This window comes from Cupressus sempervirens, chromosome 10 (assembly GCF_028749045.1).
Source record: "Cupressus sempervirens isolate cs-2001-9-10 chromosome 10, ASM2874904v1, whole genome shotgun sequence".
NCBI lineage: Eukaryota > Viridiplantae > Streptophyta > Pinopsida > Cupressales > Cupressaceae > Cupressus > Cupressus sempervirens.
In genome coordinates this window covers 788,992,553-789,064,641 of record NC_143127.1, presented here as the reverse complement: position 1 = coordinate 789,064,641, position 72,089 = coordinate 788,992,553, and positions in this window count along the sequence as shown.

Sequence of the window (72,089 nt, the reverse complement as noted above, 5' to 3'; positions counted from 1 at the left end):
AAGCACCAGACCCAAATGATGTTGTGATAATGTAAGGACCTAACCAGTTAGGTTCAAATTTCCCTTTCTGTTCTCGATTTTGCTGATTTTTGGGATTCTCTCTAAGCACGAGTTCACCAACTTGGAACTCACGGGGGTGAACCTTTTTGTTATATTGTGTAGACATGCGCTTCTGATAAGCTCTCATGTGATCAAAAGCAGCCTTGCGCCGTTCATCCAGAGTCTCTAATTCCTGTACTCTCATAGCTCTATGGTCTTCATCGGTTATTAACCCATGTAAGGAGATGCGCAAAGAAGGTATTTCGACTTCTAATGGGAGAACAGCCTCAGAGCCATAGACTAGAGAAAAGGGTGTAGCCCCTGTAGGAGTACGAATAGAGGTTCTATAGGCCCAAAGTGCCGGATTTATTTGCAAGTGCCAATCTTTCCCAGACTTGTGAACTGTGCGGTGTAGGATTTTCAGCAGCGTTTTATTAGAGGCCTCAGCTTGGCCATTCCCTTGGGGATAGTAAATGGAAGACCAGTGTTGCTTAATTCCAAACTTTTTGCACAGCTGTTTTAAGTCTTTATTTTTGAATTGTCCTCCATTATCTATAACAATAGAGGATGGGATACCATATCGACAAATGATGTGATTTAGTATAAACAGGGCAACATGTTTGCCTGTAGCAGCAGATAATGGTACAGCTTCAACCCATTTAGTGAAATACTCCGTTGCTGTGATGATAAATTTATGACCGCTGGATGAGCTTGGATGGATCTTTCCTACCAAGTCAAAGGCCCATTGTTGAAATGGCCAATATGTCACAGAAGGGATTAACTCTCGCCCAGGAGCATGTATCAAGTTACCATGGAGCTGACATTTCTGACAGGTCTTTGCATAGCGCACAGCATCAGCTTGCATGGTGGGCCAGTAATAACCCGTCCTAAGCAGTTTTCGGGCAAGTGCAAGGCCATTAGAATGCGCCCCACAAATGCCATCGTGGACTTTAGCAAGTGCCTTCTCGGACTCTTCTAGTTCTAAACACCTAAGCAACGTTCCGTCTAGACCCCTCCTATACAAGTCACCAGAGACCAAAGTGTAGTGTGAGGCATTACGAAGGAGTTGGCGTTTTTGGTTGCGCGTGAGGGTTTCGGGAATAACCTGATCACGTAGGTAGGAGAAAATAGCCGCATAGCGGGAGGAATCATGACCTACAACAGTGTAGATCACCTGGTTATCTGAAGAATCATAGGCTGGATGACACAATTCTTCCACCAGGAACTCAAATCGCGATTCATGTTCTTGTAATTGGAGGATAGATGCTAAAGTGGCCATAGCATCAGCAGCCTTGTTTTCTGCTCTAGGAATTTGTTGGAATGTTACAAAGGTAAAATAGTTCCTTAGAGCATCTATCAACTTTTTATAAGGGATCAATTTATCATCCTTGGTTTGATATTCATTATTCACTTGGTTCACAACCAGTTGAGAATCCCCATAGATGTGTAGCTCAGTTATTCGCCATTCAAGGGCCATTTTGATCCCATTTGTTAATGCTTCATACTCTGCAATATTGTTTGTACATGGGAACAATAATTTGTAGGATTTTGGGATCGTATAACCATGAGGGGAAACAAACAACACCCCTGCTCCTGCTCCATTCTGTGTATGGGATCCATCAAAAAACATTTTCCATGTTCTGTCAGTAATGTTCATGATTGAGGCATCTGGAAACTCAATTTGTAGAGGTGCTACATCTTCAAGTGGGAAGTCAGCCAACTGGTCAGCTATGGCCTGTCCTTTGATTGCCTTATGTTCAACATACTGAATGTCAAATTCGGAAAGAATCATCATCCATTTAGCAAGGCGACCAGTAAGTGCAGCTTTACTTAATAAATATTTCAAAGGGTCTATCTTGGCAATCAAGTGAACTATGTGGGCCAACATATAATGTCGAAGTTTTTGGGAGGAAAAAACTACAGCAAGGCATGCCTTCTCTATACTTGTATAATTTAGTTCATAAGCCACCAAAGTTCGACTAATATAGTATATGGCTCTTTCTTTACCCGTCTCATCACTTTGGGCTAAGAGTGCTCCTAGAGAAGAATTCGTAGCTGAAATGTACAGAATCAAAGGTTTTCCCAGAATGGGTGGCATCAAAACTGGCGGTTTTGCCAAGTAGCCTTTGATTTGGTCTAAGCTTTGTTGACAGTCACTGTTCCAAATATGGGTAGATCCTTTATGCAGATTTTTATTGAAAGGTTGAGCCTTATCAGCTAATTGAGAGATAAATCTTCTTATGGATTGTAGCCGTCCTTGCAGACCTCTAAGTTGACTGATAGTCTTTGGTGGAGGCATATCCATGATAGCTTGGACCTTTTCAGGGTCAACCTCAATGCCTTTTGCTGAGATGATATAACCTAGCAATTTTCCAGAAGTGACACCAAAGGCACATTTTTTTGGATTCAACCTAAGTTGGAATTGTTCCATACGGTCCAATATCAAACTAAGGTCTTTGAGATGTGTGTCTCGTTTCTTTGATTTCACCAGTGTGTCATCAACATAGTCTTCCATGTTTTTATGCATCATATCATGAAAGATGGTTGTCATTGCTCTTTGATATGTAGCGCCAGCATTTTTGAGCCCAAAAGGCATGACATTCCAACAAAAGGTACCCCATGCACATGTAAAGGCTGTCTTTTCTTGGTCTGCTGGAGCTATCTTTATTTGGTTGTACCCAGAAAATCCATCCATGAGCGAGTACATCTCATAACCTGCAGTCATGTCCACTATCATATCGATGTTTGGTAGTGGAAAGTCATCCTTGGGGCACGCTTTATTGAGGTCTCTAAAATCAGTACAGACTCGTATGGATTTGTCATGCTTGGAGACAGGTACAATGTTGGAAATCCACTCAGCATAATCAATGGCCCTAATGAAGTTTGCATTCAATAGTTTTTCTAACTCTGTCTTGACCAGTAGAGCCACATGTGGATGCATTTTTCTTAACTTCTGTTTGACAGGCTTGACATCTGGTGAGATTGATAAGTGATGCATGATGAGATCTGTATCAAGCCCTGGCATGTCAGAGTATGTCCATGCGAAGTTGACCTTCTTGTCTTGAAAGAACTGAGCAAACTGTGTCTTTTCTTTGTTTGACAAAGATTGAGCTACATGGATAATCTGAGGACATTCTTCTGTTCCCAAGTTGATAGGCTGTGTAGGTTCGACTAGAACCGAAGATCTATCCTGGAAATAGCTTGGCAGACTACCAAGTACCTCATCCACAGGTGCCTCAGAGAGGTTTTCACCATTAGATACGTCTTTATTTTTACTTTTTTGAGGGTCAGACACCGCCACAATGTGGTTTTCGCCATCTGATCGCTTATTTTTTCTTTTAATTTTTTGACTGGGGTACTTGATATCTGATTCCGTCATGTTAACCGCGGGTTCGCTGGTGGAAGAAATGACAGGTTCAATTGCGTTTAGATAACAAGTGATCTCATAGTCATTTTGGAAAGACCGTATTTCAGGTTTTTGATTTTGGATAGACCAATCTATGAGTTCTGGGTAAATTAGTGAGAGTGAGGGAGAAGTTTTAATGTGATTGATATGGAAGGAGTCATCTTTGGTGACCTGTGAAGTTGAGCCTATAGAAAATGTCGAAAAAGAGTTCAGCTCAGGAATAGTCCTAGAGGAACTAGCGTGATCCATTAAGACATGTTGTGAGTCAAACTCATCTGACCTCATACTAGACCATTCGACTACATTGGGTTGGGTTGCATAGGCATGAATGACATCCACCCCTAGCTCACAAGATGCATCAGAGAGGCTTTCCCATTCATACTCATGAGAATCTGTACTTTGACCCCTATTTATGAGATGAGCAATATTCTGCCTAATTCGTCCTCTATTTATGTCCTCAGAAGTAGACCCTTCTTGTTCCTGTTGTTGGGAGGTAGAAGCTTCTTCATTATTAGCAATAACTATGTCTTCTCCCCAAAGGAGGGAAGTGAGAGGAACAAAGTCTTCGTCTTGTGTAGTAGTAGCAATTATGGGAGAGTCATCATCCTCTGATTCACTAGACATGAGTAATATTTGACTACAGTTCGGTGTATTATTGTCTAGCCCAAAGCCTAGACCAGCAGTGTCTTGAGCATCATGACCTTGAGTGTGACTTAAAGGTTCAACTAGAGCATTCTTACAACCAGTTAAGGACCCGTGGCCCTGGTAGCCCATTTTTGTCAAAAATTTATAGCCTTTTCCATATTTTTTGGGAGAAATAGGGGTAGTCATTGTAACCTCCTCGTCTTCCTCTTCTCTGTAGATCCAGTCCCTAATGGCTTGTTCTTCCTTCTCTGCTTCCAGTGGTATGGAAGATTGCACAAAAGTGCCAAAAAGTGTCATAGCAGAACCAGAAGACTTCTTTGCAATAGTTGGTTTCCCATAAGATCGAGGGGAAATTGGTAAGGCAGCAATAGAGTCCAAAGTGTACTCGCCCATACCAAGGCTCATCATTTTCAGTTTTTGTTCACATTCTGTGAAAGATGGTGCTAGCTCATGAGAAGAGCGATTGTGCGGGACTAGCGTTTCGGCAGTAGATAATGTGTTGATAGACATGGAGTTGTCATCGGGGACAACCACTTCAGTACCATTAAAAGGGAACTTAATGCACTGATGGTATGTAGAGGGTACTGCTTGCATATCATGAATCCATGGTCGTCCCAACAACAAGTTGTATGCAAGTGGTATGTCTAAGACTTGGAAAATGACATTCTTCTCAACTGGACCAACTCTGATTGGAAGTACAATTAGACCTTTAGAAGGCCTTTCAACCTCATCATAGGCCTTTATAGTGATTTTGCGCTTAGGATCGATGGCAAATTCAGACATGCCCAATTGTTGGATTACATTGAACGAAATGATATTTAACCCTGCACCATTGTCTATCAAGACTCGACGAACACGGGTACGAAAGATTTGAACTTCGACATGAAGAGCAAGGTTATGGGGATGACTAAGAGCTCGGTCATCTTCTTCAGAAAAGGTGAGATAGTGGGGTGAGGAGATGTGGTTCACCATAGCTTGGAATTGTTCTGCATCAATATCTGTGGGAACATTGGCAGAACGTAAAGCATTCTCAAGGATATCCCTGTGCAAAGGAGATAACTCTAGTAACTCAAAAATGGAGATTTGTGCTTGTGTGCATTGCAGTTGGCTAACAAGATCATAGTTGGAGATCTTGGAAGTAATTGGTTGCTTAGATGATGAAGCATTTTTAGGATCATTAGCAACTTTTAGGACAACCTTAGATTGCCCCCTAGTGACAGCGTTAAGTGGTTCACCCTGAGAAGATGAAGACTTAGCCACTTGGAGTACCACCTTGGGTCTAGTATCAGTATGATCTTGAGGAGTGGATCGTGTCCTTAAGACCACTCTTGTTCGTTCATCTTTAGCGTCATAATTTGGCCAGTTGTCATTGTTGGAGCTTGCCATACATATGTATTCAATAGGCTCAAGCATGTTTATAACATTATCAGTGTTAGCGTAAGCATAACTAATTTTGGCATCATGATTCTTTTTGGCAGCTACCCTTGAGGTCTCACCCTTTTCGTATTCAGGTAATGGTTTTTGGAAAGCCTTATGATCAGTATTCTTAACAAGGCCATCTGTAACAACTTTTCCAGCTTCGATGAGGTCTTGAATTACATCTTTGAGTTTGAAGCAATTCTTTGTGTTATGTCCTTTACTTTGGTGATAGCTACAAGTATGATCTTCTCTCCACCATGGGGGTCTAACAGGTGGATCGTAAGGACGTGAGTTGTCTGGTAAGGTAACCAATTTGTTTGCAATTAAGGTTTTTAAAACCACTTCATAAGGTTCGACCATAGGTGTGTAAACACGTCGCTTCTTCAAAAATTTAGAGCCTTTGTCAAAGGGTTGTGGTTTTGAACCTTCTTGTTGCTTTGCTGCATAGATGGCATTGGAAAGGTTAAACGCAGGCTCCTTAGTCTTAGGAGTGTCCACTACTCCATCATTGACAACATACTTGTTTTTGTTCCAAGGTTTTCCTTTGTCTTTATTGTTCCCATTGTTAATTCTATCCTTGTTTATGGTAATATCACCTTTTTTGATAGCAACATCCTCAATGCGATATGCACTTTCTACCATGGCGTTGAAGGATGTGAATAACTGTTTTCTTAGATCAAAGTATAATTCGGGTACAAGCGTGTTGACAAAGATGTCAATTTTTTCAGCCTCGGGCACTTGCCGAGGATACCGAGAGTATAAAGATCTCCATCGTTGAAGGTATATTGCAAAAGACTCTCCTGGTCTTTGTTTGATGTTGCATAAGTCTAGCACTGTCACAGGATGTTGAATGTTGTACGAATATTGCTGGATGAAACGTTGTGCAAGTTCGTCAAATGTTTTAAGAGGAGGACTCAATTTTGTGAACCACTCCATAGCTTGTCCTCTTAGACTTCTAGGGAACAAACACATAAGAAAGGTGTCTTCATGCATAAAGTCCATGCTAATAGCATAGAAATGTCTCACATGGTCGTGAGGGTCACCATTTCCATCGTATTTGTCATACTTAGGAACCTCTATATCCTTAGGAAATGGTAGCATGTATAGACCCCTATCAAATGGAAGAGCGCAAATTGATTCAACAAATGATGTCTTAGGTGGCTCTTTTGAAGTTTGCAGTTGTGTAAATTGTTTTCTTAGTTCTTGTATTTCTTCCCTTAAGATTTCAGCCTCAGTGGGCTCTCGTTTTGGGATAATATGTTCAACATTAAAACCTTTAGGGAGTTTCCATCCCCTAGCTGCCATGTATCGGAAGTATTGGTCTCCATTTTCCTCTAAAGCTCTGAGCATTAGTTTTTGGGCGAAGCCATCTTGTTGAAATTTGATCACATCTTCGCTAGTTACTTCTTCATCACTATCATGATGAGATGGTTTAGGTGAAGGACATGCACCAGTGGAAACTGTAGGAGTCCTTGGAGGTGTGTGATTACCATCATTATTTTCAAAGGGATTTCGAGGACAAGTTCCTTTATATCCTTCGTAGCGTGCTTGATTGTCAGTTTCAGCTTGTTGATTTTCTCTCTCTGTAGCGTATATAGCCTCCAAAGTCTTTTGGGTTTCACGTGCTTGTTCTTCTAAGCGACGTTTAATTTCATCAGGATGCACCATTGTGACTATACCACTCGTACCCTCGGGTGTCTCAAAGGGTGTGCCAAAGGGATTTTCAAAACTATAAAGTGGGTTGTGTCGAACGTTAGCTGTTTGTGTTTGATCAAATTTGAGGTTCTTATCACAAGGTTGTTTGTGAGGACGTTTGGCTGGTGTTTCCAATTGTTTGAAAATGAAAGGCGTGTGGCTACCGTTACCACTTTGATATCTAGTTGTGACTGGCATGTAAAGAGTTGTCTTTGTTTAGTAGGACAAGAAGAGCGAGCCAAATTTGAAGCTTTTACGATCAGGACTAGTCACTTGTCAAAATGTGATTAGATGGCTTGTCAAACAGTGCTCAAGATCTTACAGCACGGGTGACTCGAGCCGAGCGGACGAGCGAGAAGCTCAATAGTGGATAGCTAGAAAAATAATAGCTGAATTTTGACAAGTGATTTATCAAGACGTTTCAAGACTTACATTCGACGGACTAAACCCATCTTTTCAACTTAGGATGAATTCTTCACACACTGATACGTGGCCAGGATCAATTTTTTGGCTTGGAGTTCGTTTCAATTTTGTCAATCAGATAGTTGTTTTAATCAGACAGCATTTCGTCTCAACTTGTATCAGTAAACAGCAAGGTTTGCAAACAGTAAGTGTTGTAACATGTCTTCAAAACAATTGATCAAGGGTAAAAACAACCTTGTCAATACGCACTTGGGATATCAGAACAGCCTTCCTAACAAATCTTTATCGAAATGTTTATGTTGCAAGAACGTTAACACTGGTCAAAACATCGAAAACAATAGCCAAGCAATCTACCTTAGAGTCATGGTTCATTACTCAACAACTTAGCCCACGCTTGATGCTCCTTCGCCTCACACCAAGTGGTTGCCCACAAGAGATATTGGCTTTGTCATGGAAATGCCATAAGCATAACCAAGGGAACACATATGGTGAGTGTAAATCTTGGGGTGATCCGGGTAGTCCACTAGGATCGATCCTTGCACCAAGAAGTTGAGCGGCTAAAAAAGGGTAGTTACTAACTTAGAGTGTTTAGATAGGGCTTCCGTTCATAGTGTTCCTCTTGCTCCCAATTACGGGACACCTCACCTTGCGATGAGTAACCGATCTCGCGATCACAAGAGTACCTTAAGCATTCTTGCCTAGTGATCTCCCTATGGTCGAAATCCCATAAGCGATCACACTAGACGAAGATAAACACTACGTCTACCAAGGTTTTGTGTCCTTGATAGCCTTGAGTTTATAGTGGGTTGGAAGAGCCAGGTAATCGGCTTGTTCCCACTTGGGTCGTTCCTCTCAGGTTGTCCGAGAGCAGGCCCTCTAAAGGATTCTAACTACACAAAGTGGATCAAATTTTGGAAGTCAAGATTTCTGGTTCACCACAAGGGTGAAGAGCATACTCTCCTATTCCAATCATTTTCTCCCAAACACGCGAAGAAGATTCATTTACCCCTTGCTTTTGAAACCAAATGGCAAGTCAAGATTTCTGATTCACCACAAGGGTGAAGAGCATACTCTCCTATTACCAAAAGACTCCAATCACAAGTTTTATGTGCCTATGAAAAATGAACAATTATTCAATGCCACACATGAAAACAAAAAAGCAAGAAATTTGGGTTTTTATGCTTTGGGCAGCCCTGCAAACAATCGTTAGTAGCCCTTGTGCATTTGAAGCTTTGACATGCGTTCTTTTTATGCAATGTTTCAATTTTTTTTCACAAGGATGGCAACCTGAAATCACAACTTGTTAGCAACAAAAGTTAGTGTGAAATAACATAAAAATCTGCAATAAAAAGTGGTGAGTTGCTTCAAAAATCTAATTTATCCTCCAACCAAGTACATGCAAAGAAAGTGCAAGTTAATCACAAATGCTTTCATTTTTACTCTTTGGTTTTGACCTAGTCAACAAGATTGAACTTTTTTGCTATGATTTCGTATCCAAAAATGAAAATGAAAAAAAGAGACCCCTGTTAAAAATCAGAGAGCTTTCCAAAAAATGCAAGAACTTTTAAAAAATCTCTTCATTTGCTCCCTAGAGATTGATTTTGTCAAAACAGGCCAAATTTATCAAATCGAATTTTTTATTCTTAATACGATCTCAAAATTAAAAACACAAAGAAAGAACCCCCATTAGAATTCGAAAAGCTTTCTGAAAATGTAAGTTTTTTCAAAAAATGCGCTGATTTGCGATCAAAAACGGCTTTTTATGAAAAATAAAGAAAATATCATAACTTCCGAAAATCATGTCAAAATTCTCTGAAAATTGGACTGCGACATTTTGAGCATATACGCAACCTGCAAACAAAATTTCAGAACCAAATTCTAAGCGGTTTAAAAGATATGATCAAATCTTTAAACCAACTAAGTTTTTGGCCTTCAAACCAATTTACTTATGGCTTGGCCTTAAAACCAAAGTGAAAATTCTACAAAAGCATTTGATTAGACCCAATATGCTACTGTAAAAAAACCAGAGATAAGAAATGAAAGCAAATGGAGCTGAAAATTTGATTCAAGCCCCACGGTGGGCGCCAAAAATGTACACTCGAAAGTGTCCCACTCTAAACCCTTCTATCCAAACGATTCCATGAGATGGGAATGCTTGGATGCCGGCTTAGAGCTCCCTATCCACGGAGTGCAAGAGAGTATATTTCAAGAATAAGAAGGCTCTCAGATGAGCCTTAGAGATACTCTTCTTGCTAGTAAACCATGCAATGGGAGGTTCCAAAGACAAGATGCAAGAATGCAAATGTCCCAAGGAGTTCCTCAAGAATGCAATGCAAATGAAAATTAAACTAGGATGATAATGCAAAATGCAGCTATGCTAAAACATGTATGAGAGTGTTACAATACCATTATTAAGCTATGTGAGATTAAGCTACATGTAAAAATGAAAGCTAAGCTAAGATGCTATGGTATGAGAGAATGTAGACAAGAAATAGAAGTTCTCCACAAAGCTCCAAAGAAACCTGTTAGAAAACCTGCAGCATAACAATATTCAAAAATGAGGATGGATTGAGGGGGAAAGCTCTCTCCCTTTTAAAGATGTATGGACGGTAGAGATCAAGATGAAGATGGTGGATGATCAACGGTGGAATTCAAAAAGAGGAGTGATCCATGTGCACACACAAGTCAACCAATAGAATATAAGTTGACTTGTCATATAAGACAAAAGTCACAAAGCCTTTTCTTTTAATTGCAAAATAGAAAAAGGACTTTATGTGTGCACTTTAAGTGGGTTATAAGAATGGGGTCTTTTATTTAATTAAAAGGGGACATGTTCTTTTAATCAAATAATGAACTTAGGATAGCATTGTCAAACTATAGGTTATAATCAAATAAATTGATTATTAGCAATTTGGTCTAGGTAAATGATTAAATTAATTTAGCCAAAATGCTGAGAAGGGGGCTAATAGTCTAGATGACCATTTTTAGATGATTACAGATAGAGCTCTCATTTACCCAGAGTTGTGTCTGACCACTCCCCTATCTCCCTCTCAATTGTTCCTCCTGATCCCTTTAGACCTCCTCCTTTCCATTTTGAGAAAATTTGGACTTTCCACCCTGACCTTTTAGAAAGAATTAAGGTCTAGTGGACCAAAGAGGTGGAGGGCACTGCAATGTTCAGGGTTGCTAGAAAACTCAACAATGTTAAAAGGATGGTTAAAGCTTGGAATAAGTCAGATTTTGGTCACATCTTCTCTCTTAAAGAGGATTTCTCTGCTAATCTCTCTTCTATCCAAGCCTTCATTCAGGAAAATAGGTATGATGCCTCGAATAGGGAAGAAGAGCTGTCCATCCTGTCTGATTTACATGATATCATTAGCAAAGAGGAAAAGTTTTGGAGGCAAAGATCTAGAAGCATCTGGCTCAAGGAAGCAGACCAGAACTCAAAGTTTTTCCATTTAACAACTCTTAAACATAGAGCAAACACCAAGATTTTTGGCTTGAAGAAAGACCGGTGTGTGCTGAAAAAGGAAGAAGATATATCAAATGAAGTTGTGTCTTTTTTCTCCTCCTTGCTGTCTTGGGATCCTTTGCTCTCTAAAGTGGACCAGGATGATATTATTTCTTTTATTCCTTAGATCCTCCTACCGCACCATAATAAATTGCTCCAGGCCATTCCTTCTAACTCTGAAGTAAGAGAAGCTCTTTTTTCTCTTCCGACAGATAAATTGCCTAGCCTTGATGGCTTTCCCACCTTCTTTTTCCAAATGTACTTGCCTGTCATTATGAAAGATGTTGTGAAGGAAGTTCAGGAATTCTTTGGAGCCAAAAATATTCTGGAGGAAATAAACTCTACATTCTTAGTTCTTATTCCCAAAGTGCCAGGCACTGCCACTTTGGATAAGTTCAGACCCATCAGTTTATGCAACTCCTTTTATAACATCATCTCGAAGGTACTCACTTCAAGGCTGCTTAAGCTTCTCCCCTTGATTATTTCTTAGCAACAATTTGATTTTGTTTTGGGTAGACAGATTCTAGATTCAATTATTATGGTGCATGAAGTGATTCACTCTATGGAACCTGGAAAGAGAGAAGGGATGTTACTCAAACTTGACATGTCCAAAGCTTATGATCGAGTTGATTGGTCCTTTTTGGATTTGGTGTTGAAGGCTTTTGGCTTTGATGTCAAATTGTGTAATCTTATCTCCCAGATGGTCACCACTCCCTCTCTAGTTTTTTTAATTAATGGATCCCCATCTGATTTCTACCAGAGGCCTACGTCAGGGGAATCCTCTATCGCCTATTCTCTTTATTATCTTGGCAAAATGCATTGGCAGACTCATAGAGAAGAAAAAGAAAGAAGGGAGGATCAAAGGTTTTAAACCCTCTTCCAAATGCACCCCCTTTACACATCAATAATTTGTAGATGACACTATTATGGGAGGAGAGGCCTCGGTCAAGGAGGCAAAGGGTATGAAAGACACTTTGGATACCTACTCTAGAGGGTCGGGGAAACTCATCAATTAGGACAAAAGTTCTATTTTCTTTATCAATATTCCAGAGGAAAGACAGAAGAGAATCTCTAGAATCTTGGGATGTCAGTTGGGGAAGCTTCCTTCAACCTACCTTGGTCTTCCCTTGGGAATGACCCCTTCAGATTCCTTTTGGAATGGCATCATGGAAAGGCTCAGTAAGAAAATGGCAGGCTAGAAAGGAGTCATTCTTAGCCAAGCTAGAAAATGCCAACTAGTAAAATTCATCCTTCAAAACTTGCTAATATATGCTTTGAGCCTTTTTACTATACCGGTGAAATATGCTGAGAGGATGAAGAAAATCCAAAGGGATTTCTTGTGGACAGGAGCTGAAAGGAACAAAAGTTACCCCTGTGTTGTTTTGGAAAAATTTTACCTCCCCAAGAAGAATGGTGGTCTGGAAATTATGAAGCTCATTCACCTCAATAAGGCCCTCCTGGCTAAGCAAATCTGGTGCATCTTTAGCAGCATGGGGGATTGGAGAGATACTGTAGTTAATAAGTATATAAAGAGGCCCTCTATTCAGTTCATCCTCTTCAGTGAGGACATCCCAAGAGGTTTTGTTGTTTGGAATGGTTTCTTAAAAGCCAAGGACTTGGCTAACTCACAAGTCTCCTAGAAGCTGGGTAATGGGGAGGACATTCTATTCTAGTCAAAAAATTGGCTTTCTTACGGCCCCCTTTTGAACAACCCTAGTTATGGGTTCTGGGCTAATGATTACATCAACCTTTATGGGCACAAAGTTAGCAATTACAAGACTAAACAGGGTTGGAGGGACCTTTCTATTATCTCAGATGATCTCAAACCAATCATGATCATGCTTAATTCCTTGTCCCTTAACATCAATAAGGATGAACTAGTTTGGAGGGATAATGTCAATGGGATCTATTTGGTTTCCTCGGGGTACTCTACTCTATGGAGCTTAAAAGAGTCTCCCCCTTGGTCGAGGGCTTGGATCCTTGGTCTTACGCCAAAAGTCAACATGTTTTTTTGGTTGGCTCTTCAAGAAAAAACTCTAACCCAGGAAAATCTCATCAAAAGAGGTCACACCATGCCCAGCAGATGTGTTTTGTGTAAAGAAGAGTTGGAGATAGGCAATCATAGGTTCATTCACTATTCTTTCTCTAGGATAGTTTGGGGCCTCCTCACCTAGGACTTAGGCCACAACGGGTGCAATCCTTCTAACCTCTTGGACTTTTTCTATCAATGGCATGGCTTGTTCAATGGGTCTATCTTGAAGAAAATTTGCCCCTTGATCCTGCCGCTTTTTTGTTGGAGCATATGGAAGGAGAGAAACAATATGATTTTCAAAGACAGCGAGGATTCGGCTTTAGTTGTTGGGAGAAATATTTTTAGTAACATAAAGGAAAACTTTTCTGTGAGGAAGGGGGGAGAATTTGAGATAGCAGGCAAGATCAAGGAGAATGTTAAAGATAGTTCGAGGAAAAGACAGGAAGCCAAGTGGTTCCTTCCCCCTGAAGGATGGCACAAAGCCAACTTTGATGGAGCCTCCAAGGGCAACCCTGGCTCCTCGAGTAGTGGAGGCATGATAAGGAATGAAAATGGAGATAGTATTGTGGATTTTTCTCTCCTGCTGGGATTCCAAACCAATCATTTTGCAATATTATAAAACTGGCTTTTGAAATTGGTGTCACCAATTTATGGCTCGAAGGGGATTCGAATAACATTATAAAGTGCATTATTGGAAACTCAGATCCATCATGGATGATTGCAAATCTAATTGATGAGACTTGTGAGACCCTCGCCAAATTTAATAGAATCCACATCACACATATTTTTTGGGAAGCAAAAACGGTTGCCGACAAGTTTGCGAACATAGGGGTCGGCGCAGACCAAAAAATGACTTGGCTTCCCGAAATTTGTTAGCCGACGGACGTTAAATGTGTGATCGACTTGGAAAAGATCCAAGGAAGTATGGAGAAAATCAAGCCATAATTATGATTATGAAGGTTTTAAGTAATAAGGGTACTTCTTAATATGGAAGCATGGGAAATCGTAACTGTAGTAATTCATTATTGATTAATCGACATGCTTTGTGGGTTGTTTTTCGCACTTGCTTCAGGAACAATAGTAGGGCTATTTTTCTCTGGTTATTGTTGACTCTAGGTGGTCCCTTTCAGTCACAAAGTGAGGAGCACATGAGTAAAGAGGGTGGGTAGTGTGCAAAAATGGTAGGCGAAAGGTGTAGAAAGGAGCCGGTGGGAAATTTTGAGAAATGGAGAAGTAGGGAGAAGGTGTGGGAAAAGCTAGAAGAGGGTGGGGTTATCAATTATATCATGAAGATGCATGGTTTTGACTAGGAAGTGACCAAAATCATGGTGGGGTCCTAGAAGGATGGCAGGGTGAAGGTGAACGGGGTCTACTTCAGATAACGGAGGAGGTAATTGCGACTGTCACCAAAATCCCTAACGAGGGTTTTAAATTCTTCAGGGATAAGAAGCTCTTGGCCAATGCAGTAAGGGACTTTGTGGAGAGTGAGAAGGAACCAAATGTGCTGAGAAAGATTAACACCTACTATTTCCTTGAATCCATGAAGAAGTGATGGAGGTATGTTCTAAGAGTTGTTATCGAGTACATCACGTTGGACCCTAGGTCTGATAGAGCTCACACCCACCACTTTTTTATATTGAATCACTTTTGGCATAATGAAAATATTTCCTTTCCATATTATCTGTTAACCTCGATGAGCAAGGCGGTGGACAGCTTCAAAAAGAAGCCAACCACAAACCCAGCTCTGCATGAGGGGTTGCTGTTGCTTATCCATGAGCACTTTAAGGCTCAAACTATAAGCATCACTCCCCCTCAGGAATAGAAGGTGGAGTCTGATAGCTCTAGTTACTCCTTTGACTCAGATGAAATTCAGAGCCTCAGCTCTGAGGAAGGAGGGATCTCTTCTTCGAGGAAATCAGCGACTCACCAAGCTGAAAAATTGCCCTCCCCCATAACCGCTAGCAGAAAAAGCCCTACGGATCTTAGGAAGAAGCCTCCTGAGCATGATGAGGAGGGAGTCAGTGATGATGAGGAGGATCTGGAGTCTAAGGAGGTGGTTAAGGAGACGCAAGAGGAAATTAAGGATGAAAGTGGAAGGAAGAAACACAAGAGGGAGAGTTTGGAGGATGTGCGCTCACAGTTTGAGGAGGCATCTGTGCTGCCCCTATCTCCTATCCACCTCCATGCCCAACCTGAGGAAAAGAATGAGGAGAATGCAGGGTATGCGGAAGGGGAAGTGCAGGTTGATGATAGGAGGAAAGCTTGGATAAACTTTAATGTCAAGAATTCGAAGATGGGCATCTTCAAGGAGGCCATGAATCTCCAAATTCTCGTGGAAAATCAAGAGGAATACTGGCTGGAAGAACTCATTGACCTAGTGATAGTGGCTATTTTAGAAAGAGCTAGGGAGACAGGGATGAACCTCTTGAACAATTCTTGTAACAATATGATTGAAAATTATAGATCAATCAAATGGCTTTTCCACGAGCTGGAGGAGGTCAAAGAACAGGTGAGACATATTGAGGCAACAAGGAAAGGGATGGATGCTAATAGGAGGATGGATTCGACTGAAAGGCTCAGTTTGGAAGAGAGAAGGATACACAACCTGGAGAACTACAATCACAACCTTGCGAATCAGATGTTCTCTTTGTTAAGCTCGATTAACAACAACATCATCTCTCTTACGGGCTGGATCAAAGACAGAGGAATGCAGGATGATGAGGAAGGAAAAGATAGGGAAGAAGCCAGAAGGGAAGATGACCTCGCAAAGGACAACACCTTTCCTGATTAGGACTAGGGGGACCAAAGGGTGCAACAGCTGCAAGCGAAGGAGAACCAACTGGCCTTCAAGGTTGCTCAAGTTATGCAAGAGCTGGGGCGAAAGAACGAGGAATAACTCTCGCCTGCTCTTTTGTTTTTCCTTGTCTTTTGGCTTTTTTTCTAGCTTTAGGTTGTGGTTTTACTTGTCTTTTTTCCTGGTCTTTTCTCAGAACTCTACTTTTTGGCTGGGCTTCTTGCTTATTATCAACCTCTAAACTTTTACTTTTTTGGCTGGGCCTTCATGCTTATTATCAGCCTTATATGCTTTAACAATTGGGTTTTAGGATCCCTGTAAAACCTATTTATCTAATCAAAAACAAATCTCATTAAGAAATTTCTATTCAACAATATAATATTATGAAAGTTAGCGAGGAGTGAAAAAAAAATCTCACAAGATTTGATTTCACAATATAATATTAAAAAATAAAAATTATTGATTATAATATAATTAATAAATATAAATGTAAATTTTCCATTTAATTAAATCATTAAATATTGATTGAGCGAAAATGATGAACTTCTATAGATCAGCGACAAAAGTAGGGTAGAATACTTAGAGGAATAAAAGGAATAACTACAGAAAGAGGCACTCGCATAGCAATGTTGTCGTTGTCCATGATCAATACAAGTTTAATGCTCCCATCCATAATTAGAAGAAGTCAAAAATTTCCATTAATACTGCAAACAGATTCTCCATTTTGGAGATTCCTGAGGAAAAACAACAATGCCAACAGGGGATTTAAGGGCCTCAAATTCAAGCAAACCCTAACACATACCAATCTAGTCATTGAAGTTTTCTTAAGCCTCAATCAATCTCCACCATTGAAAGCTTAGAAAATCAATTTAGAGTTTTTAATCTTACAAAATATGCCTAGCCTAATTTCATGTTTGGCCTGAAAAAGCAGCAAGAGGAGAAACATCGTCGCCCGTAGCTTCAACCCATTCTAAAGTACTACATTCTATAGGAAATAAATTGCCTTCATATATTCCTCTACATAGGTACCCCTTAACATTCGCTTCACCACCCCCCAATCCTAGGGTTTCCCAAAAATCCCAAGATTTTCCTGAAGATACCCCAATTTTTGTGACAAATAAAGAGGTAGAAGAAACTTGGAATGAATGCCTAAAGGGTGGAATTTTTGTGATATGGAATGGCCCTTGAAAGAGTTCCCACTTCTCTCAGATTGGCTTGAAGCTAACTGCAGTGAACAAGTAAGTATCTCTCATCACTTAGATAGGATTCTTTATTTACAATGTGTAGAGGAATCAATAAAGAATGAGTTTATTTAAGTCTTAGAATGTTTTTTTAAGGGTCATGCAGTTAAATTCATAGAATGGTCACATGATTTTAAGATAGATAAGCTAGATTTCATGATCCCAATTTGGTTCAACATCCCATCCCTACCACCAGAGCTTCTTCAAATTGAAACTCTTAGGTGTATAGGCTCTGCCATGGGAGAACTTTTGAGTATTGACTCTTCATACTCATGTTGTAACAATGTTAAATTGCTGATAAAAAAAAATTCAAACAATCCTCTCAAATACACAAGAAAGTCATAACTAATAAAGCTACTTATGACCTAACAATGCATATATATGAAGGTAGAATTTTAGAGATATTAAGATTAGATGATAACAGAAGGATTAGATTCAAAACTTTATCTCTCACATTAGATTTTGATAGCGAATTCCCATGGTTAAGAATTCTGAAGAAAAGAAGGAATAAAAAATTAATAGAAAAGTATGAGGAGGAATCCTCTTAGAAGGAGTTTGAATTTCAAATGGAGCCTTTCTGTATAGGGAAAACACTAAACAGTTGGCCCAAGGATAATTTAGCAAATAAATGGAAGCTAAAATTAGTTATTTTGGTTAATCAAAAAGAGATCCCAAACTCTACTAAGGATATACAATTTATCAAGGATAGAAAATCAAAAGGTAGGATAAAGTATCTAAAAAATAAAAAGGGCTCAAGCATTGATGGTAACAGAGAGGAACAATGCACTAAAGATCAATAGACATATAAGGAACATGGAAAGGAATCACTTAGTTGCACCAGAATAAATCTCCAGAAAATAGAGGTCTCCCCCATTAAAAAAGACACAGAGGTTTCTCTAAACCTTATATGCAAAAAGGACAAAGAAATTTTAGATATTCAATAAATAGAAAATAGGAAGGATGATCAAGAGGAAAAAATAGAGGAAATGGAGAACTTTATGTTATTCTATGCACCTGAGGTAATCAATGAGGCAATTAAAATGAAGGAGGGCATGGATTAGAAAGCTCAGGGCTAGCCTCAAGAGCCAGATTCCATTATAGAAACTTTGGTTACAAAAAATAAATTATGGCAAACCCCAGCTGCCATAATTAGTTCACCATTTACACCAATCAGCAAGCACCAGAGTAGGGAAATAAAGAGAGTGAAAAAGATGCCAGTCAAAGAGTTTCAGGAATTCTTGAATAAAGATTACACTTTGGATCCAACCCGAGAAGATGGAAGCATATCAAAATCATAAGAAAGTAGCCTAAATCATTTAATGGATGATCTAATCCAAGTATTTAGTTTTGAAAACATAGATAAGAGCACTGACATACAAAAGGAAGAATTGATTCAAAGAATCCTCAAGCTAGGGGGGAACAATTACACTTGTGAAGATCTAAGGAGAGACTTATTAAAGATTGAATATGAGGACAATGATCTCAAACATTTCTAGATGACAGAGACATGTTCAAACATTAATGGCAACAAGATGGAAGTAGACTCAAATACAGAAAAATAGGCTGGTCTCTTGAATCAATTCTTAAAAGAATGTGAAAATAAAGTTATTGAAGAGAATATGATGGACAAAAGCTCCATTTTGCAGAAGGTAGAATCTAATATAGAGTAGCTGGGCATTCACATGAATCAAGAAGGCCTCATATCACCTATGTGTGGTAAAGCAAAGGGCAAAAGGGGGAGAAAATCATTAAAGGAACTCAGGGAAGCAAATGGACACAGCAAAGAGTATCAAAAGATAGATCATATTTTTAACAATGGGAAGGGGAAGTGCCTTCCCAATCAAGTATGAAGATTACTACATGGAATGCTAGGGGCCTTAATGCCCCTATCAAAAAGAGGTTACTAAAACATAACCGCAGAACCTTTGAATCTAATAATGTTTTAATTCAAGAATCTAAACTAGATACAGTAGAATTAGGTAAATTAGATAAGATTCTTGGATTATGGAAATCTGTGTTTCAAGAATCAATAGGGGCATCAGGAGGCCTAGGGATTATTTGGGATCCTAGAAAGGTTTGTATGAATATACTAAACATTAGTAATCATTGGATTAGCAATAGTGTTCAAAGTTTAAAATTAGATCTTAAATTTATCCTTATTAATATCTATGGTCCAATAAGCTACTCAGACAAGAAGTCGATATGGAAGGAAATTAGCCTTTTTATGAACAATCTCAAGGATAGTCTGTTCGTTTTAGGTGGAGATTTTAACACAATTTTAAACATCAATGAAAAGACAAGTGGTATTCAACAATTATCAAAAGCATCCAAAGGTTTCCAAGATTGGTATATTTGGCATAATTTAATAGATATCCCAACAAGCAATAGGATTTATACATGGAACAATAGGCATAAAGATTTTGCATATATTGCAGAAAAACTTGATAGGTTCCTGATCAAAGGAGATTTGGACATAAATAATCTGAATGTTTCATCCTCAATTTTACCTATTGCAGGACCAGATCACTTTCCAGTTAGATTTTAATTTGTCGAACCTCATAAGCATGTCAAGAACCCATTTAAATGTGAGAAAATGTGGTTCATAGACCCAAACTTCATTAATAATATTAAAGAATGGTGGGCATAGGACAGTTTTGAAGGCTCAAAAATGTTTGTTTTTGGTGCCAAAATGAAAATTCTTAAGGAACGAATACTTAGATGGAACAATGAACAATTCAATAATATCTTCCAAGAAAAATTGGACATAGAAAAACAACTAAAAGACTTAAACTCAGAAGTAATAAAAAATGGTATGAACAATGATAGCTATCTTTTAGAAAAAGAGTTATTAGCAAAGCGAGAAAATATTTTAACCAAAGAAGAAATATTTTGGTGACAAAAATCGAGAGAAAGGTGGCTCATTGAAGGGGACCAAAATAGTAAATATTTTCACAACTCTACTTTATACAATCGAACGAAAAGTAGAATTACATGTGTCAAAAATCATTGGGGTACTCTAACCAACAACCCAAGTGAAATCACTGACACCTTTGTCAATTACTTTTAGAACATCCTAAATAACTATGAAGGTTTGAATAGAATAGCACAAGCTAATCTACTCAAGGTATTTCCTAAAATTTTCACACCCGAAGATAATAAGGTTCTAAACAAACCAATTGCCTTGGAAGAAGTTAGGAAAGTAGTATTTGATATGAACCTAGATAAATCCCTAGGGCCTGACAGCTTTTAGGCTTTCTTTTTCCAAAAATGCTGGGATATCATAGGCATAGATCTCTGTAAAACTATTGAAGCATCCAAAGATGGGGGTGCTTTGTTATCAGAAATTAATCACTCTTTTCTACACTGATCCCTAAAAAAGAAGAACCTCTATCCGTAGGGGATTATAGACCAATAGCACTTTGTAACACTATTTACAAAGTTTTCTCCAAAGTCCTAGCTAATAGGCTCAAAGGTATTCTTCCCAAAATTGTCTTAGAAGAACAAATTGGTTTTATGCCAAGCAGATCTATTCTTGATGGAATCATCACCCTTCAAGAGATAATCCATTTAGCTTGTTCAAACAAATAAGCATGTATGTTTATGAAACTGGACATTTAGAAAGCATATGATATGGTTGATTGGAGATTCTTATGCAAGGTATTGGAAACATTCAGGTTTTCCCATCAATGGATTAACCTTATCTTCAAATTTATTTTGACTCCCAGAATCTCTGTTCTTATGAATGACACGCCAGAGGGTTTCTTCAACATATCAAGGGGTATTAGGCAGGGAGATCCTCTATCTCCCTCTCTATTCATCATAATAGTGGAAGCATTTGGGCGAGCAGTAATCAACTCATACAAAAAAAAATATTTCAAGCATTAAGATAACTAAAAATATGCCCAACATTACACACCAGCAGTACGCAGATGATACCATTTTATCGAGAAAAAGCACTATCGAAGAGGCTCTTGGTCTTCAAGGTCTTATTAAATCATATATGGAAGCCTCCAGATAGAACGTCAATGAACTTAAATCTGAAATATTTTTTATTAATACAAAACTTGACATAGAACAACAAATTTGTAAGATCATGGGATATAAAAAAGGAGTATTTTCTCGCAAATATCTCGGTATCACCCTGGAGAAAGGAAAGAAATCAATTAAGGTTTGGAATAATACGATGGAAAAATTGGATACTAAACTTGGTGGTTTGAAGGACAAATGGTTAACTAAGGCAGGAAAAATCACTAAGATTAGATCAGTTCTATCCATTATTCCCATTTTTCCACTTTTGTGTCTTCGTTTATCTAAGCAAAACCTCCTCAAATTCGAATCCAAAATGCGGAACTTTTTGTGGAATGATAGTGAAGAGTATAAAAAATGGGCACTTATTAAATGGGAGAACATATGCAAACCCAAGGATTAGGGGGGCTAGGAATCAAGAATTTGCAATGGCAAAATGTCACCTTGGGGGAAAAACTTATTTGGCGGCTTTATAAGGAAAGAAACCACAAATGGGCTAAGATTCTCTATAACAAATATCTTAATGTGGATTACCCTCTTTCAATCTTTAGAACTAGAAATCTGCCTAAAGGGTCAAAGAGTTGGAACTTCATGTTAAAATGTCGCCCTTTAATCTGCAAATATTTAACTTGGGACATCAGCAAGGGAGAGGAGGCCCTGTTTTGGGAAGATTCTTGGGATGGACACACCCCCCCCCCCCAATCAGAGCCTCATATCAGCAGAACTTATACATAAGCTTAAAAACCTGGCGGGTTGCAAAGTCGATGACTACAAGACTATGATCTCCATAGATGGTACCCCTAAAGCAATTTGGAAATCTTTGAAGGGTTTGATGTGGATTCTGAGATGATCAAGGATTATGAAAAGTTGTTAGAAGATAGGAGGATTAAGCATTCAAAAAAGCAAGATGCTCTAATCTGGGCAGTCTTAAATGATGGTAAGTATAGCATAAAGAATGGATATAAAGCTTTAGTAGAATCTCAATATCAAGAAAAGGTGGAAGTCCCACTAAAATTATGCTAAGATACTTCATGTCTCCCAAAAGCTAGGTTCTTTCTATGGTTGGCCTCCGAAAAAAGGATTCTGACTATGGACAGGCTACACTAATTCGGTATTCAGGGCCCTTCTTGATGTGTTCTATGTAAACAAAGGGAAGAAGATGTAGATCATATTCTGTTTAGTTGTTCCTACTCCCAAGAATGTTGGGAATGGCTTAGGCATATGTTGGGATGGTTGACCCCCTTCCCTAATACCCTGACAGCTCTTCTAAAAGGTTGGCCCACAAATTTGGTCAAAGGTGTTTATCACAAACTATGGAACATCTCCCCCTTCATTGTGGCATGAGAGATTTGGAAGAAGAGGAATCAAAGAATATTTTGCAACCTAGAATTGAAGCTTGAGGAATTCATTTTAAAAGTAGAAACAACCATTTTTGAGACTACAAACTCACACCTTAGAAAGGTGTGAATAGTAGAAGGATCATTTTCAAACTGGGACATGCAGATGAAGAAGCTTTGGTCCAATTTGTTGAATCCCCTGATGAGTTATATCAAATCCAATAAAAAGGCGAGGGAAATTTGCAAATGGGAACCACCACTGGTTGGGTGGGTCAAATTAAACTTTGATGGTGTGGCTCAAGCTAGCCCAAGAATAGCAGGGATTGGTTGCATCATTAAAGATGAGTTGGGGCAATGGATCACCAAAAAAGCCTTGTTGACCAAACCAATTTCTAATAATCTAGAAGAACTAGAAGCATTAAAGCAAGGTCTTTTTTTGTACCACAGGTTAAAATATCCCAAGGTCATCATAGAAGGAGACTCTCAGATAATATTAAATGCTATAAGAAAATGCTCTACCCCTAATTGGGTTCTCAATTCTTAATTAGAAGAAGTCATTGATTTAATGGATAAGTTGGAAGAGTGCAGAATTTTTCATATCTTTAGGGAAGGGAACCAAGAAGTGGATCTTTTAGCAAAATAGGGGTGGATGGATCTGACATGTTACTCTTTAAAAGTGACTCATCATCTTTGAGATAGCCATAGTCTATCAAATTAGCTATTGGCTCCTTCTTACTTTGATTACTCCCCCCCTTTTTTTCCTTATCTTATGCTCTCTTGATTTTACATTAATCCAATACATATAGATTGCTAATATGTATAGAGTTATTTAAAATCAGCCTCTTATTATCCCAAATTCATTCATAGGTTATTAAGTTCTTTATCTAAATTAGCATCTAGTCGGGTTCAGTATTGTGATCCCCCTTACTATCGTCATCCTTCTCATCATTTTTCATATGGGTAGACCTTGGTAGATAGCAAGATATAAGCCATTTTAATTTATCACTCCCGACCTTATTAGCACAGCTAGTCGCCATCATGTTTTGGGATGGCATTTAGGATCACTGGTCAGTTTAGGCTGGTCTTAGCTTTTATCCCGTGATTTAATCATATTATGGCAAGGTTTAATGGCTAAGTCTATCAAGATGACATCACTAGATAACATCATTAGAGAGGCTTCTAGGTGCTTCCTTTTCCTATAACTGGAGGTAGTAAACTATTTTTTTCACCTTCCCTAAGCTATGGATTCAAACATTTATGTGTTTCACACGTCAAAAGCCCGCACCATGGCCTTTTGCAGAAATGTAAAACCAGAAAGGTGGAATAGGATACTCTATCTAGTTGATGACATGACTTGATTGGCCATTAGCAGAGCAATAGGGGAAGGCATCTTTGATTATGAGTACACATGGAGAACCAACAGTGACATTATCAAATCTTTTATTAGAGTTATGGCTAGAGCCAAGATTGCAATAGAAGACATTGTTAGGCTTTGTCATGATCTATTTGTCCCAACATGGAGGAAGGGTTTGGAGCAGGCCATCCATAGCATAGATGAGAAACTTTGAATTCCATTATTGGAAAAATACATGAAATTGCCTCTAGGTTCCTTGGACCTAGATACTGCATTCAGGTCCCCATCACTGATAATTCAGGAAAGCCTTGCTTTCTATCAAGAATGACCTAAAATGGAAGTGATTATTCATTTCTTGCTACATTGGAGAGGCATAATTGCAGAAGATAATAGAGATTGGCTAATCAAATACCTCCAACTGTCCAATGCGTATATATAATTAGGAGTGGTATTTGATAACTTGGATGCCCTTGAATTATGCACCCAAATGTTGAAAAGACCAGTAGGGCCAAAGTGGATTTCGAATTTCCACCAAATTATGTCATGGACCGGTCAAATGACATCCTAGAATTTATAACGGTGTATTGGAAGTAATACTGCTACTACGGATGGTTTTGGGGGAGCTATTATACTTATTAAGGTTAGTAGCTAATAAGCCATTAGGAAATTTTGTAGCTATGGACTTATTTTCCAAGTAAGGCTTTTATATATAGCCAGTATTCTCTCTCATTTTCTCTGGTTGAGAGCTGAATAGATTAAAAATTTTATTGGGATGTTATTAAGATCTGGACTTAGTGTATTGTATAGATACTAATAGAAATATATGATGGAATTAGTTATTATAATTCTCTGGATTTGTCTTGGCTATGTATGTTTGCAGGATTGCCTTCATTAGCTCAACTTCTTTGCTATGTTTATTAATTATAATTCGATAGGTATTAAGATGTATAGTACTTCAAGTTACGGATTTCATTCCTATTTTTTCTTAGGTAAAGGTAGGTTTCCATATTTATTGTTGTTAGAGAATTTATTAATGTGAAGTTATTTAAGGATGAGATGCATGAGGCTCTGAGTGAATACTTTGAGGAATAAATCATTTTCTGGAAGCCCCATTTCAATCCATAATTTCAAGCCCTTATGTATCTGACTTTTAACTTCGTTGTTATAGTATACTACTTTATTTTCAGTAGCATAATCTAAGCTTAATAGGGCATAAATCTTGAAGGAAGCGGTAGTAAGTGAGAGTTTTATGAATTTATTCAAAGGTTTGAGTAGCATAGTTTAATTAGCACTTCATATACTCTTTGAGTTTGGCTGGTACTCCTGTTCATATGTCATGTTTTAGGCTTACCCCCGTTCATGAACTGCAAACTTTTTAGGGATGGTGGGTTTTATCATGTTAGTCCAGAGTGGTTAAAACAATGATTGACCTACTCGTCCTTGAATAGGGATTTAGAGCCGAATTGGTAGATTCCTCTTAAAGATCTTTCTGCGGTGGTATCGATTTTAGTTCAAACTCTTTGGGTTGTATCACTTTGATTTGAATATGGTTCGGTTGGTTTTATAATTTTTATACAGGTTGCTTTGAGATCCATGATATATTGCATTATAGATGTTTTATGATTATTTAATTCTGGATATTTTGCACTCTAATATGCAAGGTGTAGGGCTGATCCGAGGTAGAATTTGCTTACCGTTTTATGGTTTTTGATTTCTTGGCAAATAAATTTAGATTTTTTTGTTGCTTAGTTTTAAGGATTAATGGATAGTAACTTTAGATATTTAGATTTTATAGCCTCAATATAGTGAGGATTACTGATTGGCATGATATCGCTTCTTTTACTATTCTCACCTTTTTTATTATAGGTTTGTTGGTATAAAGGTAATTATAATGTTCTAATTTAATCTAGTTAGTATTCATGTTCCTATAGTAGATAATGATTGGACTTCATCTGATGTTGGTTTTAGGATCTCTAACAATGTTGTATGCTAAGATAAGTTGTAGAAATCATAATTGGTGCAGGCACTTTGTCATCTCATTGGCAAGGGGTTTTTTAAGACATAGAAGGTTGGCGACATATGAATTGTTTTTGTTTTGTAAGCAATTGTAATTTGATAGGGGTATGCCCCGTAATAGTTTGTATTAATCAATTGTGATCTGACTGAGGAATGCCCCTTTTATGATGTAATAATAAAGGACGTTATGTCCCGGGCTAGACTGGAGGTTTTCTTCTCCGTTCTTTCGTACCAGTGCCCGTTTGAACGGAGCAAAAAACTGATGTAAACCTTTTTATATTAATAAAATTTATTATGGTCTTGGTCGTTTATCGATCAAAAAAATAAATATAAATATAAATGTAATATAAAATTTAATTTTCTATTAAATTATCATAAATGTAAGAATTAATTTAACTTAAAAAATATATAACTATTTTTATAGATATTAATTCTTATCATTAATATAGTAATCTTAATTTATCAATTACTTTTGAAGTCTTTGTAATCGTTAAAGTTAAAAACAATTAGAAAAACTTTGTCTAATTTTTTTCATTTTTTCATTTTCCAATAAAATTCATACTTTAACAAAACCCTCAATCATTTTACCTTTAATATATTCTAATCTCACGAACTTCATTAAAAATCTTCCATTTTATATAATAATGAAATTGGCTTCCAATTTACTTTCATATCTTTTGATAACAAGGTTGCAAAGCAACTAAGTTGCATATCATTTCAAATGTAAGAGAAGAGAAAAAAACATGTGATTGGCCACCATAATAATATTTTTTGAGTAACTTTTAGAATAAATTTAATATAAACAAGAGTTGCCCTGCAGCTGGAGTCCTGCCTAAAGTAATAAAAATACAATAGAATAATAAAAAGTAGCAACTACAAAAGGAAAAGAATAATAGTGGAAAAGGTAAGCACATTGGAAAATGAGTGAAAAATAGAGGAAGATACACAAAATGTGACCTAATGCGCCTTGAACTGCTTATGATCAAAAGTATTCTAATTCACATAAATGTTCACTATTTATATTTTCTTTGGGTGAAAACGTTAAAGCTAATATTTGCAATATAGACTTTTTAGGTTATCTACAAAATTCTAATTCGTAGATAAACATTCAAATATTTTTTCTAATTTTTCAATTCATAAATATTAAGACACAAGTCATGAAAAGAACTTCAAAAAAATAATGCCCTAAGCACATACCCAAATCTACCAAAAGCTATAAAATTTGTTGTAATTTAAATTATAATGAAGTAAAATCTGTATTAATATAATATGATAAATTTAAATAAGATATCATTTTTGGTACTAATTTTCAAATTCTCTTATTTTTGGTACTAATTTTCAAATTCTCTTAAGATGTTAGCATGATGGTTTAAATTATAGTTTAAATTAGTTCCTATTTTATTTATTACTAACATTCAAATTCCATTATGATGAGAGTCTATACTATTATAACTAAGAATGAGATATTCTGTTAAGACACTTCCTTTATAACTTCATAGATTCATAATTTCAAAACAAAAATGTTGTCCAAAACAATAAAACATTGGCACAATATTGTTTTAAAATTTAAAGGAACATTCATCTTTGACTCATAATCTCAAAGAGAATACATTTATTATTAAATAAATAAACTTATCTATGAAAAAAACTATAGACCAATTGAATATATTACTTCTAGGTCAAAATTATAGAGCTCTAAGATCTAGACTAGACCAACCAAATGGAGGTGAGCATTCTACTCATTTTATGTGGTTCTTCAAGTTATAATGGTCCAACTTCTCTCAAGAGAGGCACAAAAGAGCTTGTAATGTGTCACATCATTAGTTTTTTTAAGCCCCCCAGGAGATCTAGGAAGAGCTTGATATATTTTCTCACCTCCATTTTGTAGGGCAAGTTCATACATAGTAGCATTATTTTTGCTTGCTCATGGGAAACACTGGTCTAAAATACTGACTCTTTTTAATCATTTGGCAAGTGATGCCTGCACATAATAAAATTAATAACAAGTAAATTAATATAACCACAATGTCTCTATTGTTAAGACAAGTAAAATTATTTTTACATTCCTACCTCAAAGAGCTCATCTCCAAAAATATTGCTCAACATGGTTGTGGACATCGAAGTCCCCTCCTAAATTTGTAGTTCTTCTAAAATTTTGAATTTGCCACCAAAATCTCATTAAAAGTACTTAATTATAACATATTTGAATCTCATGGAAAACATTTAATTATAACAAATTTGTATTGCTAAAAAAATCCATCGATAACTTCATGGAAAGAAAGTTATAATTGCACTAAATGCTCTCACCTTGTTGCCCATCAAAAATTACATTATGCTCTTTGTTGCCTATTAATTTTTTAATATTGAGCTAATTGAGAAACATTACAGAAAGAAAAAATCATTGTGAAGACCATGGACTCATATGTAGGATCTGCATTAATCAAGTTTGCTAACCTCATATTCTCATTCTCCATCTTGGATGATGACACGGTTGAGGATATTTGGCAAAGACTTATGTTGCCATCATTAATGAGGACCAAAAGCATTTGCAAAGCCAAGAAATGTCAACCCCTTATTTCAATGCCCAGGTGCATCATCATTATCTTGTGATGTAGTCGGACTAGAAAAGCATACGCTTGTTTGAAACTTCCTCAACTTTTGGTTTGAAATATCTTTATCAAAGCTAGAACTTGGAGGAGGGGATAATGGAGATTGATAATTCCAATCGGCTAGGAAAAAGACATGTTGGAAACCCCCACCTACGAATTGGGTTAAGCACAATTTCAATGGTGCTTCCAGAAAGAAGGGCTCGGCGGGAGGAGGTATGGTCAGGGATAGCAAGGGTAGGATGCTATTGGTGTATTCAGGACAGCTAGGGAAAGTTTCTAACAATACTGCGGAAGTGATGGCTCTTTTTGGGATGGAGAAATGTGGAGATTGAAGGTGATTCAAAAATCATTATAAAAATTGTTAAAGGTAATGTGAGGGAAGGGTGGGCTATTAAACGTGTGATAGAAGACATCAAACGCTTATTAGTTACTTTAAATAGGTTCAATTTGAATCATATTTTTCAGGAGGGAAATAGTGTGGCAAATGGGATGGCAGTGCTAGGCCTAAATGTGAAGGGTCTTAGATGTTGGAGGGAATTTAATGCCTTGCCAAATTTGGTAAGAGATTTAATGAATCAAGAAATAAAGTATGATGAATCCTAGATGGAGAATTATTTTAAGTTTTTGTGACCTGTTGCTGAGTTGGTGGATAGGAAAAAGTCATGAAGGATAGATGGCTAAGAGTGAGGAAATGGTACTGGTAATAATAAATTCATGTGACCCGAAAAAGAAAGAATTTTGAAGTTTGAGATGGAAGGTTTTTTAATGATTTTCATATGCATGTTCTTGTATGTTGGGATGGGAAAAGGTTCAAATTTTAAATGGTTAGTGTGTATTGGGAATGATGGAAAAGATTGGGAGAAAGATAGAGCCGGTTGACATGTGGCATTAATTTCTACAAGGGATGCTACTATAATTACTAACAATAATGGTCATTATGTTCACCTAAAGGTTATTATTTTTCTACCTAAGTGTGAAGTCATTCTTAGCTAGTGCACCTGGGTTTGGAAAGAGAAGAGAGGTTTAGGGAAAATTATAGAGATGGGTGGTGACCTTTTGCGTATTGAGTTGTCTATGATAGAGGAGAATGCCAAGAAGCCATTGGTGTGGTACATGCTAAAGGAAGGTGGTTTCATTCCATTTATGAAGGCACTTAATGGGCACGATGAAAATTGTTCCTTGTAATTTATCAATTCTAAGGAGGACTGAAGAGTCACGATAAATGGCATCTCATTTCACATCTCTGAGGAAGTCATCTCTCTAGCATTGGGTTTTGGTGCAGGAGCACCTACATAAAGTATTTAGGTCAAGTTTTAGGTATTTAGGTCAAGTTTTATGCACGAGCCGACTTGAGAAATTTATCTTGATTTTGTCATTAGGATAAGATAATTTTCTTGGGATTTGTATAGATCATTGTGGGGACATTCTTCCCCATTCTATAATGATCTAGAACTTTCTATAAGTTAGTTTTCCTATTTTGTAATAATCTAGAATTTTCTGCAGGCCATCTTAGCAAGTATAAATAGAGTTTTAGGTTTAGGTTTAGGTTTAGGGCAAGTCTTTGGAATATGAAATTATGGGAGAAGAAATATGTAGGAGAGAAAATGTATTTACTATTCATTTGAAGAATTAATTAACAAGAAATTTCAATATATATTTCTTGTTGGTGCTGGTTCCTTTTTGATATTGCTTCCGTTGAATTTATCTCTGCATCATTTTTGGTATCAGAGCTTGGGGAAAGATCCTAAGGTGCTTGGAAAAATCTTGGGGAAAGCTTTTAGCTTCTAAGGTGAATTGGATTTTGTGACAGGTTGAGGAAAGAACTTGTAAGTGTGGCCAAAAGACTAGGTTGAGTGGAGAGAACCTAGATAGGAGACAATGGTCACAAGAGGAGATTTATCTCATGATCAAAAGATACTATTCAATGCATTGGTTTCATATTGGGATTTTTAGAACAAGAAGAAGGAAGAAGCAAGGAAAAGAGCAAAAGAGAAAAGAAGAAAAGAGAAGAGGAAGCTAGAGTAGATCAAGAGATAAAAGAATGAATGGAATTCCTAATGCAAGAACTGAGAAAGCACGAAGAAAATTTAGTGCAACTAAAAGAGGAATTGCAGAAAAATATGGAAAAAGAAAATAAAGATCTGGAGCATCAACCAATTCAAATTAAAGAAGCCTATACTGAGACATTGGAACAGAAGAGTTGTTCATTGAAAGAACAATATGATCACATTGATGCTGATATACTAGATGGATAGATCAATGCTGACATACCAAATGAACATAGTGAAGCAGATATACAAGATGAGCAACAACATGTTTTTGATGAAACTTATGATACAAAAGTTCTTGAAGATAGAAAAAAGGTTGAAATGGTTAATGAGCATTGTGATGAAATGGTTCATAAAGAGTTGGATGTGATGGTCCTTAATGCAATGAAGAAATGGCATTTGAAGTTAAGAAAGAAGATGGTCTGGCCTATCAAAAGGATACTAGCAACAAGGAAGAAGACTTGTGATGAAGCTAAGAGGATAGAGGAGGCTCCAATATTGATGAATTTTTCTCCAAGCATGAAGATATTGCAACATTAAGACATCACATCAAAGGACACAACAATTCCTATAGTAACCCAAATTGGTGAAGTCATATTCAATGAGTTTCCATCTAATCCATTCATGGTAGGTTTGCAGGAGTTCCATCTGAATATGGAAAAGGTTTATGCACATATGATTGTATATTTGGATACTGGTCAAGATTACAAACAAAAAATATCAAAGAATTGGAAGGCACGAAAGAGGAAGGCCAATCCAAGGGACTTGGATTCTATTGTCCCTAGGAGTATGGTGCAGGAGCACCCACATAAAGTATTTAGGTCAAAGTTTTATATAATGTATTTAGGTCAAGTTTTATGTATTTAGGTCAAGTTTTATGCATGAGCTGACTTGAGAAATTTATCTTGATTTTGTCATTAGGATAAGATAATTTTTTTGGGATTTGTACAGATCATTGTGGGGTCATTCTTCCCCATTTTATACTGATCTAGAATTTTCTATAAGTTATTTTTCCTATTTTGTAATAATCTAGAATTTTCTGTAGGTTGTCTTAGCAAGTATAAATAGAGTTTTAGGTTTAGGTTTAGGTCTAGGGCAAGTCTTTGGAATATGAAATTACGGTAGAAGAAATCTGTAGGAGAGCAAATGTATTTACTATTCATTTGAAGAATTAATTAAGAAGAAATTTTAATATATATTTCTTGTTGGTGTTGGTTCCTTTTTGATATTGCTTCCCTTTGAATTTATCTCTACATCAGGTTTGGCTATGAAGGGAAGGAAATGGAAAAAGGTGACAAGGGTGGCCGACGAAGCGAGTTTGCAGCACTTCTTTTTGGATGGGGAGGAACCTATTCATTACAGAGGTGGTTTTATGTGGGAGAAGCTCCCTGAGCCATGGAATGAGGTTTGTTTGATGTTGATGACATACCTAACTCTAGAAGGGAGGTATGGTGTTTTTTATTACTACCACTTTCCTCTCCTAAACCATTTTTGCCACCATGTTTTAATTTCCATTCCGTTCTTTCTATTTCATGACTTAGAGATTACAGTTATTGATGTAAAGAAAAAATGAAGAAGGGTGTTAATTTTACCATTTTACATCAAGGGTTAATGTTTCAGCTGTATCAATCTCACCTTACCTTGGTCCCCCCTAGGATTGTGGAGTTTGATATCCCTACACATCCCAACCCCTGGCCCCAATTGGTTCCCCTTAGGATCATGGGTCCTAGAGCCCCTACCCAGTAGCCTTCGCCTAGCAGGTCCCTTTTTGAATTAAAGCCCACCCCCTCGGGAAAAAAAGGGAGATTGTCATGCCCAAAATTTTAGGGCAAAAACACACAACTTTTTTTTAATTTTTTTTTGTTAGCTAACATTTGCGGAAACACATATTGTCGCATGCATGCTACAACTTAGACCACGATTAATTAGGTGTTAGCATACGTCTATTTAGGGTCTACGAGTAATAGTTGTGTCCATAAAGGAATTCAACTTCAACCACTACCTTGGAACTAATGCTATAGGTCAGTCAACTTTAAAGGTATGGTTAAATTGAATGCTTCAATATTGTTGGTGTTATGAACCGATACCTCATTCGATCGATTCTTAGATTCTAATAATAATTAAATTGATCGGGAAACTATACTTGGTTATAGACATTTCTTAAGGTTCCTTAGGATTAAAAGATGCCCGTACACCTATTATGAGGGTGGTGTAGTTGAACCTATATCACAATGATCTTTAATATAACAGTTTGGATAAATCAACCTAGAATTTCAAACTTAAGTATATATAACATTAGTGAAGTATAACCATTACATGGATAAATCATGATCCAAAATTATATATAAACACCACTAAATATCCTTATGCTCATCCATTCTTGTTAATCTCTATCATCGTATGTCGATGATGATTGTCAAGATTGTTTTTTTTTTTTTTTACGAAATGATAGTCTACCCTAAGTCATTAGTGCATTTCATGGTAAAGGACATTATATGAAGCAACAATTATTTCCTAAGTACTAATAACCACTTACCACAAATTATTATTGTTGTCATATATATCCCTTAAGTATCCACATCATTTCAACATCCTAATCATATCTCAAAATCTAATAAAATTTACGACTTCATTAATATGGAACCACCACTAGCTTTCTTTTCATTCACATTCAAATATATTAACTAACTTACAAATTTATTTCAATTCGAACAAACTTTCTACTTATTTGCTAATGGAAGGATAGCTTGAATTTTATATTAAGACCATGTTTATATACTCTCAATGTATAGATTATAATTCATTGTTAAGCTTATTTGCAATAGAATCGAAGAATATATAGTATTTAATATATTTATATATACTAAGTAACATATAATAATATTATTACTAAACATATATATACACTAACTAACATATACTTACTTAACATACATAGTAGAGATCACAATATAGGTATACTTTTATCTAATTACTAAACTAGCAGTCGCATGCTTTTGTACATGCTATGAGTGTGCCGATAGGAGATGAGATTTAAGAAAAATGTAGAATGAACATTAAATAATGTAAATATAAGTTTTTAAAAAATGAAAATACAAAAGTAAAAAAGTTGAAGATTAAAACATAGATATAAAATTCACAATATTTAGGAACTTTGAATATTGCTTAAGAAACATATTAATTTCAAGATTTTACAATTAAATTTAATAAAAAAATATGAAGAAAAAAAATCATTTAAAAAAAAGTCCCATCAAAAAATTTATTACAAAAAATTAATAAGACAAATACAAAAAAAAAAAATTGAAAAATAGCAACATCTCTAACAAATATTCCATTGACTAAATAAATTATAGAAATTGAAAAAACAATATTTAAAGAAAATTCTAAACCAATATAGAACAATAATTTAAAGTAATTTAAAAACTAAAACCTAAATCAATTTAAAAAATCAAAAGTTTAATAAATAAAGATTACAACATAATCTAGTGTGGAGATCACAAGTAATTATTTTTTAAATAAATAAGAAAAGAAAAACAATAGTTAAAAGTGGATATTTAAAATATAATCTTATGTGAACAAATTAGATTATTAATAATTTTTAATTTAAATAACAAAATTAAATTTATCAAATATGAAAAAATAATCATTTAAAAAATCCATCAAAAAATTTTATTATTAAAAATTAATAAGAGAAATAAAAAAAATGTCTAACAAATATTCTATTAACTAAATAAATTATAGAAACTAAAAAATAATATTTACAAAAAAAATTCAACTAATATAAAAAAATAATTAAAATAATTTAAAAACTAAAATCTAAATTTATTTTTAAAAATCAAAAGTTAAATGAATAGATCAGTGAATGTGGAGATCACAACTAATAAATAGAAAAAGAAAATCAATAGTTAAAAGTGAAGATAACAACTAATAAATATCAAAACAAGAGTTAAAAGGGGAGGTAGATAAAAACTGATCGGTAAATAATTAACGGGAAGGATTTTCAATTTTCTGGCCAAATTGACAACTTTCTTGACCAATTTGCAAATTTTCCATCAAAAATTTAATTTCTAGGAACAAAGTTCCCACAAATAGCCTATCGGCTAAATTACACAAATACTTTTAATTTCTATATGACCACTATCTACAACTAACCATACAACTTCTTACGCTATCTTCTCCTACCATTACATATTTAGCCGATGGGCTTTCCCATTGGAGTTCACTCCAATCGAAATTTGTCTCACGTCGAGAAGTCACGTTGAAAATTATTTTACGCCAGCTAAATGCTTTTCAGATTGAATGTTTTATGTATGCATATAGCGATTTTTTCTCTATTGCATGTTTTCCACCGAGACTCTGACACAGGTTCTAATTTGGAGATTTTGAGATCATTTGGATCTGGAAGAGGATTTTGTCGCAACACAATGACTGGAAAGAGTTTGGTTAGCCTGACTGTGCCTCTGGGGGGTTCCTGTTCCATGATAGATATGCGGGATCACCCAGTGGCCTACAACCAACATGAATCAACTTGAGACTTATGATATGCCAATATTGTGCAATAGAATTAAAATAAATTTTGTGGTTTTATTTTGAATTGGTGCTTAGCATCATATTTAAGTATGCATTGATGTTCAGTCAATTTCAATCCTCAAGCAATATGGTAAGAACAGGGAAATTGGTAGATTTGCTTGTAAAAGGCAATTTACACATGGATGAAACACTTTACTAATCAATACAAGCGCTACATGCTCCAGGACAATAAATCTTCACTTCCTGGAATAGAGCTACATCAAATTAATTGAAAAAGTAACACTTAAGATAGTAGTGTGGATCATAATGATTTGCTGAATTTGATACTCTAGTGTCAGCTCAAAATTGAGATGAGCGATTAAGTATATCAAGTAAATCTACTTTGCCACTAGAACAAAATAAATCATCTCAGATGCACACCACTCAATATGGGTATGAGGTGCTAAGAATTTTTTTATATGGGATTGCAAAAAAATTATATGGGACTACACTTTACCTTGGTTTTATAATATGCTTCACTTTTACTTTTTCCTGATATTGTTCAAAGAAATGAAGATTTAACTGATTTATTTATTTTTTTCATTTTTCAGTGAGATTTGTAGAGTACTAGAAGGTTTTTGCTCATCAAATAGTTGCCTTGCACAAGATTTTAAGGTATGAACAAGATATATCCCCTATATGTTCTATTTTTCTTCTTCTTCAATTAAAAACTACATGTTTGCTTCTTGAGGTCCTTCATGATAATATCATTTATCAACAATTAATAAAATAAAATAAGTAGTTTTATTTTCAAAGAATGCTAGTGTTCTTAATAGCCAGTCATTAAAACTGTTAAAAAAATAATGATTATTGACAACTATTTTATTTTATATAGTTTCTACGGTTGGTGAAATGATATAATTTAGAATTATTCACAATTAGTCTTTTCCAAGTTGAACAATGGCTTAGAACTCCTTTGGAGTTAGAAATTTTTTTGTTGAGTTAATTTATTCTGATCTTTGATGTCTCACACTACAAAATGAGGTACAAAAAAATCATTTCTAGTAGCAAATAAATGGTTTCCGATTAGATTTTCCCTTGATCCTAATAAGCACGACACTTCAATTCACTTCTAACTTCTCCTATTTACTCCTATTTACTCTTTAAATGGAGAGAATCTTAAAGAAATCTTATTTTTCAGATATGTGATACGATGAGATTGTGACCATTAAGAACCCATCTTTAAAGATATGATTTGGAGAGATATAGTAGATTTTTCTGTAATTGTCAAGCATTAAAATCTTTCCATTATTTTTTGCCAGAAGGTGTGATCATATAATTCTATAACTCCCTTTTGTGAACTGGTTTGCATTCTGTACATTTATACAGGGAAATTGCAAAATTTAGAGGAAACTACAGAGGCACAACAAGACTTTAAAATGCCGCAAGACCATCCAACACCATAACTCTAAAGAACTTGTGAAAGCCTCCTAGTAAGAAGGTCCCTTCTATTCACATATCTCTATATAATCTTCTAAAATTTCAATCTTTTCCTAAATTTCTACGGAAGATGTCAAGTTCTAAGAAGTTCGGAATATCTTGTTTTTCCACCTCACAATATTTTCAGTCCTTTTATTTTATCTTGTTTTCTATTTAGGTTTCATTTAGTAGGGGGCGATGACAGGAAGTCATGGGGTATTTCGATAAAAGGCATTGTTTGCCTCCATCTCAACGGAATTGTGTGTCTTTGCACTATATAGGTTCATAACGATGGAGATATGAGCCTTTGAAATAGAGGAGCATAAAGTCAAAAATTGTGATGGTTGTCGAGCGAGAACATTGCACTATTATTTCACCATGTCTGATTCTCTAGCGCCATGCTATCTTCCACCTCACAGCATTGAGAAGACATCATTGCCTAGGTCGGGTCGACAAAGTGATGGAGGAATTTTTTTTTCATAGTCACAAAGCCCCAAATCTGCAACTTCCTTGCCCCTCTCGCACCCCTCTTTTTTAAGCGTTGGACCCTCGCCACTCCCAGATAGACAACATTCTAACTTTCCTAAACTGGCAGCAGATGCTTTCGACTTGATCGAGACTCGAGGGGCATGAAAGTTCCATGTCTAATGGCTTTCAATAGGTAACACGAGATCTTTTGGAGGTGTCATGACTTGACCATCACATCTCATTTGTATTACTAATTTGTGTTGTAATACTTCCAAAATTGTGAATCAAAAGATGACATCTATCCATGGTGCAAACAACCATTTGACATTTATACAATGATAATTTCTTGATCTGAATAGAGGAAGGATACTATTGTATTAGCCATTCAATATTTGTCTCGGGCATCCTATGGAATAAGGACAAGTTTAAAGAGCATTTGTACATGGTGTTACAATTTTCAAATACGTTTTATTTAATTTAAGGTTATTTTAGATTTGGTTTAAATCTAATTTTATTTATATCTTTTAATTTATTTTAAGATCATTTCAAATTTGATTTAAATCTAATTTAATTGATAGAATACTTGTTCCAATGGAGAATAGTTTATCTAGAAATTACTTTTTTGTATCATTTCTTCATGCCCTCACCTTTTCTTCATCCTACTCCGGCCTTTCAACTTTTAATTCTTTCATTTTAATTTTTCTTTTTAACATAATTAAATTGGTTCTAAATTTTTATTAAAAAAATCTAAATAATAATTTAAATATTTATGACAAAATAATAATTTATCATTTATAGCGTGTGATCTGTAATTCAAAATTGTGTTGTAACTTTAAATGATATTATATTTTGATGTTTAATAAAATTGAAAGTTGTTATGATTAATTAAAAAATGTACTAGTGACAAATATTAGTATTGGCATGAAATCATTTGTATTTGATAACCTACCTATATGATATTTTGCATCTTTTAGTGTTTCTCTTAGATATGCTAAGCTTGAGATGATCTTTAGGAATGTTAGAATTTTTTGGCATTTGATCCAACATCAAATACTAACTTGTAAAATGTACATTCTTTCACCCCTACAATGATTAAGGTTAGGTATTATGGTTTATGGGTAATGCATTTCCAAGAAGGGCTTTTAATGCAATTGGATGAATGAAAGAGGTATTTAGCCAAGAAACATTCAAGAGATTGTATATTTAGGGTGTTGGAGATGTTTTTAAAAATTTTAATAACATTGGGTGGTTCAAATTAATATGATTCTCTTACTTTGGTTTCTATGTTTTTTAGGGACAAAGATATGTAAGGAACTTGTAAAGATGTATGAAAAGTTTCAAATATTTGAGTTCACTGAAAACAAATTGGAACATATTTTTGTGTTTAGCTATTTTTACCATGTTCTTAATTTCTATTTTTGTTGAGTTGGTGGGATGTCACTTAATTTTTATTTTTAAATTTTTTGATGGAGGGTTAAAACCAGAGAGGCAGGAAGCCTGTGAGCTACCAACTAGTGAAGGTCACTTAATTTTCACATAAGTCATTCACATTTCTTTCAAACTTATATTTTTGCAACAATATTTTTATTTTAGAGATATTCTATCTACGAATCTTCTCTTGTTAGTATCACACCTTTTGTGTGGCACTACACCTGTTCCCATATTCCCTTTCAAAGTTCTCTCTCCCATATTTCTCATTCAACACTTTTACTTGCCTTCAACCTTCCACTCTAATTGTGCACATATATGCATGGTTACAGAAGTTTTCATAGAGGCCATCTAATTCTTAATTTAGCATTCATTTTCTGATTTCTCATCTTAGTAATTGAACTAGAAAATAACAAGCTAAACTTTATAGGATTTGTAGTGTCATATTACAAAGTTGAATGATTTTCTCTTTTAAAGCTTTTGCATATTATTTCTATGATTTTTTATTATACAAAATTTAGGCAACTTTTAATGTTGTTAATATGAAAAATTGCACTTTCTAGCCTTAGTCATGCTTAGCAAATTGAGTTATTGTCAAATTTAAAGAATTTAATGAAAACTATTTCTACTTTCTAACATTTTATGATTAAAGCATTTTCCATTGAATATGCACATGGGTTGGATGCACATGCCATTTTTTCACAATTGTTGTTAGGATATGGTTCAAACATCTTGTAAAGTTCACTACACTATTTTTAGGTTTTGAATTTTATTTTTTATGGTTTTCCCTTTTCAACATATTTATTACTATTAAGTTTTTCTTAGGTGTTTTTTGTAAGGTTGGAATTTTACATCATATATTTTTATATTTTTAAATCATTATTTTCTATATTTTTTTTAACTTGATATTTTCCTTGGCTCCTTCTATTTTCAAATAGAGACCACTTGAAACACAAATTTGACTCTATTTTCCTTTGTTTATTTCTTTCAATATTTTTTTGGCTTAATAAGTAATCCATCACTCCATTCTATAGGTTGACTATTGTTGAGAATAAATAGGACTTCTATTACTTTTCTATTTACAATTTCAAAAAAAAAAATTAAAATTACAATTTAAAACAACTCTTGAATATATAATGTACGCTATCAATTTGAAATCTTTCTTTTAAGTTTACATCTCTTTAATTTGTCTTTTCTTAAAAAACCTATCGGCATACCCCTTGCACCTCTTTCTGGAACAAGTGTTGTACTAGTTACCTTAAATATATCTAAATCCACCCTAGCCAATTTATGTCTCATTCCTCCTGTGCTACATATACGATCCTTAACATTATTGCCTCCCCTTAACTCCTACTATCTACATGGCAGCTCGCCTTCCCAACCAAACGTCTATGTCTGGCACTTCTCCCAAGTGCCTCTTAACTGTCCCCCCCTTGTGTTGTGCTCTTCTCAAACTCATGCTCCACCTGTCTTGACTCACGTGGTTGGTGGAGGGGTTGTTGCATGATGTAGGCATCACTTAAGGCACACGGTCTTCGAGGTGGGGTCGATTTAGATGACAACGGATACCCAGCCAGTTATTTCAACTGGCTGGGTATGTCGTCCGTCTTCCTTCCGTCTCTCCATCCTGATATTCCTGCAACAATCAACGCACGGACCCTGCGGCAGAGTACAGTCTGACACAAATCACTTGAGACTGGCATTCATTGCACTTTGTAACTCTCTCCCTTTAGTATATTATGTCAATCTATTCTTCTTGTCTAAAGGTTCTAGTAAATTAGAATTAATATTATTATTATATGAAAATTCTTTTATAGTTTGTCATATATTTTAATATTTTAGTAGAATTATTCTTATATTTTTTGTTGAGGATTACAAAATATAAGAAAGATATTTTAAATATAAAATTTTAAAAGAAAATTACACTTAAATAGATCTACAAGCTAGTATTACTAAAACTTTTTAAAATTGTTTACATGAGTAAAAGTTGTCACAACATCATACTTGAATAATTCTTTTTAATAAATTATTGTTAAAGTCATTGTTAACATATATTTTGAGTTGAAAATTTGTGACCTAATTATAATATATTGAGCTAGATAATGTATTTGACCACAATTATTTTTTCTACTAAAAATACTTACATTCATTTGTGCTAATAAATTATCTTAAAATATAATTTATCAAATTTAAGCTTCCTTCTAATCAAAACACCACCAAAATGGGACTTGATCAAATAATGCCCTCCACTTCATTTCCCGATAACCCCATAACCCTTTAATTTTTCCCAAATCTAGCGCTTAATTTTGTTAAGTGATTTAATTTCTTTCACATAAAATGTTGTTATTGATTCTATGAGATATGCTATTTTGCTACTTATTTGGAAAAGTAGATGTTTAGTTTTCAAACTATATTAGGCAACGGCTACCCAGCCAGTTATTTCGACTGGCTGGGTATGCCGTCCATCTTCCTTTCGTCTCTCCATCCTGACATTCCTGCAATGATCAACGCACAAACCCTGTGGTAGAGTACAGTCTGATGCAAACCACTTGAGACTGGCACTCATTGCACTTTGTAACTCTCTCCCTTTAGTATATTATGTCAATCTATTCTTCTTGTCTAAGGTTATTGCAACACCACTTGTTTTTTTTCCTAATCATTTCTTGATTCTGTAGATGCAATGTAAAGTTCTAATATAGTTGTGACTCTATATGAATGAGTTTTAAATATAATCTACAAAGCAAAAATATTCATAACTCTTGATCCTTTTCAGTTAACTGATATATAAGACGATCAAATTATGATTCCAGTGATGGCTTGATTTGATTAGTGTTTCTTTTGATACTTATTTCTCTAGCGTATGCAATGAATATGGTAAATTTGTGATCCTTAATGTAATCACTGACAAAATCAATCACTATAGTGATCTTCCCTAAGCACAAATTTTGTAGGAATTTTTTAATTCAAAACCCAATATGAAGTCAAGATCATAGTAAGAATTCACTATTATTATTCCTAATGAAGTTTTTTATTGGGTGCACTACATATCATATCCACTTTATAAATTCTAGATTCTAAAATTGAGTGATACAACACTTGGTTTAGATAACGGATATTAAATTCTAGATACAGATAAGGAAGTGCTTGTTGAAGTGTCTTGAAAAGAACAATGTAATTTTCCTACAAATGATAGAATAATCTATTGATAGAATGAGTAAATCAAGCCTTCATGTGAAGCATAGTTTGAAGTATTATATTATATTATCAAATACAATCACGAATTTTTTTATTAAACTTTATATAATTAATTAAAAGTTTTCATTTAATTTTATATGTTCAACATTTAATATTTTGGTTAAGTTTTTCTATAAAAAATTAAAATAAATTTAAAATTTCATTATCACACATATTTATACACTTTTCTTTACATGATTGTTAGTCATTTGGATATTATGGTTTGCCTATATTAAGATAAACCAAAAATTGTGAAGTTCTTCCTTTCTTTTAAAAAATTCAAATTCAACTTTCAAATACCTAGCTTCATCAACCTTTTTATTTTCAATTGATTAAACACTCTTTTTTCATGAATTTGATGTTTTCTTATTGTATTTCAAGACATTTTAACTATAACCATAAGTACAAGCAAGGAATCATTTGAAATTATTCCAATTTGGACATTAAAAAGTAATTAATATTAGCACATCTCAATTTTTCACACTAAAAGGGATACAAAATATGCATATTAGAGCTCTTCTATTTGTTTTAAATTTTGAGTTTACATTTATAAGGATTGACCAAGCAGAAACATGTGTCTATAGGGCCCATAGAATGCACCAATGACATGGTGTTATTTAGAAAGATCTTTGTAAATAACACTATAGAACTGACCCCATAGTCCAAAGTGAACTATATCTAGCAACTTGAAAAGTAGAATCTCACTATTATGGGAATGTAACCATAATTTAATCCTAGACATGTAAAAAAAAAATTGTAAAATACATATCTAACATAGATTCTAAGACATTTTACTAATTAAAATGATTGAAAAATACTTTACTACTCATACACAATCTAATTCCACTTATTGAAAGACACTTTGCTCCTCATACACAATCTAATTAAGTTGATAGGTTTTGTGTTGGAGCTTTGCTCCCGGAAATTGTATTATTGATGGAAATTTTTAAAGACCTGGTCCGTTTTTTATTTTCCAATTGATTTTTTAATGATTCATTGAAAAATTTCATAATTTCTAAAATTTCTAAAAATCCAACTTTATTCTTAGCAATCTCATTTTTAATTTGCAAAGAAGTTTCTAATTTTTGTTTTATATCTTTTTAGTAAGTTCTTGATCATTGATTTATGTAAATGCAACCTTTAAATTCTTAAGATATGGTTACCCATTGTTCATCTCTCTATTTTGGTTCTATTTAATTTATTGATTGAAACACTTTGATTTTAATTTATGTCAACAAATTTATCATTGATCTATTGGTGAGTTTTGGTTTTTCTAATCTAAAATGTTGATTTCTATTGTATTCAAAGGCTCTATATTTTTCTTTTTATTTTTTATTTTTTCACAATATAGACTTGGAGGGTCTTGAATGCAAAAGAAAAGAAGTTGCTTCCTCTCATGAGAAAATTGTTATCCACGTACTTGTTTTGGAATGTCATGTTCCTAATGATAAAAATTACAATTTCATGTTGATGTTTAAAACAATATTAATTTTTGTGCTAATCTTATTCCATATCAACATAAAGGAGAAAGGATACTTATTTTTTCACATCTTTTAATAAAGCTTTCAAGGTATCTTATTTTTTCCTTAAATCATTTAATTATATTTATTTCACTTTTAGTCAATTTTACTTTTTAATTAAATTTTAATTTTTTAGTTAGATTTATTATTTTTTAAATTGTATTTAATTTTCTAATTAATCATATTTAGTTAAATAGTTGATTTTTTAACATTTCAATTGCATACTTTTAATTGGAGAGTAATTTCTCTTTAGATTTGATACAATTGAGAATATTCATCTTGCACCAAATCAAAATCAATAGAAGTAAAATATGTAGTTTCAATCTTCAAGTTTTTTTTTCTTTGTGTTATAATTTATGTGATTATTGTTTGTCCAATAAAAATGAGGAAGGGTAAACAATATTATAAATTACTTCCAACAAAGACACCATAAAATGTTAGCATAAAAATATTTTCTTTAGACAAATAATAACAATAGATATAAACTACATCTCGATTAATTCAATCTAAAAGTAATTATTATTATTTTTAAATGTAAGAATAATATTAATATAAATCTAAATTTATTTATTTATATTTTTAATAAATTTTAAATTATTTAACAAATACTTATTATTATGTTTAGTAGGATGTGTTTTTGAATTGTATTCTAAGTACTTATGTATAAATTTTAGAATTTATAGTAGTATTATTTATGACAATTAAAATTATTTTTGTTGTGAAATGAATAGTATTTAAAATGCAAAATTTGATATGTGAACATAAATAATTCTAATTTTAAGATTATAGAAGCAAATCACTTCTATCAATCTTGGTTAAAAGAAGAGTTCCTGAATTTATTTATTATACAAGATTGATGACTCATATTTTAATTTTTCAATTTTTAGAAATTTTAATTAAGAATTATAAAATTCCTTCCTCTTTATAGTAGTAGTAATTCTCTTCTTTTCCATTTATATCAACACAACTCCTATTCCCGAATTGCACTTACATACTCCTAATTCTAAAACATTTTTAATCAACTAAAGTACACCCTTTTATCACATTAATCATCAATCTTAACAACCAAATACTCACTTATCAAGTCCTTGTTTTCTTTATGATTTAATCTAGGTAGACTCGTGTGTATGGGTTATACTGGAAGGACTTAGAATAAGATAACAAATTTACACAGTGGCATTGATTAGAATTACATAATAAATGAAAGGGAAAATTTTTACTTATTCTAATGATTTTGATTGTATGCTAATTCCTTGAACATGCTCAAAATGATATGTAGATTAGTGTGTTTCATGATTAATTGGAAATAAAGAGTTAATCGTTAATGTACAGTCACATATATACACGTAGTTATCATTGCATCGGAAATGTTCTATTAGTTGTACATGCATTTATTTCTTTGGTTTGTGCATCCATATTTTATATGGATAAGTTGTTTGGGTTAGTGTCCATTCTCAAAATCTACCATTGTATTTCTTGTTACATTTACAATATATTTTCAACACTATGTTAAATTCTCTTATATTTTTCTTTTGTGTGGTATTTTGTCTTGTATGTACTTGAATAGTTACCTATGAATAGAATGTGATGGGATTTTCATAATTCTTTGGTAATACCATTTCTCCAGCTTCTGTAGAATGCAAATTTGCTCAGTAATATAATTCAACTTTTATGGTGAGTTGTGGGTGAATACTCTAGAAACCTTGGCATTACATGAAGCATGTTTTCCAATGAGACAATCATCAACATAATGTTCTGTACATTTGATTTTTTCTCAAGACATTTTGCCAAACATAGCATATGCATTGCTTGCTTGGTGTAGGCATTTCGTCAAACAATTTATCTGCATTTCTTCTTTCCTAGATGTTGATGATTGAACCCTAAAACTAGCTGTGATAAAAGTTCTTTTAGATGGATTTCGCTGAGTAAAGTCTTAATTTAATTTTTAATACTATTTATTTCACTGATTGATAATAATGATTAATTAGTGTTTAGTTAAATTTGTGTAAATAAATCAAGATTATTCTTAGTATCATATTTTTATTGATTTGAACTTATTATTTTCAATTAGAAGGTTTCCATTTATGTAATAATGAGATATTCCTTTAACAAATTCATAAAGTCTTATTAACGTTTTCTTTTTTTATTAGATTATTAACAAAAGAAATCATGATTTCATTACATAACATGAAGACCAACAAAAAGTAGTGAAGAAAAATCTTAGATTACAACCAAACAATATAAAACTCTATGGCAATGAAGGGAAACCTAAGATTGCAATCAAACAAGACACAAACTATGCTAAAATTATAGGTCCCACCATTTTAAACATATATATCCAAGTTACAAGAATAATAAAATAAGTTAGCTATACTTAACCATATTAAACTTATAAGAATCAATAAACTTAGCTAAGAAACTATGATTAAGTTCATAATGTAAGAGTCACTAGGGTACACAAAACTAAGGACATCTAACTATTGTTGATTGGAACAACAATAAGACTCTAATTTTCATTTGCATTACCCTATATACTTCTTACTTGATGTGATTTCTAATTGAAACATCAGAACAAATATTTGAACAAATTTAAATGATAGATTTAATATTTTCCAAATGGAAATAGGTTTCGGGGTTGCTTCATCCTAGAAATTGATCTCTTCAATGTCTCTTTTTTAAAAATCTATAGGATGGAGTTCTACCTTAAATATGTTAATTCCCTCTCTTTCTTGTGCCACTAGAGCCCTTACTAATATATTTTCAATTGAATAATGACATTCTTATACAAGATTTCTTGTGTATTCATACTTTTTATTGTTCGTAATCATTTTATCAACAACTCGTGATATTCATTTGTATAGTTTGAAAGTTATAAATTGGATCACTATCATTAAATACTTGTCAAATATAGATATTTTCTAGAACATTTTTTTTATCGAACAAAGTTGAATTACATTAAATGATAGCAATCCAATAGAGTAGACTATAGATTTAAATAATAAAAGATGCAATGAGATATAGAAGTGTCTGAATCATCTTCCTAACTAGCTTACAACATATACACCATTCTCAATTCTTACATCTAGAATCTCGAGAGCTTACTTGCTTCCCTTTTTCTTTGGCATAATATGTCTTCAGTTGAAAGCACAAAAAGTCAATTGTAACATAATGTCATAGTAAAATTGTAACATTTCTACTTCCTCATGCATAATATAGTTAGAAAACTAAACATCTACTTTTCCAAATAAGTAGCAAAATAGCATATCTCATAGAATCAATAACAACATTTTATGTGAAAGAAATTAAATCACTTAACAAAATTAAGCACTATATTTGGGCAAAATTAAAGGGTTATGGGATTATGGGGAAATGAAGTGGAGGGCATTATTTGATCAAGTCCCATTTTGGTGGTGTTTTGATTAGAAGGAAGCTTAAATTTGATAAATTATATTTTAAGATAATTTAATAGCACAAATGAATATAAGTATTTTTATTAGAAAAAATAATTGTGGTCCAATACATTATCTAGCTCAATATATTATAATTAGGTCACAAATTTTCAACTCAAAATATGTAATGCCCCGCCAAGGGATCCAAAGAATTAACCTAGAATTTCACTAAGTTTGGTAACATTTTTTTTTTTTTAAATAACATGAAAGTAAATACCACATATAACTTGTACTTAATAATGGAAGCAATAGCAATGTCCATCTGAAAGTAAACATAACATACATAACTGATTACATTCTTTAAAGATCCCTTAACGTTGAATTACATATATGAATCCATCTAGTACAACATCCAAATGAAATAATAATGATAAGTCCAATGTTTAAATATTACATTTCAAATGCTCATTCATCCTCTGTACATGTCACAAGGTATGACAAGCTCAAAGAATATACATATGTAAAATAAGGTACATCATCCTATTCTAATCCATGATACATCAAAGTAAAGATAATCACATGATACACATGATACATCATCATAGAAGACATATACATCTATCATAAAGATCAAACAAAATAAACTAAGTGCACGGTTCCTCCCAACCGTTAATAGCATCATTAGACCATCGTGGGCCCTAGCCATCCCTCCGTGTGTAACATCCCAAATCACCGAAGAGATCATCGGTATTAACATAATAGGAATGCCACTCCTAACATATACAACATCATATGTAGAAAGTAATCTAACATGCAAATATAAGCATAAGATAACATCATCTAACATATGCTAATCATCAATGAAAGGATACATATCCACCATCATGAAGGACGCATCAGCCACGATGTCTCAATGAATCTCAAATGATAAGAGTGAAAAATACACTACCACCCGACCGCGTGGTACCTAAGTGGTCCACTCCCACCATGATGAGGAGATAATCTCAAGTCCCAAACAGGCTATCCATAACACATAGCACAAATCTCTATAGTCCAGGAATCCTAAAAGTATACTAACTCAAAGTTTCCAACACACACAAAATCGACATCTAATTTCCAGAGGCACACAATGACATGTTACCCTGGCAGTTAGCTAAACTCCACGGGTCAATACAGATCTCATGCGGCCACTAGTATCCTCTCATATTGACAAGGCATACTATGGAATGCAAGGTCGCAACTATGCGTACAAACTACTCCCATCCTAGCCTATACAAGTACTCAAGGCATGGGCGAGAACCAAAACTTTTATCTTTTTAGGTTCATTTAGTTAGTATTAGGTGTGAATGTTATCACTTATTAATCCAACTTACAATGAGTTACCCTGGCAGCCTCTTAGGGCCCCGGCCCTCATTGCAAGCCACTTCTTGACACTACAAGTAGATTACCTACCCTAGGCTCATGGAATCATAAATCACCACAGTCCTGTACAAGCAAATATAAAGAAAATCCAAAAGATAATCCATAAAAAGAATCATCAAATAAGCATCAAATATCCATAATAAGAATCATCAAATCTCTAAGACAAGAATCATCGAATCTCCATGAGCATCTGAAAAGCATCCATAGAAAATCATGACCACAACAGTTCTCTATTGGCAACTGAAGGCATCACTGATAATTATAAGTAGCCATTGGTTCTCAATAACCAAAATATATCTCAAAATAAATCACCATAATCATTGGTTCTCAACAAGCAACCAAGAATATCTCAAAATCATACTGATCGAAGACTCCAAATGGTTGAGTCAAACATGTCACAACATGACATCATCAAGAATAAATCCACATTTTAGTCCCATCATGGTGACTAGAAAGTAATCCAAGGATAACTAATCGATGACTCAAAAATGATTAGCTCAAGTGTCTCATACACATACATCTCAGCTTCACACATGAAGACTAATAAACAATAACATACAGTAAATACAAACATTTCATAGAGCATACGATCACATAACCATGGTTGGGCTTATAAAGATTGAGACCAAATAAGATCAACATGCCAACACATCTCATAACCCCCGAGCCTCTGGTAACAACCTAAGACCGGTCAACACTAGTCAACCCAAAACCCAAAACAAGAAGCATATAGAATACACGATGCAGACACATGTTTTAGTTTTGCTAAATCTTCAATTTTGAATTCAAATGCAAAAGTCTCAATTTACGTTTTCCAAACTATATCAAGTGGAAAGTTTTACCTAACCAATGTATTTGTTTGATAGATAAAAAGTTTCCCCATTAGACTCAATTTCCTAGTTGCTCTAATAATATTTTGTTTACATAAACTTTGTTCGAAAAAGACATTTCCAATGAATTCAATATTATCAACAAAATTTACATATTTCCAAAAATTTGACTTATAACACATTCTAATAATTATCCTTAATTAAACTAAATTTAATTAAGTTAATTATTACTATTTCTTAATAATAGTTGATAAATTATTATTCATATTTTTAAATCATCTATCTTTACATATTGATCCATCTATTCAAATCATTTTAAATAATGTAATTATTGATAATATATATACATATATGCTCAGGGGAGAGGGGAGAGAAATAGTGAGATATAGTGGTAGAAAGAGCAGGAGGTGTAGAGGGAAGAGCAAGAGAGAGTAAGGAGATAGAGATTGAGAATAAAGAGTGATATGAAAGGGAGAAAGAGTTAGATAGTGGGAGTGAGTATAGATGGAAAATATAAACATATAAAGAAGAGAGAATGAGAGAGGTAGAAAGTAATATAGAGAAATGTAGAAAGGGGGAGACATATAGGGATAGAGAGGGATAGATAACAAGATATAGATAGAGATACATATTGTGGGAGAGATGGGGAAAGAAATACAAAGATAAAGGGATTTAAAAGTAAAGGGAAGGGATGATGCAAAGAGTGGATGGATAAAGATAGGGAAATGCATCTTGATATGGAGGGGGAGAAGAAGATAGAGATATAGATGAATATAGTGTGAGGATGGGAGAAAACTATATAGAGAGATAGAGATATATTGAGAGGTAAAGATAGAAATAGATGTAGGGAGATATAGAGGGTGACATAGAGAGGGAGAGATGGCGACAAAGAGATATAGATGATAAGATATACTTGATAAAGAGATAATGAGATATAAAGAGTATGGCAGGAAGAGACTTGAAAAAGAAGAAATACTTAAATGGTCTTCCCCACCTCTACGCCCGTGGCTATACAGCCACGAAAATGCACTCCGTTTACATTGTTTTTTCTAACTTTTCAAAAAAAATTCCAAGTCCTCTCCTTCGTAAGGAAGTGCATTTTCGTGGCTGTATAGACGTTGCCCACCTCTACGGCGTACCTATTGCACACTAAGGTGCGATTGCTAATAATAGTAATAACAATTTTATATTTGAGAAGTACTTCGCATTGGCCGTCAGTGAGGACAACACATGCAGTCATCCGTGCAAGTTGGGGCAGCGACAGAAGTTGGGGCAGCCGAACGTGCCTCATGGTGCTACTTTAATATGTCGGTGAGAGAAGAAATTAATTATAAGATCTGATATGATTTGCTATGGTGGCGTGGTACTCAAAATTTCGTTGCCACCGCACAAATAATTACAAGGTACTTCCCGATCATTTATAAGCTACAGATGTCGATGCGATTTTTGTAAATTTCAGACAAAAGGGTGACTAATGGTACGAGTTATGGCGGTGTCAATAATTAATGTACTCCTTTTCTGTTACTTCAACTCAGTTTCCCAGGTGACACTACAAGAACTCATTCCTCTTGTAATGAAAATTGAAAAGTAATGATTATGCTGAGACTTCGAAATCAATATTTTACGTGAGGAATTGAATGCCTTCGATTTATTACTATACAATGGTTTAATTTGGTTTCCTGAGCCAAAATAAATTTTGATGGCGACTTTGTGCCCTCTTTTATAACCGTCAGACAATTTACCAGCGGGAAGCTTAGACCAAATACTAAGGCTAGGGTTTATAGAGGTGCATTTGTATAGAAAATTGAAGAAATATCATTTATTATTATTATTATTAAATCAATGTTTCCCACATTTCTATTTAATTGAAAGATGTGCACATCAATTGTTTTATTGTTTTGCAAACTGCGGACCACATTAACTACATCAATTGTTTTATTGTTTTGCAAACTGGGGACCACATTAACTGCATCTCTGAATAAGTAAATTGACAATAAAATTATTACAAATCATTCTTCAGTATCACATCCAGTTAGCAAATTGCAGCTTATTTTGGCACTGTCCAGACAAAACATATCAAAGACAAGACAAAAAAACACTAAAATTTAATTTTTTCAAAATTCATGAAAATTGAAAATTTCAGAAAAATCTATGATATTTCTATTTTTCAAATTTTGGTCAGTGGTACATTTTGTCTGGAGCTTAGCTGCAGCCAATTATAGATAGATAGATAGATAAAATTTTAAGGTCCACGAGGCCAAAAATAGCCTATGGGACAGCAAGACAACTCAAGCAGACTTAAGTAGCGTTGTTCGCCTCTTGTGTAGACTAATGATGAGCCCCCCCAATTGCTCAATGTACTCTTCGTTGAACAGGCTATGCCAAGAACTGTCACATATAGTATCCGCAAACTTATCCCTGCTATCCTTGTAGGCCTCACATTCTAGAATAAAGTGCTGTTCAGTTTCCACTTTCCCAGAATTGCAAAATTTGCAAATTCTCTCTTCCCAAGCCTCCTTTGGCCTCTTCCAACACCCGGTCTCACAACGAAGTTGGTGAGAGTTGGTTCTCAGCTGAGCAATAAGAATTTTAGCTCTCCAAGAAATGTTGGCTCCTATGTACACTTTTTCGAGTTGATCACAAGTGGGGTTGAACTCATTTATATAATATAGTTTCTTCCTCCCAATCTCGCTTCCCCAATTTCTCTTGTAGAATTTCTCCATAACAAAGACCTTTATTTCTTTATTACTTGTGGGGCACATATTGAAATGAATATTCCATTTACTCATCCACTTGATGTTTTGTTGCATCCATGTCCTTTTTCGCTTACATAGTGTGTCACTAAAGACAACTTTCGGCCATCTATCCTCTTCCATTTTTTCGATTCTTTTTAGATAGCTTAAAAGGCGAACCATAGCAAGTGCCTCAATAGGCACAGCCCCCATTTCACTTAGCATGATGTCATATGGAACAGTGCTTTTAATTTTAAACTTGCTTGTAATCAAGCGCTTTTGGATTCCTTCGATTTGTTTCCATTGTGCTATAGTAGTGTTGCTGGCCCATAATTCACACCCATAAAGAACAACTGGCAGCACAAGAAGACCGAACAAGGTTTGAATAGTTTTCCAATCCCACAACTCCGCTTCACGGCACCTATTCTGAAGAGCGTAGAAAGCCTTCCATCCACCTAATGTCCTTTTATACCTACAGCTAGACCAGCTTAGTTTTTTGTTGAAATCGATGCCAAGGTATTTATATTCCGCAACTTCTTTGAGAACACTTCCATTGTAATAAAATTCATGTTGATGCTGTTTTTTATTATTAGAGAAAATCATAACCTTGGTTTTGCTGATATTGACCTGCATCCTCACCATTCTACAAAAGCGCTCAAGAGAAGATAGATGGTCTTGCAAACCACAAGCAAATTTGGCAATTAAAATGAGGTCGTCCACATATAGGAGTAGCTTTATAACAAATTCCCCTAGCTGAATGCCTTCACGCTCTTGCGTGTTTAACCACTCTTCCAGTTTGTCAATATATAAACCAAATAAAGTAGGGGATAAAGGGCAGCCCTGTTTGACCCCGATATCGCTCCTAAAACATTCTGAAATGCCATCTGAAGTTCTGATTTTGACTTTCACCTCTTTGTACATCCTATGAGCAGCAGCTCTGAGATGCCTAGGAATCCCCAATTCTTCCATCTTCAACCAAAGCTTGTCTCTCGGAACGGTATCAAAAGCCTTTTTGAAGTCAACAAAGCAACAAAAAACCTCTTCCTTTTTCTCCCACTCTTTTTCAATAATGTGTCTCAGAGTGACACAGTGATCCACTGTCGAGTGCTTTGGCCTAAAACCAGCTTGCCCTTTAGCACGTTTATGATTTTCTTCTGCCCATTTGCTGATCCTAGTTTCTATCATACTGCCAAAAAGTTTAGCAAAGAGGGGATTGATCATTATAGTCCTGTAGTTGGAGGGATTGTTAACATCACCACTCTTAAAAAGTGGTATTGCAACGCTGATTGTCCAATCTTTCGAAAACCCTTCCTGGCAGATTTTGTTGAAGATTTCAGTGATGTGCGGTGCAAGAGTTTTCATACCCCACTTCAAATATTCAGCTTGAAGCGCAACAAGGTCTTTTGCTTTGCCTCCACCCAACTTCTTAATCCCTGTCTCTATCTCTTGCACAGTAAAAATATTTGTGGTATCATTGACCAAAGGTGGCTGTCCCACTCCACCCTCTTGTTCATAAAGTTTCTTAGCATAATCAAACCATTGGGTGGCAGTAATATTATTTTCAGTTTGCTTCCTCCTTAGTTGGAGTTCTTTCCAAAAACGTTTGGGGTTATTTCTGCCCAAGAAAATTAGCTCCTCTCTCCTTGTGGACATAAAATCGATTTTTTTCTTCTTTAGGATCTGTTTGTAGGTCTTAATGTCAAGGTTAGTTTTATTTGACTCCCTTAGATTTCTCCTTGCCCTCTTGCATTCCTTATCAAACCATGCATTGGCTGGAAAACAATTAGTTTCGGATTTTCTATTTTTTGCTCTCTTGCATTTTGAAAGAGCCTTGTGAATCAGATTTGATAAATCATGACTATTAACACCATGCTTATACATAGGGTGTCCCATACAAAGTTCCTCAAGAGTAGCCCTGAAAGTGTTACTATTTTCTGAAGTTAACAAAATTCTGCCCTGAGAAGGTGGGTGTTGAGGGCCTTGGATTTTTGCCCCAATCCGTCTATCCTTTGCCAATACAAATTTACGTACAGTGGTCTATGATCTGATTTGAGATCCCAAATGTGCTCTCCAATTTCAACTTCTTCAATATTGTTATACAAATGCTGCGAACAAATTACATAATCTACCACACTTGCCCCGTTGTATGTGTTGCAAGTGAAATTGCCCGACTTAGCCCATCTAGCCAAACCATTACAGATTATTAGATCAAATGTGCCACACAAAGTGATCAATTCTTCCCCAAAATGATTGCAGCCTTTAGCATCTTCGGATATTCTATCCCATGGATGATTTCTCTCTTCTGTGAGCCAAATAGGGTTATCATTTACTTCGGAGCTGAAAATACGTGCTTGCCAATTTGCTGTCCTAGCATTGAAATCTCCAACGAGAAGGACATCCCCACATTGTGAAAAAACAGCAACATCTTTCTTTAACGTAGCATAAGGGTCATTGTGATCTAAACCACACTTTTTATAAATTTTAGATACTTGTGGAGCAAAGTAACAAGCTGCAATCCTAAGAAGAGTGTTATTTTCCACGATTTTGAGCCATATAAATTGTTTATTAGAATCAGTCTTTTCCAGCTGAATGACACGACCTTCTTTTTCTTTTACTAGAACCATTATACCTCCATAACCTTTACCATTTCCTGCTGCCTCATTCCACACTGCCATCTTCCAGTAGCCTTCAAACAATGGGGTCTTACATCCCTCATGCTCATGTGTCTCTATGAGACAAATAATGTCTTTGCCTTCCGCAATAGGCCCTAACCCAGGCCCACGTCTCCACGGATAACCTCTGTAATTCCAACAAACTAAACTTAAGGACGCCTGGGTTAAGCTTGATTGCTATTTATTTTGATGCGAAAGACTCAAAGTTGAGTTATTATCGCTAGGTGTGATTATGGATCTTGTTGTATCGCTGCCTGTTAAGGTGTTTGTTGTTGCACCTTTGTTGCCTTCTTGCTGCCCTTCATTGTAGCGGTGGCCAAAATGAGCAATAACTGCTTTTCCCTTGAACATCCAAGCTCTTTTGCCTTCATTTCTAGCTATTCTGATTTTTTTCATTTCCATCCTTCTTTCTACTTGCTGTCTCATAGTTAAATCCTCCTCTAAAACGAAGCAAGAACCCCACAAGAGCTGTTTTTTGTTAAGTAGATTTTGTTTGTCGCTAATGCTGAGCATGACTACCTTGATTGGCCTATTTCTCTCAGCGTGTGGTTTGTCAACCCTCCAAGCTTGGCAGATTTGTCCTTGCCACAACAGCACATCTTGTAGGAAATCCCTCGTTAGGTCAAGAGTATGTTCGCCTTCCCCATAGTCTTTTATCCCCTTGATAATTATATTGGATGCCCTAAGCTGCCTTTCCTTGACCTCTTTGTCTTGCGTGTTCACACGAATCTTTGCCTCTTCTCTTGCCATATCAAGGTGTTTGTTGTTTTTGTCCCAAGTTTTGGTGACTTCTGCAAAACTCCTTCTCTTCTCTTCACCATCTGCCTTTCCTGGCAAACTAGTGTGAAGAATCGTTTTCTCCTTATTATGAGATGACTCGGTATTTGCTGTGACCTTGTTTGTTTCCAATGTCACATTCAGGTTTTTCCATTCATCCTTCATATTCTGCCATTCAAGCTTCCCGGCTAAAAGTGTTTCTTGCAGCATTGAGATTTGAGCTTTTAAAGTGTTGTTATCATCTGCAAGAGTTTTATTTGCTGCAATTAGCACCTGTATATTGCGGTAACTTTCTTGCTCCTTAGCCTCTAAGAGCTCCAAACTCCTCTTGGCCCTCAAAAGTTCTTGCACATAAAGATCTGGGCACCAAGCGAGAGGTGTGGAGGTAGGGCTGTAATTGACAGACTCACCGAAGTTATTGCTACCATACAGATGACTGTCACCACTTAAGTGTGGAGGAGGGCACATTTTGACTTGTTTATGCAATCTCTGCCCGTGTTTTTGCTTGTCATGTGACCCTTTCATACGAGCAAGTCTAAGTTTTAAAATGCCCTTGAACTGTTTAACATTGACCCAGATATATTTTCCTGTCTTGCCAAGTGATGCCATTTTGACTTGCCCTATATTGATTTAGTATGATTACACACATTTCCATAAAAAAATGGAGAGCCAACAAGGGGGCACCGACTAGGGTGCAACTTATATGCACCCATTCTCAATGGAAATATAACTCCTTTAGACTGGTGAATATAAGTTGCCCTGTATCCCGCTGGCCAACAAGGGAATTGAGTTTGGTACTTTCTCATGCTATTTAACTCGAATATTCCAGAGGAGAAAAATATTGCTCTGGATGTGAGGCCAAGATCTTGTAGGTGAATATTCCAGTGGAAGTGATAACAGTGACAAAAACATGTTGGGGATTACGCACCGCCTCCCCGCCCGCCTCCCCTGTCCCTCCCCCCATGATTAATGGGTCAGGAGGTGTTCAGACAATCAAAGCAAGATTGAAAGTGTAAATGGATTCCTACAAATTGTTGATGGTTCAATTTGGTACTCCAGGGCTGGATGTATTATTAGAGATTGGAAGGTTTTAACTAGAGGAGAGCCCTTTAGTCCACTAACAAAAGAAACAAACAATGAAGCCAAATTCAATGTTTTGGTAGGCCTGTGATTGGGTATGCAGATAGGAATCTCTAAGTTAGAAATTGTGGGGGATTCAACACTGGTAATCATTGTTATACGCTCAAATAGATAAAAATGCTAGAGATTGATAAAAAGAGCATTGTAAATAGGTGTATATTGTGGTCAAGAAAAAAGAGATCTACTGAATGTGATAACAGTGACAAAAGAATGGTGAGGATTACAGCCACTCCTCATTAATGGGGGTAGGAGAATTTTAAAACACTCAGATCAAGATTGAAGGCTAAATGGATTCCACCATAGAGTTGACGGTTCAAATTTAACTTTGAGGGAGTTGCATGTGGCAACCTTGGCACTTCAGGGTCAGATGCATTATTAAGAATTGGAAGGTTTTAACTAGAGTAGATGCCTTAAGTACACTAACGAAAGGGACAAATAATGAAGCTAAATTCAATGTTTTGATTGTAGGCCTAAGATTGGGTATGCAGATAGGAATCTCCGAGTTAGAAATTGACAGAGGTTTAAGACTGGTATTCAATCCTTTCCATTTGAATAGACAAAAATGCTCAACAAGATTGATAAAGGAGAATCACAAGTAGATGTACATTATGGTCTGATAGAGTAGGAAGATTAAAATGTGATGCTATTTTAAAGGTAATTTGGGCATGGTCAAATGCATATTGATGGAGATGTAATGCCTTATAGGAGAGGCAAACTACTATCATTAGGAAGGTGGGCGTCTGACGGGGACGAATTGGGAAAGAACCAATTAATATTCTCATCAAAGAACAAGAATGGTCTTAAGAAGAATGTGCAACTGAAGGAAGTCAAAGTAGTCGAAGATAGTAGAAGGCATAAAGAGTTTATGGAATGACGATAGAAAAATTAGAAAACTAAAAAATTTGATTCAAGATGACTAGTTAAAATGGCAAAGTGGGAGATTAAGTTAATGAAACAGATTATTTTTATGAAACGGCCAAAGAAAATGAAGATATAAAATCAACATAATTTAAATGAAATGATTTAGAGTAGCAAGAGGGAGAAGAGGATCTTTGGCCAAATTGGTGTGGGATCAATCATTGGTGTGGAATCAGTCTTTAGTGTGGCTGTGATGACAGAGGAATGCATGACAGGTAGAGGTGAGAGCCTGCATAGGGAATCAGAAAAGAGGGAGTTTCATATGCCTCAAGAAAATAATGTGGAGTGAGGAGCTCAATGTGATGGCCAGCAATATAAGGAAGTTGATTCTGTAATAGTTGCAGCAGAATGAATATGTGAAGTTAGATTTCAGAGAAAAACATGTGAAGGGCATAGAGAGATATGTAGATTGTGTTAAAAATAATGAATTGTCATGCAGGTTGTAATTTTGTGTTTGCAGATTTGTTATGAATACTGTCATGTTTATTTGTTGTAATCTGATGTTTGGTCAGAAACAGTGTCTGCACATGTCATGTTAGTGAAGATTTTGCATTTTAGTGTTTGCAAGCAAGAGGGATCTGTTGTTCCCTGCATCAAGATTAAAAGCGATGCATATGATGGCCAAAGAACTTTTGACTTTGTTTGAGGAAACAGCAATCAATGAGGTATACAGAGAGGCCAACAAACTGGCCAATTCTCAAACAAATAAGGCGGCTGATGGAGAGTGTAACTGCATTATTCATGAGCTCAAAGAACATTAACTATGACCCAAATTCAATATAGTTGGAGATTGACTGATTAGTACAACAAACACAGTAAAGGTATAATTGATAAAGGTAGGATACTACCATTTTGTGTAAATGAGAGATTAATTAGATAGGTACCTTCAAAACAATCATGACAAGCAACAGAAAGGAATGGCATCATCTCCTGTGGAATTGGGAATAGCTAGCCTACACATCAAGCAAATAGCAGCTGTTTCCTATACGGTACTTGGCCTCTCAAACTGAGTTGGCTCGACAGCTAAGCATATATGTTAAGCATTGATGAAAGACATGTTAAATCGTGAAAGCCTACTCTTTTTAATCAATTTGGAGACTTGGCAGAACATTGGTGATTAGTGCATGCTAAGACTATGTATACACCTATCCAGATTTCTTGCAAGCACAGATACATGGCATTTCTCAGTGAGATTAAAGATCGAAGATAAAAAAGCATTTATAAAATCCATTGCAGGTTAATCATCCAAGCCATCAAGGGGTTTTGGGGGGTCCTTTCTTGAAAACAAACCACAACCACGGGGTTAACACAAACATTGCGTCCATGTTCTTGACCACATTGGTGAATGTTGGGGAGCTGTTGGACAAGTTTCTGGGTGAATTGAACATGACATTGGAGATGGCTACAAATGGAGGTGGCATCCGATTGCCATAGGATTTTTAGATCAGGAGGATCAAAGGACAGTGGGTGGAGATGTGTGCTGTTTCTCAAGTGCATTATGGGGTTTGCACTGGTGGAAGGGCCCAACTGGCTGCAAGACTTCAGGAAAAACAGTAACGTGAATCAATATAGATAATAGTATGTATGGGCCGTCAGGGTAGTAATAGTTAAGTTTATATGCTAACGGTGGATAGGCCTATAAAAACAATGTAAATGTTTGTATATGACGGGGAATTCTGCTTTGTTTGGTGTTGCAAGGAGCATGTAGGTATGTAAGATTGATTAGTTACTGTCAACCCATTTTGTTTCCTGTTCTGGGGTGGCATGAAAATCACTGTGAAAATTCTTTTTGAACTAATACAATGGAAGCTGACCCCTTGTCTGCAATTTGATTTTACCAGTAAAAAATGGTGTAAATGCAAAATTAAAATGTCGGCCAGCCTCTCCAAAGTTGCTATAGTAAGTAAAAATGAATTAAAACATTTTGAAAGAATGCAGTTTTAGTTTTAGAATAGGCCTCCAGTGAAGGTTGAAAATGAATTCACTGCAACGTGAACACTCTAAACGGTGCAAGAAATTCAAGTGTATAAAATTTCATATTTCAATCAACAAAAAAATAAAATACTATGCTGAATTTGTTAGAGACGTAGAATAAATAGCCTCATATTCAAGGATTTTGTTGTGTACAGTTATAAGTGTGAAGTTCCGGGAGTATTAGCATAAGAGAGAATTTGAAGGTGTGCTGTTGAGTTGCGGAAATTGTTGGATAAGATATGGAAGAGTAGCAATTGGAGTATGTGCAGCTGCAAACAAACTTAGAGAGCCATCCCTACATTTAAGTGTTGTTGCTAGTCAAAAGATGCAACAACCTGCAAGTTTTGAAGCGTGAGAAGGCGCAAGATTGAATTATGGCCACATCCATTGCAGCAGATCCTCTGAGGATTGTAGAATGATTCGATGGCACTTGAATTAATTTTTAGAAGACAAGAATGGACTATGTAAAGTAGTTTAAGGTACTTAGAAAAAGCCTACCTAGGATGCAGATCTGATCAGTAAGTGGGAGGCAAAGGAAGGTATAGCGCATTCTTGTATGGCTTATTTTGCATGCAAGTGAGTCAAGAACAACAAAGAGGTTCGGGAACTACTGATTAAATGATATAGCTCAAATGATCAAGTACAAAACCATATTTACCCAAAAGGTTTTTTTCATTAAAAGGACAAGAATCGCAGAAGACATCAAACCACATAAACCAGTTTGAGTCTCTTAAAACCAATTGCCAGCATGCTGGTCAGTGGTATCAGCTGACCTTGTTATAACACTTACTGAGAATTAGATGGAATCTTTTTCTAGATTGATCGTAGCTCTAACCACTGAAACTAATTTGGACTTGCAGAAAGTAGTTACAACACTACTGCAACAAGTAAGCAGAAGAAGATGCAGGTTTAAATGACGAGACTCCTACAGCTTTGCTTTCTGCAGGAGGTAAGCGTAAAGTAAACAATAAGAGTGAAAGAAAATTTCAATTTTCAAGAAACAATATACAAAATGGGCAGAATGTGTAGACGAGATAAAGAAAGGAAAAGAAGCTGAAGTTAATAAGGCTTCAACCAATGACCAAGTATACTTGGTAGATCTTTAAAATATGGTGTTTCAAATTGATGGTATGTAGGTTCAGCAGCAACCCAACATATGCTGAGAAAGGTTGGTTTGCATCATATAAAGAGGCACCCAAATGAAATCCACTCATTCTTGGAGATGACGACAAGGACATGATGTTGGGAGTTGGCAATGTCTCATTGAAGATGCCAAATGGTTTATATGAGCAAATCAAACACGTATACCGAAAGGTCTTTTATCAGTTGATAAGATTCTTCATGCAAGGATATTCGTACAGTTTGACAGCAAGGCATGTTTTCTACAAAATTTAGGAATGGCCATTGCTGAAGAAAATTGAGATGGCAAGCTGTACAAGTTGTGTATAGCAGTACCATAAGTAGCATTGGCAACATTACATAATGAATATTGCAAGCACAGAGTTACATTCAGGGCGAGTTTGCAAGAATACCTGAAGCTTATAGCTTACTGTGATGGAGAATGGTAACCGGTTATTAATAACAAGAAAAAAGTTCGGTAGTGTTGAGTTATGACAGCCAGACATAAATAGCCATATCTTAAGGAATTTTCACGTGTATAGTTAGAGGTTTCATTTTGGTAAAAGACGACACAGAGAGCAGCTCTGCAAGCATTGTTAATAATAGATTAAATTTAGACCACTAAGTGAATCTAGGGCAGTATAGATTTTAGTCTTTTCAAAGGGCTTTCCTACTCTTTGTTTTTATAAAAACTTATAAGATAGCAGCCTGTTTAAATTGGTTAAAAGTTTTGTTCTAACATTTTCCTTCGAAATTATTTCAGTTTAGATTCACTTCAGAAACATGACAGGATTCCATCTACAGGAAAATTGAAATTTTGAAATATTTACCGGTGGCATCTGCAGGTCCCTCAGAGTTCGGCATACTGGCGGCCAAAGGATTAATTGTTGTGGATGCCCCTCAAGAATTTGAACGGCGGGCTTTTACGACCTAATCAAATGAGTTTTTCTCCAACGACAGAGTTGAATTCTATAGACTCAAAAATATTGGTTCCGATAGAGCCTATTCGTCAGACGAGGATAATGTCACGTATCAGCTCAAATTTACCAGAAACTATGTCAAAATGCCGAAAGAAAACGTGCGAGGACTAGTGATTCACTAAATCAGTTAGAAATGGATCAAACCCTGTACAATTATAATCTATTAAGAGATGATTAAATAAAAATTTGTGGATATTCAAAATTCGGGTCAAAGCTCTCTGTTTTCTTCGAATCTAACCATCAGACTTTCAAGAAAGATTTCACCCCAGCTTTGTGTAATTACGGGTCAAACTTTGCCGTAATGACAGATATTTGCCGCCAAAGACCACCGACTTCAGAGATTTTTTCAGCTTATCCCCAAAAAAAAAATGAATCAGACTTTCAAGGAAGATTTCACCCCAGCTTTGTGTAATTACGGGTCAAACTTTTCCAATGACAGATATTTGCCGCCAAAGACCCCCGACTTCAGAGATTTGTTCAACTTATCCAAAAGAAAAAAAAAAAATTTAAATTTTGAACTAAAGAACCCTAACGAAAAAGAGAACCTAGCTTTTTCTGCATTTTCTCGAACAAATCGAAGTGGTTTTTCCAGCAAATCTGGCCGACACGGGGGGTTTCTCAGCTGCTGTCACCGGGCGGAGAGACTTAGGTGACAAGCAAGCAAAGGCAACGGTTAATGGAGTGATAACAGCCGGCTGCAAGGAGCAGGAACCCAGAATGGACGGAAGCGTAACAGCTGGTTGCAAGGAGCAGGAACCCAAAATGGACGCCAACTTTCCCAAACAAATGCGACTAAAATCTGAGGCCCGTCTGAAAAATCAAGAGCAGGCGAAACCAGTTGTACAAGTGGAGTCCAGACCAAATGTTCAACTCACAAACTCTGTTTTAGAAGGCAAAGATCAGGTCAGCGTTAAGGAATGTCTTAATCAGAACAATCCTACCGATACAACAATGGAAAAAGGGAATGTGGATCCTGACGAGCCTATGGAAGAAGAAAATCAATGTAAAACCTTAGAAATCCAACTTCGAGATGACATTGTTGAGATTATTGAAAACTATCAAAATAAAACTATCATTTTGTTTTTTCTAAAAGGAGTCCCATCTGAATCAGAATTTTATAAATGGGCTAGGCTAAATTGGGAAAGTAGGGGATGGAAGATTGAAACCTTACGAGGTCTAGGGAAAGGATATGTTTCTTGCATGTTTAAACAAGAGAACATGCTCAAGTTGTGCTATAGTATGGCACTTGGGTAATATGTAGGCAAATCTGTTATTTACAAGCTTGGACATTCAACTTTCACCCTGAAGGCCCTTCTCGCTCACATTACCCAATGTGGGTTGAGTTGCCATTGCTTAATCTAGCTTTTAGGCCCTTTTTAAAGGATATTGTGGCTCCATTGGGCAGAGTAATATGGTGTAAACATAATGCTGATAAGTTTTCAAGCCTTCGAGTTCACCCAAGGGCATGTGTTGAAGTAGACCTCAACAATCCATTGCCAAAAAACATTAGACTTTTTTGCCCTGCTTTTGAATTGGGTCAGCCATTAGTTTATTTGAATAAGCTAAATGCCTGTTTTTACTGTCGAAAAGAAGGACACTTGATTCGCAATTGTCCCATTAGGAAAAGTAAATTAGTACAACCTCTGCAAAAGTCTACTCCAATCAATGGCCATAGTCCATCGTCTACTCAAATGGTGGGTCAATTGTCTCCTTCTGCCACTAAGATTGCAATTATTCCATCAAATCTTCATAATGGTTCTTCTGTTGTTCTGGATACTATTGTTGCTTCATGTGAAGATGCATTGATGTTAGATGGTTGGAGAATGGTCAGAAGAGGAAAGATCCACCTCTGTCTTCCTCTCATTCTTTGGTTCGGCCCCAATCTAGAGTCTAGGCATCTTCTCTGATTGGCTCCCCTAATACTCGTGATATCTCTCTTTCTTCTCACCCCAACTCTCCTTCTCCCACTGCGACATCCCCTAAAATACATGTCACCCCTCTTTCATCTCGTCATTCATCTCATGAACCACGCATTAACAATTCCACCTGTAGTTCTCACTCTCATCAACGCTCACGATCTCCCTCTTCTACCAAAGAATGTGATGTCAAAGATGTCAAACTCAGCCTAGGCAATAGTTTTAGTGTGCTGGCTCAAGATGATTCAGCCTCTCATGATCATCATGACTTATAAAATATTGTCTTGGAATGTTCGAGGGATTTCTCTCCCTCCCCGCAAGTACAAGGTGAAAGAAATGGTTTCTAAATGGAAGCTCGATGCCCTTTTCCTTCAGGAAGTAAAACTCAATAGCACTAAGCTAGAACTTTCTTTACACAATGTTTGGAAAGATGCTTCTTTTTGGTATACAACTCATCCAGATGGCAGGGGAGGGGCTGTTATTGGCCTCACTCCTTGGGTTGCCAAATATGTTATTGATAAAGGTGAGGATCCATCTCATAGTTGTGCTTGGGTTCTTATCTTTATCAATAATCAACTCCTTGGTTTTTGTTCCATCTATGCTCCCAATTTTGCTAAGGAATGCATTGAGTTATGGAAGTGGATGGTTGACAACCTTCCATCAGCAGATTGGGTTTTAGGGGGAGACTTCAATATGGTTGAACATCCTTCTGATCGTAGCTGGGTTAAACAAACCAATCTCAGTCATGAAGAATTTAATAGTTGGTTGCTATGTCACAATTCTTTAGGCGTGGTTGATCCTATTTATAACAAATTCTTGTGTCAATCCAATAATTGGTTCACCTAGTCAAACTATAGAACATGTGATGATAGGAAATTGAGCAGGTTGGATATATTTTATATATCCCCAATGTTGCCTGTGCTTTACAATTCAGTGGGGGTGGGTGTTCAAGTGGACTTATCATCTACTCTTTCTGACCATTATCTTGTCCTTTGTAACATTAAGTTGTCTCAAACAGCAAATGTTAATAATTCTCGACCTTTCAAGCTTAATGTATTGCATTTAAAGAATCTTGTTTGTATAGCAGCTCTATCAAATATTTGGAACTCCCTCTCTACACTTGTGAATGGGGAATCTTGGGTTGAATGGTGGTGTGTAGCTATTTCTCAATGCACTATGTTCTTACACTGCTCTGGCAAAAAAATGGCATGGCAGCATAAGCGTAAGGAGTGATCACTTCAAGGCAAAGTTGCTTGTGCTAGGAAGCTTTTAAATAATTGGCCTAATAACATTCACATTCAATCTTCCATTGTTGTTGTAGAGGCTAAATTATGCAAAATAGAAAATTACAAGGGACAGGGGGCTAAAATCATATGAAGACTTCATTAGATTAAAGAAGGCAATAAAGGCACCAAGTATTTCTTCAATTACCTTAACTATAAATATCAGAAAGAAAGAATTGATGTGATTAAGGATGAACTTAATATCCCATAGTCTAATCCCTCTGCGATTTGTAATGTTTTCAAGCGTTTCTATGAGAAACTTTTTGAGGATGACTATTAGCAAGATATCCAAGAGGGTCTAGAAGACTCTATTTGTGATTTCATCCCTACTCGAATTGACCTTGATTATAAGCATTACCTAGATAGAAGGTTGACTTTACACGAGCTGGAAAATGCTTTATTTTCAATGGCTCCTTACAAAAGCCCGGGCAACAATGGACTTCCTATGGAGTTTTATCAAGCTATGTGGCCGCATATCAAGGAGGATTTCTACCGCTTGTACTTGGAGGCTATTGAAAAAGGGTCATTGGGTCCTATTATCAATGGTGGTATAATTAGATTTATCCCTAAAGGAAAAAAAGAATATACCGTTTCTAGTTGGTGCCCTATAACGTTGCTTAATACTTCCTACAAAATCATAGCTAAGGCATTGGCTATTAGAATTAAACCTGTTGTGCAAGAAGTTGTTAGACCTGAGCAAACAGGGTTCATTACTAGAAGATTCATCCTTGATAACCTAATGTTGGCATGGGAGACATGTGAATGGGCCCAACAAACAGGCCAAAATGCTATTTTGATCAAACTTGATTTTGACAAAGCCTATGATAGAATATGTTGGAGCTTCATTTTTAGAATGCTTCAATGTTTGGGATTTGGGCCTATGTTTCAAGCTCATGTGTGAATGTTGTTCAAGGATGCTAATGCTCAAATTATCATTAATAATATGATGATAGATTCATTTCCACTACAACGATCTATACGGCAGGGCTATCCTTTATCTCCATATCTTTATGCCCTTACAACTGATGCCTTAGGATATATGCTTAGCTATGCTAATAACATGAAATGGATTTCAGGAATCTCAATTCCACATGATGTTGTTGTAATTAACTCACACTATGCTAATGACAGCATGTTGTTTCTTCAAAATACTAAAAAAGATGTACATAATGCTCTGGATATTTTACAGTTGTATTGTGTTGTTTCAGGATCCAAGCTGGCCAATGACAAGACTGAATTCTTGTTGGTACAATCTAGTCCAATCCCTCATTGGATCCCTAAAGATTGGAAGCAAATCAAACATGGGGAAATCATGAGGTATCTTGGTATACCTTTTGGTATTGGGGTACCTCTTTCTGATATGTGGAGATGGTATCTTGATAGGGTAAGGAATAAACTACATAATTGGGGAAATAAATTCCTTTCCTTGGCTGGTAAGGTTCAAGTTGCTAATAAAATCTTTCTGGCAACCCATGTTTACTACTCATCATGTTGGATGCCTTCTAAGAAGGGATATGAGGACCTAGTTAAAATTATTCATCAATTTCTGTGGGCTAAATGGGATGGTACTAGAGGTTTCATTTCTAGCTCATGGGCTCATTGCATTCAACCTAAAAGCAAAGGAGGACTGGGACTAATAGATCCAAGAACACAAGGATTTTGTCTAGCATCCAAATGGATAATTAGAGCTACTCATGAGAATGAGCCATGAAAGATACTCATTGGGAACTGTATTGATCTTGCTATCGTGAAAGGTAAATGGCAACAGGTAGGACAACTTGATAAAGTGCTTCACGCCTCCTTCTTTTCAATCAAAGCCTCCTTCTCACTCTAGTCTATATGGAAAGCTTGGTAGCATATTTATTGTCTTTTGAGCTAGAAAGGAGATTCTCTTCAACATGGCTTTAGTTTTTCCACTTCTTCTATCTGGTGGAATAGACACATTCATAATCAGAATCAACCTCTTTTCTTAATGTTTCCCAAGCACTCCTATCACCTGTTTAAAAAAGGAATTCGCACAGTTGGGAACCTTTGGGATTTCCATTCAATGGATTGGTTGTCATGGCACACACTTAAAACTATATTTGGTTTGAGTAATGGTTATAAAGCTTTCCTAATTTTTGTCCAATCTCTTGTCCCTTTGGAATTGTCTATGAAACTATGTACCCCAATACAATGTAATTTTTTCAAGGACTGGTGATGGTTGTCTTCATATCCTTTTTTTTGTTTCCCTTTAAAGAAGGTTTATTTACGTCTACTTCCTGTGGTGCATGTGAAAGATCGATTGAATATTAAATGGAAATGTAGATTCAATGAATCTTTTTGGCTAAAATTGTCTGCTCAAATTTGGAAGACAAAGATCAATGCAGATGCTCAATTGCTCATTTGGAAGATTCTACATGCAAGCTTCCCATTGAGGATAGGTTGAAATGTATAATGATCCAGCTGGTCAGTTGCCCATTCTACTATAAACTAGAGAGCATGAGACATATTTTTTGGGACTGCTTGTTTGTGAAGAAGTAATGGAATTTTGTTTTCAATGATTTGATTGCTATTTTTTATCACAAGCTAAGTTGGAAAGAGGCTCTTGTAAGGGTGGGTCTACATAAAAATATTATTGCCGATGGTGTGCGACAAGTTATATTATTCCATATATGGCAAACAAGGGGTACAGTGGTCTTTAGTAATCACAATAGTAATCATCTAGAATTTGTACTTTTAAGGCTTTATTTAGACAATTTTTATTGTCTGATATCTCTTTTCTCTCAGCTTCAGGTTACTACTGAAAAAGATTTGAGACTAGATTTTCAGATTCAACGAATTAAGGCTCAGATTAATCAACTTCTTGGCAAGAAAGAGATCAACATAGGGCATCACATGGTTGCATTACGACAGGATTGAATTTGGCATACAGTTGCTTCTTGTTTTGCTCCAGCTATGACATTTTCTCTATGTTGTACTGATATTGCTATTTGTTTTGCTATAGCAATGTCATATGCTAATTTTTGTGTATCTTGCTGATTTTCTTGTAGTCTTAACTGCAAATTTGTAACTCACATTTTTTTTCAATAAAAAAAGAAAAGAAAATTTTTCCCTACAATTTGTTGATAGAAAGATTTGGCTATACAAGATAGAATTTGATAGTGGACCCTATCCGTGAGGTGAAATTCTTACAATAGTTGCCACCTCAACCTTCGATTTTATCTTCTCTTATCATGGATTATGTTGATACTAGTAATCGCATCTTAGTGTGTAATGGGTGTGCCGAATAGATATGGAAGTTCAATAATTAAAGAAAATTGGTCTATTGTTACATACACTTGTAATGTGCAAGAGGTAAATTGTCAGACCTTTGACAAATTATGTTTGTGTCAATTATGTACCACGTAAATGATAAATTCAAAAAGTAAAAGAGAATTGGGAGGCTTCTAAAAAATATGTTTTGTGTCAACTATGCATCCACATACATGATTCAAACATGTTTGAAACAAAACTCTCAATCAAGAAGATAATCAAGTTTCACTACCAATAAGTTCATGTTATATTTGTGATATTGTGTGTGTGTGTGTGTGTGTGTGTGTGTGTGTGTGAGAGAGAGAGAGAGAGAGAGAGAGAGAGAGAGATGCAGGTTGGTAGGGAGATGTAGATATGTGCCATGTTTAGAATATGTGTCTTCATTTTGTACCTTCATTAAGATTCATCTAATAGATATCAAACTTGGGGTGACTTTTAGTGATATCTTAATCATCTAAAGGTGGTACTCTTCTTTCTTATGCAAGAATATATAGTAGTAGTTATAGTTGGGATTTGTGGGGAGGGTGAAAGAACCAAAAGCTTGAAAAGTAGTATGGAGTCCCCTATCTTTCTTAATGTTTCATGTTCAATAATGCAAGTTGCCTTTTTAAGAGTCATTACTGATCACGGATTGCAAGAAGTATTACAGGCCTCACATATAATTATTGTTAAAGTGATTCTAGGGATTTTAAGTAATGATTTCATTTAAATTGGTCATAAATAAGGGGTAAATACAAATAGTGTGCTTGTATTTTTTTCAATATTGCTTCGTGTGAGAATGCCCAAGAGACTCGTAGAAATAATTTTTAGAAAAATACCACTTTTTTTGGCAACATTGTTCTATTTTTTGTTCGACAAAACTTCTATTAATGTTTTGATTGACAAAAGTTCTTGTCGCTGTCCATCTAACAATTACTAGAAAAAATAACTCATTCTCTAAGTGAGTTAGTGTTGTCTTTTGTAGGTTGTAACAATTAATTTGCATGATACAATGTCTTCTTGCTAGGCTATGATGTATGAATATGGGCTCCCTCCTAAAATTTTGTCATTCCATTTTATCATTTACACTTTGTTTCCCATTTTTCTAGTCTTAATTTAAATGACTTCAAAAATAAGAGGATTCCAAGAATTGAAATAAATACACGCTATACCTTGTAACATGAATTCATAAATTGATGAGTCAACCAAACAACAAGACCCCCAAAATAAGATACAACTAAATAGAGTTGTGGCAAAGATGATTGTGGAGATGAAAGAGAAGTGGCTTAACTACTCAAATTGTACTTATCTCAAGGAGGAATTGAAGAGATTTATTCCACTAATGAATATAAACTAATGATCAACATGAAATGAATCCCTAAACTAACGATCAACATGAAATGAATCCCTATAGTTTGTCAAAATCTCCATCCAAAAACTTGTTTATTGATATATAATTGAAGCTAATCCATTGTCATAATTAGCACCTACTACTATACAATCCAAAATTAATTGAACCTATTACTAATGAAGAAAATCCAATTCAAATATCCTCCAAATGGATACCTTGCTAGTTGATCGTAGATATGTTGCCCATAGAATTAATTTACAAATATATTTGAAGAAAAATCCCATTAAACACCAATTATTATAGGAACCATAAAGCAATTTCTCATGTACATTGATTATATGGCTCTAGAAATTTTATGGCTCTTCTAGCAAATTGTATGGCACTTTGCCTTTGTGCTTTGAAGATTGCAATTCTCTACAATTGTACATCATCAATAACCACCTCGGTGGTGACATCTACCTAGGTAATGTGGTAGGAACCATAAAGGGATCAACAAAAAATGAAAAGCAGAGGAATCCCTTTAAAATAATGAAGAAGATGAAAATTAAAATTTTAGGCATGCCTTCTATACATCCACCAACCACATTTTGTGTCAAGAATCACATTTGTCAACACAAGGCACATTGGCAAGCCCATATGAGAGCATTAATTTCAAGTGCTCCTATACAAATAATAAAGGAAAGATCCTTTCAATTAGGCTAATAATTATTAATATAAATAAACATATTTACTTTTAAGTTATATTATATCTTTTGATAATTAATACGAACTTATTGAGTTTAAACATGGATTTAATGAAATTAAATATTATTAACAAGTCAATTATAATATAATTAATATTATGACTAATTTTAAATTATGAATTTTATATTGTAATGAAATTATTTATTGGACACAGCTATCAGGTCACGAAAAATTGTCCCATCCTACAAGAATCATACAGAAATAACCATCACACATACATAAAAAAATGGGGCAATTATCAGATGGAAGTCAATGTCATCCATGAGCTTTATGTGTCATTTGTGTGTCTATGTCCAACACATTTTTTACTTAACGAACGGGTGATTTGTGTCATTTTCATTAATTATGGAGTAGTACAAATGCAAAGTAAATGAAGGAATGGAGTTTTGCTAGAATTGTGACCGTTGACTCTTTTCGTATGAATCTTTATCGGAAAACCAATCTCATTTGATGTAGTTTTGTTGGCCTATTAACGTTACATCAATTTGGTTGACTACAAAACCTTTATCTGATTAGGCTTTTTCAGTGGACTCTATGGACTTTACCCAAGAGTTAACCATTACAAGTGACTTAACCATATCATTTCTAAGATGTAACCACATTATTATTAGATTATTCATATGTAAAGGGACATACCCTAATTTGAACTATTAAATAAGCATTTGTAACGCCCATTTGATAAAACATTTAACTATTTATGAGAACTTGTTTGCATGATTGCATTGTACACCTCAATCGATAGAAATATTTTGTCTTTCTTCGATGTATCCTTTCGATTGCATAATCGTGGGTCCCATGTTTTAATGTAAAGTGAGCTGGTGAACACATGAATAGTAGGTTCACACGTGTACTAGTGCACCTTTGCAGCTTTCCACAATTTAACTTTAAATGAACCTACGAATGTGTGAACAATAGTGTTTCGCATTGTTGCGGTCTCCAAGAAATTAATCTTAATTAAACATGCGAATGCGCAAACACAATTATCCTCAACCATTGCGACCACACACAATTTTAATTTAATCAAACTTGTTAATGAACTAACATAGAGTTTTAGATTGGCATGACTCAAACAATTTAATTTTACATGAACCTACAAATGTGCGAAGAATAGAGTTTCGCACCGTCGTGGTCTCCAACCATTTACTATTAAATGATCCTGCATACCAATGAACAATAGTGTTCTGCACCATCACATCATGTGGTAATTTTAATTTAAATGAGCCTTCGAACAAGTGAACAATAGAGTTACACATTGTCATGGCCTTCCATAATTTACTATTAAATGATCCTGTGTACCAACAAACAATGAGTTTTGACCAAACATTTACCGGATGCTACGAAACTCTTAGTTTATCTCACTTGAAACTAGAGGTTCTCTGGTCAATTTATGGAATTTGATTTATAATTTGACAACTCACCACAGTCATCAGTCTAAGCGAAAAACAAATGTGTAAATTGATCTATCTTTTCGTCTTCGTAAATTGAATAATGAAATTGTTATGCATTTTCAATATTGTTAGGATTAAACAAAGGACAAAAAATAACAATTACATGCAAATATAACCAATAATAGAAAATAATAGATCACACAGAAAAGAACACAAGATACCAAGATTTAACGTGGTTCACCCAATCCCTAGGCTACATCCACCAAACAAGTCTGATATTTTTATGATCCAGTGATTACAACCTGATTACAATCTGTAATCCCTTACAACTCAATACTACCGCAAGAACCAATTTCACATCACAACTATAAAACAACCCTAACCCTAAGCCCTTTTATACAAGTATTAAACCACTTTAGGGTTACTACATGTCGGCCATAAATTTGGCAAATATTAGCCATTACTTTAGTGGTGAATCTACGAATGGCGAATCTACGAATAATACCAAAAAAAATAATTCCCTAAAGAATTTATGAAGTATGTACAATACTTTCCTGATCAGTCACCAAAAACTAACAATCTCCCACTTGGGGACTGATCAGACTCCACACTAAACAACAATCTCGCACTTGGAGACTGATCCTATAGCGATGTCGCTACTCCATGAGGCTCCCACTAGATCAAACCACCCTAGACTTTGTTGTTCTTTTATTCATGTTCAGTCTAGAAGACCAACCAAAGCTGAAGAGGAGTTCAACTTTTCCCTTGTTACTACCTTTGTCAACATATCTGCTAGATTGTCATTTGTATGTATCTTCTCTAGCTTTAAATGTCCATCCTCCAAAACTGATTGAATGAAATGGTACCATAGTTGCATGTGTTTGGTCTTTGAATGCAGAGCTGAATTCTTTGCAAGATGAATGGCACTTTGATTATCTGTGAACAAAT